Source organism: Hibiscus syriacus, unplaced genomic scaffold (genome assembly GCF_006381635.1).
Source record: "Hibiscus syriacus cultivar Baekdansim isolate YM2019G1 unplaced genomic scaffold, ASM638163v2 tig00112217_pilon, whole genome shotgun sequence".
Classification (NCBI taxonomy): domain Eukaryota; kingdom Viridiplantae; phylum Streptophyta; class Magnoliopsida; order Malvales; family Malvaceae; genus Hibiscus; species Hibiscus syriacus.
The window spans coordinates 1038104-1091848 of record NW_024063270.1 but is presented as its reverse complement, the minus strand read 5'-3'; the positions used below and the strand labels follow the sequence as shown (position 1 = coordinate 1091848).

Sequence of the window (53745 nt, the reverse complement as noted above, 5' to 3'; positions counted from 1 at the left end):
ATTATTATTATTATTTTACTATAAAATTAAAATAAAATTTAAAATTATACCCAAACCCAAAAATGATACCATAAACCCTAAGTCACAAATGGCTCACCTCACTCCCCACGATCTCACTATTGTCAACCTCTCCAACTCGTCCCTTCTTTTTTATTTTAATCATAGATTAATAAAGTAACTAAAAGATAACACATCATAGAAAATATTAAAAAAATAAATTAGAGTGATTAAATAATGAGTAATTTAAAAGTTAAGTGAACCATGTCTTGATGTGATATATGTATTATGTTTATAAAAATGTATAAAAGTTAAAGTTGGTTTAGTGGTTAAGTTTTTTTAATTAATCATTGGTATCCGATCTATTGGCCGACTAATCCAGATCGGGTACTGCAGAGGCGAGGACGACCCTCCCAACCCAGTTTGCTCCATTCAAATGTCAGGATTCGAACCCTGGAACTTGCTTAAGGGACCTAGTGCCTCATCCCACTAGACCAACTGGTTGTTGGGTTCAGTGGTTAAGCTTTAATCTTTGGTATTAAAGGTTTGAAGTTTGAATCCCCTGAATATAAATATTATAATAAATATTTTTAACTAAACCGACGTAGTTTTAGGTCTTTTGTGCATCAAAATAGCCTCACCAAAATGACGTCATTTTGGTGAGGCATCCAAGTCAACAACGTCACGGCGCATAATTGTCATGTCATCGTGATGTTAAGTCATTAACGACGAAGTGACATAATTGCACTTAAAAATAAACATTAGTGCTAAAATTGACAAATTTAAAACGTTGGTGGTAGAAACGAGTCAGAGCTTAAAAATTGATAATATTTAAAGTAATTTACCATTATTTTTATAAGGTAAGCCTTGTTAAACCCCCCTCATACCACAAAGCACCTGGTAGCGGAAGGAGGAAAAGATTGTTTAAAAACATATTATTATTAATTATTTGAAGTTCCAAACAACATTACAAAATCTTAGTACTAACAAAAAGCCCTCTCAGTACATAAGCTAACGTAGCCCCTCCATGTCCTAATACTTCCAGTGTACATTTCACCATATGGAGGGAAGACTTGATCGTTACCCAACTCCTTGTTTTGCTAAGGAATCTGTTTCAATGTTGCAGACTCGGGAACCATGCCTAAGACTCACTTTGTTTTCAATAACCTACTTCGATAATTCTTCAACTAAACCAGCAAAACATACAGGACACGAGCCCAAATCCAACACCCAGTCCACCACTAGTTTATTATCGCTTTCGGCAATTAGAGGGAAGGAAGAAGAGTTTAGAGAAGAAAAATACCACTCTATTCCACACTTCAGCGTTAGCAATTCGGCTTGGACAGAAGTGCCATAACTAACTCAATCCGAAAAAGAACTGAGGCATATACCATTCGCGTCCTAAAAATACCTCCAATGACCCTTGCATTCTTGATTGAGGGCAGAGCTCCATCAACGTTTAGCTTTATAAAACCGAGATAGGGAGGTTCCCAAGCGACAATAGTACAAGGATCTACCCCCTCTGAAACTGTATCTGGCAAAAGGGGGTTAGCAATAATTTCCTCCACCAAAATGGGAGCGATGGGGTGCTTCACCTTAAACCATGAAGCCAAGCACCATTTAACCAAGAAGTTTAGTTGCAAAAGATCCAAATTCTTACCATGGAAGACTATCTCATTCCTATATAACTAGACCGTCCACAAAATTGCCGAGGGAATAAGACGTCGTATAGATTTTGTCGAAGAAAGGGAATTGACGTCATGCCATGATTGCAAAAAAACTTTAGGCTCATCATGAAAGACAAAAAAAAGATTCCGGACTTTAACAAAGCTCATCCAAAGACACCATGAGACGACACACGAGAACAACAGATGTGATAATGTCTTCGGGTGAGAACCACAAAAGGGGTAGGACACATCTAACATTTGAGGTGATTCATCTTTTAGAAAGTTTCGATCTCACAAGAATCCTGTTAAGACAAACCAACCACTTGAATAAATTGACTTTGGGTGGGGGGGGCGAGACTTTCCACACGAATCTGTCCCATGCAAAACCAACATTCCTTGGTTTGAACAAATCTTCTTTTAGCGATCTAAACGACTATGGTCTGAAAAAATTCAGAAGAAGAAAGGGAATAGTCTGTCAAGCAGTTATGTGTCTGGGCTAGCGGATTATGCTTCAGTCAGCTTCAAACATAACAATGTCCATGAGCTGTGAAAAATCTGGGACAGTTGGGTGGATGAGAGAAAGGAAAAGTTCTACCAACGCTATGGTGGCATTGCATATCTATTGTACGTGAAGGTGGACGAGACTTTGATCCAAGGTTTAATCCAGTTTTGGAACTGTTGAAAATTCAAAGCACATGGGCTGCTAAAATAATAAAGTAGCAGCCGACTGCTTAAAAAAATGGGGAAATCATTTTAGTCATTAGACTTTAGGGTATTTTCAAAGATTAGTCCCTAAGTTTCAACTATAAATACCCTAGCTTATTTAGCTTTAAAATCATCCCAAAATCCCAAAAAATCATTTCTTTCTCCCAATACTAGAGAGCTTTCTTGTGAGTAGTGAGTGTTTTGTAAACACCTGTAAATTTTCTCTCTTAGTAAAAGATCTGCAGTAGTCCGGAGACGTAGGAACAAATTGGTTGAACTCCGTTATCAATTTCGGGTATTATTTTTCCGCTTTTATTTCGCATTCTCACTAATCTGGTTATAGGGAAATTACTTGTTCTCGTTTATTACCCAACAACTTGTAATCAGAGCTTTTGGTTGTAAGTTTTGTCAATTTTTTGCGAGGTTACTATTTATTACTATTTATATGAATAGTAAATTTTATGAATAGTGAAATTTTGTCGGCGATACGAATTTGTCGACGGAGGTGTTCTAATACACGGTGGTTCGCAAGAATTGTCAGAAACGATCCAAATGAATCCAGATTCGAGTAGGAGCGATGGCTGCAGACGAAGGGAATGTGAAAATTGAAAAGTTAGATGGTGCGGACTTTGGCTTTTGGAAGATGCGGATTGAAGATTTTCTGTACCAGAAAAATCTATATCAACCTCTCTCAGGAAAGCAACCAGAGGGCATGAAGAATGAAGACTGAGCTCTTCTCGACAGACAAGCCCTCGGAGTTATCCGACTGACGTTGTCCCGCAATGTTGCTTTCAACATAGCAAAGGAAAAGACCACGGCGGGTCTTATGACGGCTCTCTCCAGTATGTATGAGAAGCCATCGGCCTCAAACAAAGTTCATTTGATGAGGCGATTATTCAATTTGCAGATGGAGGAAGGGGCATCAGTGGCTCGACACCTAAATGAACTCAACACAATCACAACCCAGTTGAGTTCCGTGGAGATTGAATTCGATGATGAAATTCGAGCTTTAATTCTCTTATCATCTCTACCAGACAGTTGGAATGCTACTATTACAGCAGTCAGCAGCTCGTCGGGAAATAGCAAATTAAAATTCGACGATGTCCGGGATCTGGTACTGAGCGAAGAAATTTGACGGAGAGAATCGGATAAAGCATCAATCTCCTCAGCCTTACACACGGAGTCCAGAGGGAGAACTTCATAAAGAAATTCAAATCATGGCAGATCCAAATCCAGAAGGGGAAAATCAAGAACGGGAAAGAAAGATTTTATCTGTTATAACTGCGGAAAGAAGGGTCACCTTAAAAGAGATTACCGAGCACCGAAGAAAAATACCGGCGCATAGGAATCTACCAACATGACAGAGGAGACAGGTCATGCCATGATGCTAAGCGTCAACAGTCCGATTGAATTATGGATCTTGGATTCAGGGGCATCTTTCCACTCCACCCCATGCCAAGAAATCATGGAGAACTATGTCAGTGGTGATTTTGGGAGGGTTCATCTAGCTGATGATGACACTTTGAAGATCGTCGGAAAAGGAGACATCCGATTAAAGCTGCCAAACCAGACCACCTGGAAGCTGACAGGAGTGAGACATATTCCTGGCCTCAAAAGAAATTTGATTTATGTTAGACAGCTTGATGGAGAAGGATATAGCACAACTTTTTCAAGCTGTGAATGGAAGATTACCAAAGGAGCACTCGTCATTGCTCGTGGTAAGAAGACTGGTACTCTCTATGTAACCTCAAATTTAGAGAATATCATTGCAGTAGCAGATGATGATGGAAAATCAAACCTATGGCACCAAAGGCTTGGCCATATGAGCGAAAAATAGATGAAAACACTTTTATCAAAAGGGAAGCTGTTGGATCTAAAGAGTGTAGATGTCGGACTATGCGAGGATTGCATCTTTGGCAAACAAAAGAATGTCAGCTTTGCAAAGATTGGTAAGAAACCCAAGGGTGAAAAGTTAGAGTTGGTTCATACTGATGTATGGGGACCATCTCCAGTTTCATCTCTTGCAGGCTCATTATATTATGTCACCTTCATCGATGATTCTACAAGGAAGGTGTGGGTTTATTTTCTGAAGAAGAAATCAGAAGTCTTTGATACCTTCAGAAAATGGAAGGCCATGGTGGAAAATGAGACTGGTCTGAAAGTCAAGCGGTTGAGGTCTGACAATGGAAGAGAGTACAAAAATCGTAGATTCGGAGATTTCTGCGCAAACAATGGGATCAAGATGGAGACAACAGTTCCCATGACACCGCAACAAAATGGCGTAGCAGAGCACATGAACAGAACTCTGAATGAACGTGCCAGAAGCATGAGGATACATGTCGGATTACCCAAATTTCTATGGGCTGAAGCTATCAACACTGCATCTTACCTGATCAACCATGGGCCCTCAGTTCCTTTGGATGGCAGAATACCAGAGGAGGTTTAGAGCAAGAAAGAAATAAACCTTTCACACTTAAGAGTGTTTGGTTGTATTTCTTATGCACACATAGACTCTGCTGAAAGAAGTAAACTTGATGCTAAGTCTAACAAATGTGCCTTTATTGGTTATGGCGGTGATGAGTTCGGTTACCGGTTTTGGGACTACGAAAATTGAAAGATCATCAGAAGCAGAGATGTCATTTTCAATGAGAATCTGATGTACAAAGACAGGTCAACTGTAGAATCAAGTAGCTCCAATACCAAAGCTGAAACAAAAGAATTTGCTGAGTTCGAGGAGATTTCTAGAAATGATGTTCAGATCAATCCTGAAGTAGTTCAATAAGAACCAAGCACACCAAAACTGAGACGCTCCTCCAGAATTCCTAAACCAACCCAGCGGTATTCTCCTTCTTTACACTACTTCTTGCTGACTGACAATGGTGAACCAGAGTGCTATGACGAAGCAATGCAAGTGGAGGATTCAATCAAGTGGGAGTCTTCCATGAAAGATGAGATGGACTCGCTTATGTCAAATCAGACATGGGAATTAGCTAAATTACCACCAGGCAAGAAAGCGCTTAATAACAAGTGGATTTACAGGATCAAAGAAGAGCACGATAGGAGCAAACGCTACAAAGCAAGATTGGTTGTCAAAGGCTTCCAGCAAAAAGAAGGTATTGACTACAATGAAAATTTCTCTCCAGTTGTAAAACTGTCTACAATCAGACTGATGTTGAAAATTGTAGCTGCAAGAATTTACATCTTGAGCAGTTAGATGTAAAGACAGCTTTCCTTCATGGTGATTTGGAGGAAGAAATCTATATGAGGCAGCCAGAAGGCTTCATAGAGGCAGACAAGAAAAACATGGTATGCAGGTTAAAGAAGAGCTTGTATGGTTTAAAACAAGCTCCTAGACAGTGGTACAAGAAGTTTGATAGTTTCATGGGTAGCAATGGTTTTACCAGATGCCAAGCAGACCATTGTTGCTACATAAAGAGGTTCAAAAATACCTTCATTATTTTATTGTTGTACGTTGATGATATGCTCGTTGCAGGCTCAGACATGAAAGAGATTATACACTTGAAGCAAGAATTGTCGAAGCAGATTGCTATGAAGGATCTGGGCACTGCAAAACAGATTCTTGGGATGAGGATTAAGAGAGACACAAAGTCGGGGACTTTGATGTTATCACAGGCTGAGTACATCAACAAAGTACTCTCCAGGTTCAACATGCAAGATGTTAAACCAGTAAGTACACCTTTAGGTGTTCATTTCAGACTCTCCAAAGAACAGTCACCAAAGACGGAGGAAGAACGAGCACACATGGTGAAGGTGTCGTATGCCTCAGTAATTGGAAGTCTCATGTATGTCATGGTTTGTACTAGACCAGATATTACTCATGCAGTGGGAGTTGTTAGCAGGTACATGAATAATCCAGGCAAGGTACACTAGGAAGCAGTCAAATGACTCCTCAGATATCTGCGGGGTACCACAAACAAAACACTTTGTTTCAAAGGTGGAGATACGATACTGACAGGCTATGTAGATGCTGACTTAGCCGGAAATGTCGACATCAAAAGAAGAACTACAGGGTATGTCTGTACTCTCGGAGGAACAACATTGAGTTGGGTTTCTCAACTACAGAAGATAGTTGCTCTCTCCACAACTGAAGCAAAATATGTCACTGTTACGGAAGCCAGCAAGGAGATGGTTTGGCTCCAAAGTTTCTTGGAAGAGTTAGGCAAGAAACAAGAAAACAGTGTCTTGTATTGCGACAGTCAAAGTGCTATCCATCTAGCGAAGAATCCATCTTTTCATTCCAGGACGAAATATATACAATTGCGATATCATTTTATACGGTCTCTTCTAGAAAATGGGATTTTGAAACTTGAAAAGATCAGTGGAGCTTAAAATCCGGCAGACATGTTGACAAAGACGGTGACCACGGACAAACTGAAGTTGTGTTCAACTCCTTCTTAAGAGTATAGAGCCCATTAGATTTTCCAAGCCAATTTTAGACCAATTCTTAAGAGTATTGGGCTTAGGTTGGCCCAATAGTTATAGGAAAGTGGTGTTTTTAAAAGTAAGTAAACAGGATAATGACCTAAAGTGTAGTTTACCCTTTTGTTAAAGTTGAAAACTTTCCTCCTATTTTTATATCATTTCACCTAACCAAACTCCCCATAATATCTCAGTCACTCCTCTTCTTATTCCTTCCATTAGTTTTTATTTATTCTTCCTTTCAAGAGCCAAGTTTCAAGTATTCTAAGCTTAGTTTGTTGTAGACAAGGTAAGAATGTTTTACTCCATCATTCAAGCTTTGTTTTAAGCTACATTTTGTAAGTTTTAGAATTTGTTTTCAAAAATGGTTTTATGGAAGTTAAGGGGATCCATGAATCCAAGCTTGTTTATAGTGTATGTAAGTTTCCTAGAGTATCCTAAGATTTAATCCAAGAGCTTAGTTAGTTTAGTAAACCTTTTTCTTGTCTTTGTTTAGTAAAGGAGATGGGAGAAAACTCTAAAGGAAGAGGGAAAGAAAAGTTACCCCTTGGTTAATTTGAGAGAGTTTCTAGCAAGCAAGAAACAAGGTAACACACTATCAACTCTTCCATAGTCCTAGTGATCTTTAGAAATGAGTTTTAGCTTGAGAGTAAGTTATGAAGCTTAGAGTTATATGTTAATGGTAGATTACATGATTTATGTTATAAGCATGATATAAAGCCTTATTTATGCTCCTTGTAATCACATAAGACTTTAAAGAATGTTTGGGGACCTCACTAGGGTCTTTGTGATTTAAATATAACATTTTCATATGCATTTTATGACTTCTGCAGGTAGAGTATCGATTCTATAGGGATAATATTGATATTTGTTCTTCATTTTGGGTAAATTCGTGAGTTTCTAGGCAAAAGTATCGATATTATTTCAAGAGTATTAAAAATTTGAGTCATAATTTCGAAACTCCCAGAAAGTTTTGAAGCTAGACAGAACATAATGTTTAAAAGTATCGGTACTTATATAAAGTATCGAAATTTTTGCATGAGTATCGATACTATTGGGATAGCATCGATACTTTTAGTTTATTTTGGGCAAAAAGGTCAATTTTTAAGGGAATTATACTCAATGTACCCCCAACACTTAAGTATTTCCTCACATAAGAATTCAAGTGAGAATATTCAAGATGTTTAATTCAAACGTAGAAACGATAATAAAGTATGATGAAATAAGACTAGCCTTGTTTGAATGCTCGGGAAAACGACCAGGACACCTGAGTTCCTTTAGAAAAGATAACAGAGTCGAATATATATATTCAGTCTGGATATACTTATGGAGTACGCTAGGTACTTTAAGCTGACTAGTTTGGGTGCAAGGTCTGACACTCAAAGAATGGGCTAATCGAAACTGTGGTGTCCGATGCAGAGATTCCGCGGGCACATTATCGGTAGACTAGAGGAGTGTGTGAGCTCCGAGATACAAAACCCTCAATCGCACCATGATTTATACCATATAATAGAGAGTGAGTATACGAGTATACTCAATAAAGCAGAACATACCAAACCAGTAGACCATATAACAATATACTTGATAGCTTGAGCATTTCAGTGACAAATTTTTAGTATGTTTTAGTTTTCAGTTTGGCACTGAGCTAGTTAACTCAGCCTCAGATTGTTTTTTGTGGGTAGGTCATTAGATCGAGAGTTTGAGGAGCAATAGATAGATCAAGTTCCAGACCCAGTGCAGATTCAGAGTACGTCTCAGCAGGTTTTGAAGGGTATATATATTTTATAAACCTTGTTGTATCAGTTGAGTCGTAAATTTTATTTAGAGTATATATGTAATATTTTAATTGCAAATATTTATTTTGGGAGCTTCCCAATACAAATTTTTAAATTATATTATTTCATGGATGTTTTATTTGTGAAAATTGTCATTTTATAATACAAGAAAATAGTAAGGTGTTGGTCAGCCACTCTGGTGGATCCATGTGGCATCCTACATCGGTCGACTGTGTGTCGTACTGCCTAGGGTTTTACGCTTAGAGTGGTTCTAAATCGTTTTAAGGTTTAAAATCATGTTTCTACTTGTCCTAAGTTATTCGATGGGTTAATGACTCATTCCACGTTGTTCTAGTGAGAGAAGTAAGGGAATGCTCCAAAAGCAAAATGAAAGCAGAAAGTAGTGCTTTAGTGAGGTTGAGGTTGTTTCTTCGGCTCTTAGTTATAAGGTAACACACTTTTAACTCTTTTCTACTACTTGTAGCTCAATATGTGTAGTTTGGTTACTTGTATGAGTGTATGCAACATTTGGGTGGTGCATTTGTGTTCTATCATGAAAATGGGTACTTGATTTTATTCATGTATAATGCAAAGGCCTTTTATGATCCTTTGAACCTACATAAGCTTTAAATAATGTTGGGGACCTTTAGAGTGTTACACTCGTGAGAGATATGACAATCTAGGTTTAGGGTATCGATACTATAGGAATAATATAGTACAGTTCTTCTATTAGGTTGAAAATCAAAGGGTTTTGTATAGAAGTATCGATACTCAGTTCTTGGTGTCTCTGTAATGTTCATAGGGTGTTAATACTTGGGGTTTAATATCGATCCTAATGAAAACTTTACGATTTCTAGTATACCCAAATCATACTAATACTCGAGACAATATTGGTACCACAATGAGGCAAGTATTGATACTATACGGTGAAGTATTAGCACTGACATGATAATAATAGTTGTAATCTTGATGAGGCAAGTACTGATACTATGCGGTGAAGTATTAGTACTGATATGTTAATAATGGTTGCAAACCCCATTTCATCAAGGGATTCAGATAATGGTTAGAATCAAATGAGAGCACTAATAAAAGCTTGCAAGTGAGAACTTTAACAATTGTTTGATAACATAAGATCTCTATTAGATAAGATTTCATTAGACTTATATCTTGCTTGATGCTCAGGAAAACATTGAGGACACTTGAGCTACTTATGTAAGATGTTGGTATTGTTGAGTAGAGGATTATCCAGATATATTCAGTCTAGTGCTTGGGCACTAAAAACCGCTAATTGGATATTGAGATGACGCTATGTGACCTAGGCACATCCCGAGTACTTTAGAGGAATAAACTAGTCGGTAAGGTATTGATGCTTCGTGATCTGGACCTAGCCCAGGATACTTAAGGTGCTCATGCTACGTGACCCAGACCTTGCCCAAGATACCTTTATTAAGCAGATAACAGTGTGAGTTCTGTGATGTTAAGGTGACCTCGAACTACTCCATGATGCTTACTTTTGTTGTATATGTTGTATGTTCTCTCATGTTCATAACTATACTTGTGGCATGCTCACATGTTGAATTGTTAGGATTTTCGGAAGCTCGATTCGACAACCGGAAATGTTTGCAAAGAGGGGTCAGAACGGTTTTATGTTTAAGGAGTAAGGAGATTGAAAGATAGAAAATTGCACAGCGATTTAAAGTGGTTCGACTTTCTCAACCAAAATCTACATCCACTACCTTAGCTCATCACCAAGGATTTTCCAACAAATTCACTAATTTGTTCTTTCTTTTGAGGACAAAGAGATAACCTTACAACTCCCTAGTTTTTCCGGGCTAAACTAGAACCTTTCCCTAGCTTTTACACGGGATAAGCTAGAACATTTCTGTAACACCCCCAACCCGTATCCGACCCGGATACGAGTCCGAAGTGTCACATTGGCTTTTCAAACATTTATTCGTATAAAATAGTGAGTAATTTAAAACTTTTATAACATATAAATGACTCGTTTACATAAAACACATTTTCATTATTACAAAACCAATCAGAGCATGTATCTTTCACTTATTATTTCCATATAACTATTCGAAACATTTATAAAAAGGTTCATAGCTTAAACAATAGATTCTTTTGAAAACATGCAAACTAGAACTTTATATACTAAAATACATATTATTCACATCTTTTCTGATCTGACCTTTAGTAAGAAGAACTGACCTGTCTTGCTCCACATTGCTCTTTACTCTTCTCGAAACCTACGTGTAAATCACTTACACGCTAAGTCAAAGACTTAGTGAGGTATATAAACATATAAGGTAAACGGTAACTAATAATCATACCTAAACAATTCTTACTATCATTTCATACCACTCATACTTTTACATGTAACGAATATATGCATACATATATGTCATTATCATTCATATATCTTATCTCATGTTCCTATGATCTCTTATGTCCATATCATATAACATATACCATCACCAATTGCACATCCACATACCATGTCATGTAAACCATATATATATTATCATAAAACACGTACACCCAATCAATTATATTATCATCTTCATTTCTTTCTTATTTTTCACTATCATTGATTCCTTTCATCATATAGTCTTATAAGTTACCATTTGTACAATCAATATCACACATGAAACTCCACAAGGGAACAAACAAATTATCCTATCACTTTATTAATATTATCTATTTAATAGCCCATGATACTCATGTGAGAACTAAAGATATGCGAGTACATAGAGGTTGTGCACTAATGCTGTCACCACAGCTCATATAATTACACCGAAGTGCCACGTAGAATTGCACCGGAGTGCCGCGTAGAATTGCACCGTAGTGCCATATAATAATGTCCATAAGGACCACATATCATTCCTTAAGAATCATATACATATACTAGGGATCAAGTATGTGTCTCACCAGACTTCACACATGTTCCAAAGAATACATATATGTCCCGAAGGACCACATATCATTCCTTAAGAATCATATACATATGCCAAGGATCAAGTATGTGTCTCACCAGACTTCATACATGTTCCAAAGAATACATATATATCCTGAAGGACCACATAGACCCTCGACTCTTGGCATGCCAACTATACCCCTAGCTCTCATGACACATAACATGGGCATTATCTTTTATATCCTTTTACATATTCATATAACCATATCATATATTCATATAAGCTCATGGTTTCATTCACATATACATGTAATCACGTAGTTTCTTTCATGTAATTCATGTCACTTTTCATATGGATTCATATTCATATGTCACATAGGATTCACCCTCATGTATCACATATACTTTCTCTTTCATATGGCTCATAACATTTCTCATGTGTTCATATGACATGTAACTCATTGTCATCTTATCATGTTATCACATAAACATATCATCTTACAATACATACAAAACATATCAATACATATATTCACATATACCTATCACTTCATTATCCTTATTATTATTCTTATCATCACCATTAATCCCTTTTACTTACCATATTCATATCAATAACACATATACCCATGCACACATATAAATCATAACAAATATATACTTCTATGAATTCATGTTTTTCACTATTGGAAATAGACTTATCACAAGTCTTATTTTCCCTTGAACCTCATATACTAGAGAATGTGCACTCACCTTAGCTTTGCTTTGATTCGATTCTAATCCTTCAGTTGATTCGGAACGGGATCACGTTCTATATCTACATAATCATACATAGATCTATATCAGTATCATAACTAATATACTCTAATGGTTCACTCTTTAGACCAAGAGAAAAGTCAATTTCATCTTTTAATGAAGGTATGCATCGATGCACTACTGATGCATCGGTGCATAAAATGTATTCGATGTTGTATTATTACTGGGATGCATCGATGCATGCCTTATGCATCGATGCACTAATTGCATTCGATGTTTCCTTATTAATGGGATGCATCGATGCACTACTTATGCATCGATGCACAAATTGCATTCGATGTATTTATTTTAAAAGAGTGCATCGATGCACTACCAATGTATCGATACACCTTCAAACAATTTCTAGGTTTTAACATTGATGCATCGGTGCACTATGAATATGCATCGATGCACTCTGCCCAGAACCTCTTTTTAAACCCGAAAAATCCTTCTTTTTGGATTAAATCTTCATATTTCAACCCCTTTCATATTCCTAACTTTCATATACATAATTAAACTCATTAATATTCATTTATCTCATCTTTAACCTTAATATCCTCTCCTCTTTAGGAATTTCAAGAATCATACCCTATTTTCCACATGTTTCAAATCCAATTCTAACACTTAATACTTCTTAATTAAGCTGATGGCAACTCAAATCCAACTTTAGAACTTCAAAAACCTTTCTATAACAAAAGTTCATTTATAAACCCTTAATAGAAATTCCTTTCTAATTCTCTCTCTTTGGTGTTTTAAACTTATATAAGCTTTCCTTAAGCTTATATAACCCTCAAAGACTCAAATCCAACTTCAAGAAATCAAAAGCTAAATCAAACTTACCTTTGCTCTTGGCTTCCACGTGAAGAAGAAGAAGAAAGGAGAAGAGAACTCTGGAGAATTCTCTCCCTTTCCACGTGTATATAATTCCATTTTTTTATTCCTTAAATGATCAAATGACCATTTTACCCTTTATTTCCTTTAATAATTACTAAATAACCTTCATCATATATATCCAATAATCATTGAACTATTTCTTCTTCTACTTTAGTCATCAAATTCTGAAACTTTACAATTTGGTCACTAACCCATAATTTGGGATGTTACAAATCTCCCCTCCTTTTAAAAAAAATTCATCCTCGAATTTTCACTGCACATCCTGAAAATGACATATCTTCTAACGTTCTCCTACTGCTTTCTGAACTTAATCTTTTGTATCATCTTTAATAACTTGGTTCTTATCTTTTCAATTATTCGACTACCTTTTTACTTTATATCTCCTATCATGTCACTTATCAGATAGACAATAACATTAATTCTTATTACTCAAACTCATAAATCAATCAAATTCCTTGTCAATCTTCAATTGTCTTTCAAGAATCACCAAACTTTTATTTCATCCTTACTTGACTGACTCCAAAACTTCCTTAATACATATAAATCTTTATTCATTTCTCTGACTACATCCACTTGACCAAGAAACATAACCTTAAATCTTCATCATAACTGATTAAACATACACTTTGCATAACTAAACAATTTCTCATATTACCTGACATACCTTTCTTACTTCTGGTTAAACTTATAACCTATATCTCAACATAATCTTTATCACATCTAATTCTTTAAACTTCATCCTTTTATTTTCTTCATAACTCAAAATCTTCTTATACATTAATCATATCTATTTCTTTCATGTTCACATACTCTTTTCCTATCACTTAAACTTATCCCTGATTACCAGTCTTTATTATATCTTTACAACTTTACTAATAAACACTTATACAAAACCTCATTCTTATCGTATCTTGCTTGTATTTTCTTCCTTCAAAATTTTCTTTAAAACACATAAATATTTATCTCCTTGCCTATATCATATCTATATGATCAAAATACACAACCACATCCAGATTCGTATCTCATTTGATTAACTTACTTTATGTTTCCTTTAAATCTGATAATTCTAACATCCATGCCATTATAGCTAATTAATAACAACTTTTCAATCTAGGGAATAAGCCCTGATCAAATTAATCTTACACATCATTTCAGTTAAAATCAACCCAGTGTAATTCACTTATTGAACCCATACTCTCATTCATATACGGATATTATGCCTTGTCTCCTTTATTACCTTTCATTTCAATGATTAAAATACATAACCATATCTCAATCCACACCATACATAATTAGCTTACCCTGAAATCATCTTCAAATCCTTTAACTTTAATACACTACTATCTTATAACTCTATTAGTCAACATCGATTCTTCCAATCTAAAACATAAACCTTCATCGAACCATTCATATACCTTCTTTGCAGTCGGAATGATTTCAACAATAGTTTACTCAACTAATCAAATAAACATTCAATCTCATACACCATGTCACTTCCATTATTCAAGCTTAACATTCTAACTTCCTTTATTTATAAATTGATCATTGATGTACCCATACTTAAACTCTTCTTATCAATCCTTAGTTTTACTCAAACATTTGAATCCTCACTTCCTTCACTCTATCACTTTACTATAATCACAGTATACAACTGTATCCAGATTCACTTCATATTTGGTTATCATAACCTACCATATCTTGAAATCTTGTAATTTCAATACATTCCGTCCCATAATCTTGTTAGCCCACGCTAACTCTTTCCATCTTAAATACAAAAACAATATCTACCTCACTTGATACATTTAAAATACTTCTTATCCTTCACATTATTTAATTTCTAGCAAAACACTTAATCCATTCCTTGATCTTTATCCATTTATCCTTTTATAATCCGCATTGTCTTATACATAAGTAAACCATATCATGTTCTTCATAATCCCATGCTATTTTATATCACATATATTTATCCATAACTATCACTCCTTATCACATTTTCATTACTTTGATAGTCAACTTTACTCGCACAAAACCTTATTCTTTACCATTCTTATACTTATGTTTTCTCCACTTGTTTTAAAAAAAATCACCAGATTTCAATACTTTTTGCTTTGATTTACATAACTTCTAAAAGAGCTTTTAACCCAATTCACAAGGGTTGTCTTTAACCCTGACTTATCCTCAATTAACTCTTTGTTTAATCTTTCAAGATCAACCCTACTGTTGGAGTCTTTCGAACTCTCATCTGATTTGATTCTCTGACGGAGAATACAACTAATTCATGTCTGGTTTAAAGTTGAACCAAAATCTCTACCTTTCTTTGATGGTGCTAAAATTCTATGAAGCACTAATTCTCTTAATCATCTAAGATTTTATTTCTCCAAACTTTTCGTTATGAGCTTTTTCTCTTTAAAGCTTTAACACAATTAAACATTTCTTGAAACGATAACAAATTTAAAACCAGTAACACTCTTTTAATTTAAGGCGCAAGTCCTAACAAAATATCACATGTATCATTTTCAGTCGGAATTAACTCAGCAACAATTCTGCTTAGCTTAATAAACTTATAATCATACTCATACAAGGTGTAATTCCCTTGTTTCAATCTCGTGTATTCCAGTTTCATCTGTCTTATAAACTAGTCATCAATGCACTTATTCTTGAACTCTTATACAATTCTAATCACATCATTTAATATTTTAACATTCTTATGGTGACAATTTTCCACCATACTCTAACTTACCAAAGTAGTAACAAAACTACTCAATTCAACATCTCCACTTTGAAGAAATGAAAACCTTCTATCATATCATTCAACCAAAGGTCTATAACAATAGAACCTTCCTCAAATCCACCCTTGAACTTGGGTGCTCGCAACTTTATCAACTAATTTGATACATTCATTCTATGAGTTAAAAAAGTATAAATTGAAAACACATCAGAACATTCTTCAACATGAAGAATAATTTTCCAAATTTTATACAGGCATTTCCTGAGGTGTTCGCTCTTCTCCCTGCCTGGCCAGGGCAGGTAAATGCTATTACCTTCAGGTTTATTACCTTTCACTTCTTTCGAAGCTCTTATTATCATACTTCTATTATCACATAATAATCTATTTTTTATTAGCAAGACAACATACTCCTTACACTATCAAATCAGAATTTTTCACTTTGAGTTGGCATGTACACTTTTTAAAACACTTCTGACTTCGATTTAAGCCTAGAATCAGCTAAACCGTAGCTCTGATACCATTAAATGTAACACCCCTAACCCGTATCCGACCCGGATACGAGTCCGAAGTGTCACATTGGCTTTTCAAACATTTATTTGTATAAAATAGTGTGTAATTTAAAACTTTTATAACATATAAATGACTCGTTTACATAAAAAGACATTTTCATTATTACAAAACCAATCAGAGCATGTATCTTTCACTTATTATTTCCATATAACTATTCGAAACATTTATAAAACGGTTCATAGCTTAAACAATAGATTCTTTTGAAAACATGCCAACTAGAACTTTATATACTAAAATACATATTATTCACATCTTTTCTGATCTGACCTTTAGTAAGAAGAACTGACATGTCTTGCTCCACATTGCTCTTTACTCTTCTCGAAACCTACGTGTAAATCACTTACACGCTAAGTCAAAGACTTAGTGAGGCATATAAACATATAAGGTAAACGGTAACTAATAATCATACCTAAACAATTCTTACTATCATTTCATACCACTCATACTTTTACATGTAACGAATATATGCATACATATATGTCATTATCATTCATATATCTTATCTCATGTTCCTGTGATCTCTTATGTCCATATCATATAACATATACCATCACCAATTGCACATCCACATACCATGTCATGTAAACCATATATATATATTATCATAAAACACGTACACCCAATCAATTATATTATCATCTTCATTTCTTTCTTATTTTATCACTATCATTGATTCCTTTCATCATATAGTCTTATAAGTTACCATTTGTACAATCAATATCACACATGAAATTCCACAAGGGAACAAACATATTATCCTATCACTTTATTAATATTATCTATTTAATAGCCCATGATACTCATGTGAGAACTAAAATATGCAAGTACATAGAGGTTGTGCACTAATGCTGTCACCACAGCTCATATAATTGCACCGAAGTGCCACGTAGAATTGCACCGGAGTGCCGCGTAGAATTGCACCGTAGTGCCATATAATAATTACCATAAGGACCACATATCATTCCTTAAGAATCATATACATATACTAGGGATCAAGTATGTGTCTCACCAGACTTCACACATGTTCCAAAGAATACATATATGTCCCGAAGGACCACATATCATTCCTTAAGAATCATATACATATGCCAAGGATCAAGTATGTGTCTCACCAGACTTCATACATGTTCCAAAGAATACATATATATCTTGAAGGACCACATAGACCCTCAACTCTTGGTATGCCAACTATACCCCTAGCTCTCATGACACATAACATGGGCATTATCTTTTATACCCTTTTACATATTCATGTAACCATATCATATATTCATATAAGCTCATGGTTTCATTCACATATACATGTAATCACGTAGTTTCTTTCATGTAATTCATGTCACTTTTCATATGAATTCATATTCATATGTCACATAGGATTCACCCTCATGTATCACATATACTTTCTCTTTCATATGGCTAATAACATTTCTCATGTGTTCATATGACATGTAACTCATTGTCATCTTATCATGTTATCACATAAACATATCATCTTACAATACATACAAAACATATCAATACCTATATTCACATATACCTATCACTTCATTATCCTTATTATTATTCTTATCATCACCATTAATCCCTTTTACTTACCATATTCATATCAATAACACATATACCCATGCACACATATAAATCATAACAAATACATACTTCTATGAATTCATGTTTTTCACTATTGGAAATAGACTTATCACAAGTCTTATTTTCCCTTGAACCTCATATACTAGAGAATGTGCACTCACCTTAGCTTTGCTTTGATTTGATTCTAATCCTTCAGTTGATTCGGAACGGGATCACGTTCTATATCTACATAATCATACATAGATCTATATCAGTATCATAACTAATATACTCTAATGGTTCACTCTTTAGACCAAGAGAAAAGTAAATTTCATCTTTTAATGAAGGTATGCATCGATGCACTACTGATGCATCGGTGCATAAAATGTATTCGATGTTGTATTATTACTGGGATGCATCGATGCATGCCTTATGCATCGATGCAGTAATTGCATTCGATGTTTCCTTATTAATGGGATGCATCGATGCACTACTTATGCATCGATGCATAAATTGCATTCGATGTATTTATTTTAAAAGAGTGCATCGATGCACTACCAATGCATCGATACACCTTCAAACAATTTCTGGATTTTAACATTGATGCATCGGTGCACTATGAATATGCATCGATGCACTCTGCCCAGAACCTCTTTTTGAACCCGAAAAATCCTTCTTTTTGGATTAAATCCTTCATATTTCAACCCCTTTCATATTCCTAACTTTCATATACATAATTAAACTCATTAATATTCATTTATCTCATCTTTAACCTTAATATCCTCTCCTCTTTAGGAATTTCAAGAATCATACCCTATTTTCCACATGTTTCAAATCCAATTCTAACACTTAATACTTCTTAATTAAGTGATGGCAACTCAAATCCAACTTTAGAACTTCAAAAACCTTTCTATAACAAAAGTTCATTTATAAACCCTTAATAAAAATTCCTTTCTAATTCTCTCTCTTTGGTGTTTTAAACTTATATAAGCTTTCCTTAAGCTTATATAACCCTCAAAGACTCAAATCCAACTTAAAACTTTCAAGAAATCAAAAGCTAAATCAAACTTACCTTTGCTCTTGGCTTCCACGTGAAGAAGAAGAAGAAAGGAGAAGAGAACTCTGGAGAATTCTCTCCCTTTCCACGTGTATATAATTCCATTTTTTATTCCTTAAATGATCAAATGACCATTTTACCCTTTATTTCCTTTAATAATTTCTAAATAACCTTCATCATATATATCCAATAATCATTGAACTATTTCATTCTTCTACTTTAGTCATCAAATTCTGAAACTTTACAATTTGGTCATAACCCATAATTTGGGATGTTACAATTTCCCCTTTACAAAAGGATAAAAGATGTAAACAAGAAAACATCTCTAAGGTAGGTGTTTACAAGATTGAGCTCACAAGAACAAAATATTTACAAGAGAAAGATAAAATAAGAATGAAAAACTCTTCTCTTGTGTTTGATTTCTTGGATAGTTGTTCTCTTACTTCTTCAAGTGTCCTTAGCTTGCATTTATAGCTTGGAATGTGTTTGATGTTGTATATAGTCGTTGGGGATGTTTTGGAGTCGTTTGGGGATGATTTTTCTACTCAAAAAGACTGCCCATAACATGGTGCATCGGTGCACTATCACAGTGCATCGATACCCCTTCATTAAATTCAAATAAACTAGCCGTTGCAGCCTTCGTACATGGATGCACAACAGGATGCATCGATGCACAACCTTGATGCATCGATGCACAGAAGGATGCATCGATGCACTAATTGCATTCGGTGTTTGAGTTCATGGATGCACTTCATGGTGCATCGATGCACTAGTGCAGGTGCATGGATGTACTGCAGGGATGCATGAATGTACTGCAGGGGTGCATGGATGCACTTTGACACCCTTTAGCATTTTGGCTCAAATCCGAATTTAATGGACTTTGAATTATTTTTGAAACCTTTTAAAACTTTGAATAAATTTAATTAAGTCCAAAAACATTTTGTAAATTCAATTCAATTCCAAAAACCATTTTGCCTTAAATTGTTATATCGAAACATAGTTCAATAATCTCCCCCTTTTTGATATAACAAAACATTTAAAAAATTATTTTTGGCAAAACTCCCCCTTAATAAATTGTTTAATGAAAAAGATATCAATTGTTAACAATTGTTGGAAAATATATGAAAATGTTAAGCTCCCCCTTTTTCATTAAGAAATTGAATTTTTCAAACCAAACTTCTCCCCTTTTTTGTTATATCAAAAATAAATCAAGCTTTGAAGTTCAAAATGACTTTGGAGAGTAAGTGGTAAATTTGACATTTAAAAATATTTGAAAAATCAAAGCTCCCCCTCAATAAATGCATTACAAATAAAATTTAGTTTTTAGGATCATGACACTTAAACAAAATTGAATTTCAACAAAGAATAACAAACATGTTAGTAGCACATGAAATTCAATACAACCAAGTCTAAAATACTTTATGCAATATCAATTATTGAAATTAAGTGCATATGCATAAAGTTTTCCAAAAATGTTATGCGTTTGAAAATTTTGATATCAATTGTTAGAGAGATATCATTTTCATTTAAACCATATGCATAAACATTTAAATTTAGGTCAAAAATTTTAAAAATTTATAAAATCAAAACATTTGAAAAGTTGATATCAATTGTTAGAGAGATATCATTTGCATTAAAACCAATTTTGACCAAAATTTTATTATGATGAACTAAAAATTATAAAAAAAATCATTAAAACTTTAAAATGTTCATCATAAAACCTTTTTAACATACATAAGATTAAAACAATAACAAAACTCATGCATGGTTAAAATCAAATGAGCAACCAAATAACTAAAATTAAAAACATTAAGCTTAGAGGTTACCCATTCCTTTTCATGTGTGGCTAGAGCATCTTGAATATCATCATTTTCATCACAATTGCTTCCACACACCTACAAGAGACATTTAAGTAGATTTTGGTATCCAAATTGCTTTGGATCCTTGAACGTTAGTTACAATGCCCCTTGTTTCTTTCGGAACCCATACTTGTTTAATTTTAAAACGTTTTACTTTCTTCAAAGGACAAGTATGTTCCTTATGACCATGATAATGACAATGTGAGCATATTGTCATTATTGAACTAAATGAATTATTTAAAATGATTTTTTTCTTTTGTTAAGCATTCAAGCTTAACTTTTAAATCAAGATTTTCTTTTTCAAAACTTTCAATTTTTATTTTTGAAAGCTCTAAATCCTTTTTCAAAATTTCATTTTGGCTTTCAAAATCTATTTTTGTTTTCAAAAGAAAATCGTTTTCGATTTTAAATTTTGAAATCATTTTCTTATATTTGGAGTTCATGGTCTCAAACTCCGAATATAACCTATTAAAAGTCTCTTGTAACTCATCAAACGTATATGAATTAAATTCATTTGAGTTAGAAGATACCTCGAGCTCTTCACGAGCCATTAGAGACACCACTTTTGTTGGTTCTTCTTTCTTGTTTCCATGGATTTCCTCAAGCTTATTCCAAAGCTCCTTGGCACTTGAACATAAAGAAACCCCTTCATAGATTTCATGACCAAATGCAAAAAACAGCATGTGCATGGCCTTGGCATTAAGTTGATCTTTCTTCTGTTCTTTGTCACTCATCTTCTTCTTCTTCTTCTTTGGAGAAAAGTAGCCGTTCTCGATTATCTCCCATACATCAAGATCATTGGATTGGATGAATACCTTCATTAATTTCTTCCAATGATGATAGTTGACTCCATTGAAGTATGGAGGCTTGTCCGTTGGTAGGGAGTATTCCATGTGGAATGAGCCGGAGGTGGAAGTCATCTTCTCGGTTGTGTCAGGAATTGGTAGAGCTTTTCGAGGATCTTCTCAAGGTGGTTAAACCTTCTTAACGAGTTAGGCTCTGATGCCAATTATTAGGATTTTTGGAAGCTCGATTCGACAACCGGAAAGGTTTGTAAAAAGAGGGGTCAGAACGGTTTTGTGTTTAAGGAGTAAGGAGATTGAAAGATAGAAAATCGCACAGCGATTTAGAGTGGTTTGACCTTCTCAACCAAAGTCTACATCCACTACCTTAGCTCCTCACCAAGGATTTTCCAACAAATTCACTAATTTGTTCTTTCTTTTGAGGACAAAGAGATAACCTTACAACTCCTTAGTTTTTCTGGGCTAAACTAGAACCTTTCCCCTTTATAAAAGGATAAAAGATGTAAACAAGAAAACCTATCTAAGGTAGGTGTTTACAAGATTGAGCTCACAAGAACAAAATATTTACAAGAGAAAGATGAAATAAGAATGAAAAACTCTTCTCTTGTGTTTGATTTCTTGGATAGTTGTTCTCTTGCTTCTTCAAGTGTCCTTAGCTTGCATTTATATCTTGGAATGTGTTTGATGTTGTATATAGCCGTTGAGGATGTTTTGGAGTCGTTTGGGGGTGATTTTTCTACTCAAAAAGGCTGCCCATAACATGGTGCATCGGTGCACTATCATGGTGCATCGATACCCCTTCATTAAATTCAAATAAACTAGCCGTTACTAGCCGTTGCAGCCTTCGTGCATGGATGCATAGCAGGATGCATCGATGCACAGCCTTGATGCATCGATGCACAGAAGGATGCATCGATGCACAGAATGATGCATCGATGCACAGAAGGATGCATCGATGCACAGAAGGATGCATCGATGCACTAATTGCATTCGGTGTTTGAGTGCATGGATGCACTGCATGGTGCATCGATGCACTAGTGCAGGTGCATGGATGCACTGCAGGGATGCATGGATGCACTGCAAGGGTGCATGGATGCATTTTGACACCCTTTAGCATTTTGGCTCAAATCTGAATTTAATGGACTTTGAATTATTTTTGAATACTTTTAAAACTTTGAATAAATTTAATTAAGTCCAAAAACATTTTGTAAATTCAATTCAAGTCCAAAAACCATTTTGCCTTAAATTGTTATATCAAAACATAGTTCAACATGAATGCATGTAGAGGTGTTCAAGAAACCCTAAAATCATTAACTGTAATTGTTAACCAGTATAATCATTACATTTAACAGGTGAATTAACTGAATCGTTAATATTAAATGGTTTAGATTAACCGAACCGCTAAAAATAATGGTTAACAGTTAAGGTTACTGTGTAGAATTTTGATAAACGGTTAACCATTAATAAATTAAATTTATAATTATATTTCTAATAAATTATAGTTTTACAAAAATAACTTAATATAATTTTCTATTATTTATAATTTATATATATATTTAATAAAGAAATGTATATATATATATATATATTATTTTTTATTTCTTTGAAAATATAGAAATATACTTATATCAATATAATTATGTGTTTATTGTAAAGTACTAAGATATTAGTATATGTACATACTTACACTGGTGTAAATATGTATTAAGTGCTACATTTTTTTAATTTTATTTATTTACATTGGTGTAAGTATGTGTTAAGTGCTACACTTTTTTTTATTCACTTACACCTGTGTAAGTATGTGTTAAGTACTACACCTTTTTATTTTATTTACTTACACCTGTGTAAATATGTGTTAAGTGATGCACTTTTTTATTTTATTCACTTACATCAGTGTAAGTATATGTTAAGTTATACATTTTTTGTTGTATGAATTATGAAAATTTTGACAAATAATTGTAATAAGTTAACTCTAGGTTAACCTGTAATCAAACCGTTAATAAAGATTAATCGTTAACGGTTAACCGTTTCTTAATGGATAAATTACGGTTAGAAAAATCTTATAACCGTTATAACGGTTAACCGACCGTTTAGGATAAACGATACGGTTAACCATCCATGAACAACCCAAACATGTAGTATAATAGTGCTTTTAGTGTGACACTGAGCTCGTAAGCTCAGCGTTCAGAATGTGTTTCTTAGGTGCATGTTCGTGGAGCTCATCGTCAGGGTTGCATATTTCTAGACTTGGACTTACTAGAGCACATCTCGAGTGTTGTAGTCGGCATGTACTTTCATAGACCCTGGTATTTGAGTTGTAAACTTTGTATTTGGAGCTCGCCAATTTTTGTAAACTTATTTAATATTATGAGATTTTATTATGTTTTAAACTAACAGAATGGATGAATGTGTTTTTTTATAAAAAAAAAAGGTTAGTCACATTCGGTGGTTCCGGTGTAGCATCTTAATTATCTAATTTTTTTAGGTCGGATTGGATTAGGGTATTGTAGTCCTCAAATTATTAATAGTATTTCATTTTGATCCTTCTGCTACGTGCTGTTAACTCTCAAGTAAAAAAATTATATACTTTTAAAAATTTTAAGAATTTAACCCATGACATTTAAAAGAAATCCTCAAAATCTTTAAAATTATATTATTTTTAAAAAAAGCCACAAGTTCAATTATCAAGACCATAAAAATAAATAATTTTTTTTAATCAATAAATTTAAAGATACGTTAACAAATAATCAAATTGAAATGCTATTGGTAGTAAGGTTGTAAATGAGTCGAGTCGAGTTCAAGTATTGGTGAGCTCAACTCAATCTGAAAACTCTAAAATAGAGTTCGACTTGACTAAAAAACTCACGAGTCTAAAATTTTCAAGCTCGACTCAAACTCGAAACTATGAATTTAAGCTCGTAAAAGCTCGAAATGAAAAAAAAATCTTAAACTTAACTCAATTGAAGCTCAAGCTCAAACTAGAACCTTAAATACAATAACATTATACTGCATTTCTTAAAAAGCAACACATAAATATTAATACTATTAAAAATTTATTTTAAAAATAAATAAAATCTTAATATATTATATTTTTTGAGTTGTTCGCGAGTTTTTTGAGTCAAGTATCAAATAGCTAGTTTCGGCTCGTTAAGAGCTCGAGTCGAGTATTTATTGAGTTTTGACCAAGTCGATCTTGAGTAGCTCACTATCTATGTTGTCTCATTTACAATCATAATTGATAGTTTGAAAATTAATATAAAATAATTAAAACTTCAAAAATTAATTTAGAATGAGACCATAATTTGATAATAGACAAAAAATATTTTTAAAAATTAAGGACCAATAAAATAAGTTCATAGATTAAAGATCTCTTATGCGATTAACTCTAAGCTTAACATAAAAAAAAAGTTCTCTAAATTATACCATTATTTACTTTAAATAAAAACTAGTTTTTAATCAAACTAGGTCTCTCGTTGTTACTTTAAGTCCTATTTAGCTAAAAAAATTCTTTTAACCAATAACATATAATCGTAACACAGATTTAAAATTTATTTTGATAAAAAGATAGGATAAATATTTAAAGTAAAAAAATGTATTAGGATAGTCGAAGGAAAAAAAACCCTCAACTCTATCCTATATAGATTTATCATTTTACATTAAATATTTTCCGTAGTCTACATTTAGATGGTGAACAAAACCTTAATAAGTAGGATTAATTATCTCATTCATACATGAATTATATCCGATTCTCAGTTTCATACATAAAGTTTAAAAATTCTCAATTAACTACATAATGTTTTCTGTCGTTAACAGGGTATACCTATTTTCGTCAAGGAAGATGACGTGGAACTTTTTGACCTATAATAATCTGACACGTGACGAATTAAAAAATATTTTTAAAGATTTTATTCTTTGGCTATGTACTCCTCAATATGGTGAATAATCTGTCACTCTTCTAGGCAAAATCTATCTTCCTACATCAGCATCCTTCACCAGGTAAAAAGAAAAGGGGAAAATTCAATATATACCAGAAAATTATTTACAAAATTGCTAATTTTGGAAATGAAAATAACTTCAAATCACAGATTGATAAAAACACATCTCATAAGATCAATTAAATAATTCAAAATCCCTCATTAACAAAATTTCTCCTGTTTCAATAAGGAAACAAGCAATGCTTGACCCTGAAGTTCTTTCATTTGCCTATGTTTTCTCGGGAACCAACCAAACAGGAAAAAAATAAGTTCAAAAGGGAAACCCCAAAACCATACTTACAAGCTGTCGTTGTCATCTCCGACCTTGCAACCATTACCGCCCCTCACTCTCCACACCAAAACAAAGAAACCCGATTCAGTAAAACAGATGAGAAAAGTAAATTAAAAAAATAGAACAAAGAAAGGACAGATGGTATAGAGAAACAAAAAGAACATGAGATACAGAGAACAAAAGGAACGTGAGATACAGGCAAGGACGGATGGTCCAGAAAACAGAGTAAGTCCAATTTGAATTGTGACGGACGGTTCTAAGTACCACCGAGTTATCCTTGGATGAAAAATAAACACGGAAAGAGCCAGGAGAACCCAGACCGGGGAAGCAACGTGTGCAGTAGTTCTCAGAGACCATAAAGGTAAATGGGTTTTTGGTTTTCTGCTCAACGATAGAAGCCGAACTTTGGGGGTTTTATGAAGGACTAAAAGCAGCTTAGAAGATGGGAAGTCGAAAGATAACAATAAGTGATTCATCTGTTGAATCTCAGTCGAAGGAAAGAAGACGACCTGAATCTTATTCACCATATCGAGGAGTACATAGTCAAAGAATAAAATCTTTAAAAAATATTTTTTAATTAGCCACGTGTCAGATTATTATAGGTCATACGATCCCACGTTATCTTCCGTGACGAAAATAGATATACCTATTAACGGCATAAAACATTATGTAATTAATCTAAAATTTTTAAACTTTATGTATGAAACTGAGAATCATATATAATTCATGTATAAATGAGGTAATTAACCATAATAAATAAGATAATCCTACAATAACTTAATTTAAGGTTAGAAAATAGTAGAAAATAAAAGTAATTTAAAATATTATGAAAAATATAATATTTTTTATTAGTAATCGAAAATATTATAAAAAATTTAAACAAAAAATATTAAAATAAATTAATATTTTAAGTTACATGCAAAAAAAAATGTTAAATTTTTTATAATATTTTCGATAACATATTTTATTAGTGTTAAATTGACTTCCTTATACTCTCCAAATAAGTAGGACCAAATTTTGAGGAAATTTTTTTTGTTGAGTTTATTTGATTTTCTTTTTTGGGGTTTAAAATTGAAACCGTCAAGATTGAGAAATGATCGCACGAATGCTACGAACTCCATTTCTCTCACTTTGTAAATCTCAGGTACTTCACTCGTAATTCCAAACTCTCTCCCTCTCTCACTTTCCTTCTAATTTTCTGCTCCCCCCCCCCCCAATTTTCAGCTACCTTTTTGCTCGCTTCAAATCCTTTCCGGCTCTCATGGACGGTAATTTCCCTAAAAATTGTCTTTTTAGTCAGAAATTGAATATTTCTTGCTGCTTCCAAGCTTATACGCTAATTTCGTTTAGGTTTTCCCTTGGTTAGGGTTTATAGAAACTTATTTCTTTCCAATTATATCCTTTCTTGAGGAACTTTGCAATTATATCTCAATCTAGAGTTTTGGCTACCTGTTCAATTTAAAATCGAGTTTATTTTGAGGGATATCTTAATGAAATTAAAATACTGCTATCATATAATTTATTACTTGCTGGACTTGATGCTAGTTTCTTTTGATTTTATGATATTTGAATAATAGTGATGAATATAGTATAGTTGAAGTAATTTGTCTTACTAATTTGTTAGAGAATATTATTGTATGAAGATTTATTTTCTACTTATATGCAGTTCCTGTACTCAAGTGACTGAGATTTTTCGTTATCGTATTGGAATATCATCAAATACAATCTCTGTTTATGGATTTAGAACGTTTTGCACTGGCACTGATAAAGGTGCGTGGTGATCAATGACCATAAACCATCGTCAATAATGTTGATAATATGAAGCAAGGACACATTACTGTTGATCTGTTTCTTTTGGAATCGAGACTGTTTTTTCGTTTGTTATCATGGAAGTATAACATTTTGGCAAATATTTAAGAATTAAGACCTTCCCTTGTGAACATTTTTTGCAAGAGGCAAACCGAATGCATTTTTAGTTTATAATATTCTTGATAATTGATTTTTAGCATTTTTTATGGAATGGTGGTTGAAAAGGTTTTAGAATAGACTACAGCTTTTTAATTGGAAGTTAGAGAAAACAATGCCCTCTTAGTTCAATGGTTAAATTTATTTCTCATTTTGACTTTGAAAAATACATTTTTCTTTCATGCTCTTTCTTATTGTAGAAATTAAACACAATTTCTTTGGCAGCCTAAGACTGTCTTAACTTCTTTATTTACTATCCCGTGCTGCTTTATTTTTCGGGGCCAAAAGCATCAATTTCTCTTGCCTTTTCATATGACCTTGCACTTTGTTTTTACTGTGCTGAGTTTAAAATGTAGTATTGAACTTCATTAGCTGAAGTGCTGAACTTAGAATGAATAAAGGCTATGAGATGGGATTAAGTTGGTCAATTTCCTTAATGAATGACTTTTTTTGGAACCATCCTTAATTTTTGAGGTGTCATTACTCTTTTAGGGGATTAAACCTGTATGATATGCTGTGATATATAGTTACTCTTTTCCTCACTTGATGGCCTGAATTTTTTTTTCTGTATTATTACAGTAGTGGCAGTTCTACATAGTGGCTGTCATTAGTTACTGACATTTTATGATGAAATTATATTTGATCATAATGGATGGTTCTTGTTGCCTCATGTGGTTGATTGGCTTTGTTAGATTTGTCGACTAAGAAGTGTGTTCCGTGTAACTCAAAGGATCTACGGTCTATGACAGAAGAAAGTGCAAGTAAATTAATTCCAAAGGTATGTTTTCAAAATATCTATTAATTTTTTTCATTATAAACCGGAACCTTTACTGCTTAAGTGTTGATCAGGTGGATGGTTGGAATTTGGTTAATGAAGGGGATACATTGAAGCTAAAAAGGTCTTGGAAAGTAAAGAGTTTCACCAAAGGACTGGAGATGTTTCAGCTCATATCTGATATTGCTGAAGCCGAAGGTACATTGTGTAATCATTTTCACTCGATATAGATCTCTGATGAAAGGAAATGAACGTGTAATTGACTTTTTTGGAAATTTTGGTCATTACATGGATTAGTGAAAGGATTGTTGTTAATACAGGGCATCATCCAGATCTGCATCTGGTCGGATGGAACAATGTAACAGTTGAAATATGGACTCATGCTGTCGGTAACCATTATCTAGCCCTTGAAAAGACTAAATTTTTTTCTTCCTTTTTGCCTCTTTTATTTTATTCTTTTCCTTTTCCTGTACTTGTGCATTTGACAAGGATGGCTTGTATCTATTTTTCCTTTGTTCATTAATCACCTGGCTTTTACCTGTTCATGCCTGATGAGAAGCAAAGGTTCTCTGTTTCTTGAATGATCTGCTAGCATGCCGTTAATCTTGTTCTTTTTTTTAAAAAAAACTATTTAGTATTTACTGTTAAAATGAGTAAGAGATCGGAGCTGCCAAATTTTATCTTGCTTTGATGGAGCTAAGGCTTTAATTCTCCTCTAACTCCTATTGTTCAAATATGAATATTCCTTCTGAATAGGTGGACTTACGGAAAATGACTTCATACTTGCTAGCAAGATCAATGCTCTCGACCTGCACCATCTTCTCAGAAAGAAAGTTACCAGTTGATAGGTATCAATGGAATGTTAAACTGTACGCTCCTAGTAATATGTTTTTGCTTTGTTGGAAACAACTATGTTTTCCCTCTGCAACGTTGCTGGTTAATCCTTTGTTCTATGAAATTTTGACGAGGATTCTACAAACATGGATAAGTAGATAGATATAGCTAAATGAAGCACATGAAATTTGCCAATGCTAATATTTACATAGAATTAATGAGTTTCCAAAGGTTTGGTTAGTTGGTTTTTCCTTGCATTATATTGATCTCTTGTGTATTGCCTCCAAATGAGATCCATTTGTTTATGTTGGATGTTTGAAGCCTTGCCTATCAACTTTTGTCCCTGTTGGGACCACTTGCCGCATTGATGAACCCATGAATGGATATATCATGCGTTGCATTATGTATGGTGGAACTGGTCCCTAGCTTGGTATTATGCCGATATTTATTTAGAAACTTAGTCAAATAACAAGAACCAGGATTTCCCTTCCCAGATTAATATGTAGAATGGAATAAATACATATAGGAAAGATGATGTGGAAGCTGATGACTGGACAGGGTTGCACTGTTGTAGCTTTAAATATCTTTATATATAATATAAGCAGTTAGGAGTGTAAATGAATCGGGCTTGAACGAATAAGATTGTGTTTGTTTGTTTATTTTTTAATGTGTTTATGTTCGGTTCGTTTAACGTTGACAAACATGTTTCTTTATATGTTTGCTAAAGAAAAATAGTGAAATTACACCATTAGTGGTGAAATTACACACTAACCCTTAAGTTCTTTAAAGCTTCATAGTTTGAACTCTAAAATTTAATATGTGTTCTATCTAGTTCCTATCTCTGTCAATATTTAAAATATAAAAAAGGAGAATTGGGTAAACAAACTTATAAATGAGTAAAAAAAAGCTTATTAGTGAGTTTTAAATGAGTGTTCGTAAACATAAACAATTAAACACATTTTTGTTTTGTTACGAGTCTAAGAATTGTCATACTCATATTTTTAATTTAATACACAAACATTATAAGAACGATTCACAAACAGTTATCAATCACAAGCACTCTATTCATATGCACTCCTATAAATAACTTTGCTCATTTACAGCCGTACACGTGGGTGCTCCAACAGATAATTCTCGCTTAAATGGTCCCGGGGTTCTAAGTTGCTCCTTTACGAGGAACTGGAAAGTAGGAGTGTATACATAACCTCCTGGAGATAACAATGTGTATTAATCTAATGTCGTCTATGAAGGTATTAGATCATAAATTTTAATTTTGGAGATGACATTAGTCATTTATTAGATTATAAATTTTAACCTTGGAGATGATATAACAAAGAAGTTGATAAATGAAATCGGGTCATCTACTTTGACCACGTCAATATAAATTGAGGGATGACATATTTTGGACATCTACGATCTTTTAATGCTCCTTAAAAATCCTAATCCACATCGGCGGTAGTAAACAAATACGTCCCTTTTGTCACTTGATCAAAGGCTTTTCTTCCAGCTTTTCTTACTGCAGTTGTGGCTTTTCTTCCAGTTTCCTCAATGGTGGTTGCGACATAAATACCTTTTCACGAAAATCACCATTGGGAAGGTATTATTAACGTCTAATTATCGAAGAACCCACCCATTTGAGATAGCAAGGGATAAAATAACATTCACGGTAGGGATGACAAACGGACGGGTCGGGCCCCTCCCCCATTCCCATACCCACCTAATATTTTCAAATCCACCACCCGCCCACCATTCATGATGGGTACAAATTTTCAAACCCACACCAGCCCACGCTAGTACATTCTCAAATTCATCCTCACACTCATTACCCAACTGGAGACGTACCCGGTTAAACTCGCCTAACAACAACTTTAAGTTATACATAAACAACAAATATAAAACAAACACGTCCATTAAGAAACATAATAAGATAAATCAAAGATTATCTGAGTTAAGTGTTAACATAGATTTTAAAGTATATAAAACACCATAATAAAAGACATAATTAAAGTCTAGAAACATAAATGACAAACACATAATATTTTTGTTCTTTGACACATATAAATGACAAACCCTAAAATTATACCTAAATTTATAATGGTCTAAAATTTAATGGGTATTTAGTGGGCGGACGGATGTGAGGCGGGCGGATGCGGGGCGAATAAGGTCTTAAATCCATCATTCGCCCACTACCTGCGACGGTACCACTTTCTAAATCCACATCCGCCCACTACTCACTAAAATTATACCCATTCCACCCCAATTGAAGCGGATACGGTGCGAAATCCACAAAATTGTACCCGTTCCTTAATTCACGGTCGTAGTCTTCACTATGGGGCTGAACGTGTCGCCAAAGTCAGGGCGAAGAACTTGCGAAAAACCCTTTGCCGCGAGTCTCGCTTTATAATGATCAACAGTTCCGTCCGATTTCTTTGACTTCAAATAACCATTTACAGCCTATAACCAACCGACCGTCAGGTAATGAAACCAAATCCCATGTCTCATTTTTTTGAAGAGCATCGTATTCAACCAAAACCACCTGCTTCCAATGAGGGCAACGGAGGGCTTGACCAATGTTATCAGGAATCGAATCTTCCAACTGATGGGCAACACTGGCAGCAAATAGTTTGGGTTTGAAAATTCCTGTCTTACTTCTGGTTACCATGGGGAGATTGTTGTTAGAGGAAACAACCGGAGTAGCGTTGTCAAGCTGAGCTGGGACAGATCGCTTAGAGTCATTATGCGTAGAAGTAGCGGGGTTGGTAGGAGAAATTATTCAGTGAAGGACCAGTGTTGTCACTATATGGCACGCGAGAAGCAGTATGTAAAGGGATCGAAGGCCCACCATTAGAGCCTCCTGACACAGCATAATTTGAGGTCAATGAGTCATTGGAGTGTAAAGGTGACACATCTTGTACACGGCCTTTACATAACTCTACTACACCTGCAACTACAAAGATGGGTGATGAAAATTGTGGAGCAGTACCCCTTGACTCCAACGGAGACAAGACATTAGCAAAGGGGAACACGTGTTTGTCAAACACGACGTTACGAGAAACAAAGAGATCATCCGTGGAATCCATGCACACGTAGCCATGATTCTGCATGCTATATCTAAGAAAGGTGCATGGCCGGGACCGAAATGCTAACTTATGATTTTGAAACGGACGAGTGTGAAGGAAGCATCGATAGCTAAATACTCGTAGATGTCCTATGGTAGGCTTCTTGCCATGCAATCGCTCAAAAGGAGACTGTCCATTCAGGACCTTTGTTGGAAGCAGGTTTAAGAGGTGAACTGCGCTGACTACAACAAAGGACCAATATTCCATTGGAATAGACACCGTATCTAGCAACGTCAGAGCCATCTCGATAATATACCGGTGCTTACGTTCAACAACATCATTTTGTTGAGAAGTATGAGGGTAGGTCACCCAATGAACAATATCGGCTTTGCTTAACAAAGGAGACAAGCTGTGATATTCTCCACCCCAATTACTCTGCACAACTTTAATGGTGGTGCCAAACTGGTCAAAATAAACTACTGAAAAAGGTGAAACACAACCAAAACTTGATCTTTCGACTTTAGCAAATACACCCACGGGTGTCTTGTGAAGGCATCCATAAAGGAGACATAAAAGCGAAACTGATTCGAAACAATGAGAGGCGGCCCCTAAAAGCCAGTATAAACTAATTCAAAAGGCTTGGTATAGACAATAGTCGAGGTAACAAAAGGCAAACAATGACTCTTTCCCATTTGGCACGAAACACACACATTCAACATTTTATTGATGGATTTAGGAAGTGAGACATTACAGTCACTATAAGCATGAATTAAAGTGTCATGAGCAGGATGCCCAAGAAGATTGTGTCACAAGATATACTTCTCATTTTCCTCAGCAACACACACCTTAGAATTCTCACCACAGTAAAACGACGGACCATGATCAAAGGTATAAAGACCGTTGACTTCACGCCCTTGCAACAACACATTTCCAGTCTTCTCATCTCGAACAATACATCGATGCGCGTGAAACTCTAAGAAAACTTGATTATTTTTAGCAAGCTTTGACACCGAAACCAAGTTTTTAGTGAGATGAGAAACAAGTAATATTTGATTCAATCGCAAAACTCGGGAAGAAGAAATCAATGAATATTGACCAACACAGGTAATGGATAAACCTGAACCGTTACCAACCACAAGCTCGGTTGCATCAGTAGTGGCATGGTATGTGGCGCCAGTATCAACAACCCACAGTGGTTTACTGCCAGAGACATGAGCAGGGGTTGTAGTTGTACTGCCTAGAGAACGAGATTGGCCATGGTAACTACAATCACAACCATGGCAGGAGGACGGGGCAATATAAGAGCAGACATTTGCAGTTGGAGCATTGTTCATCGACTGAGGGTGGGCACTCATCGCAGACACATCGGGATAGGTATGGTCAAAACGATACCAACACTTGTCCACAAGGTGACCATTTTTGCCACATAACTAGCATTAAACTCGACAACGATCCCTGCCACAACCCCACGAGAATGTTGTGAACGACTAGTGTTGCAAAGTCAATTTTGGTAGGTTGTAAAAGCAATAATAATTGTTGAATTGTCAAATCAAATTTTCTGTGGGTTGCTGGCAGAGAAACTTTCAGTGCAAGTGAGAAGCAATTGCTGAATTTTTGAAACGGGTAAAATGTATTTTAGGGTATTTTCAAAGATTAGTCCCTAAATTTAACTATAAATACCCTTGTTCATTTAGCTTTAAAATCATCCCAAAATCATTTTTTCTCCCAATACTAGAGAGCTTTCTTGTGAGTAGTGAGTGTTTTGTAAACACATATAAATTTTCTCTCTTAGTAAAAGATCTGCAGCAGTCCGGAGACGTAGGCATAATTGGCTGAACTCCGTTATCAATTTCGGATATTATTTTTCCTCTTTTATTTCACATTCTCACTAATCTGGTTATAGAGAAATTACTCGTACTCGGTTTATTTTCTAACAACTAGTAATCAAAGCTTTTGGTTGTGAATTTCTCAATTTTTTGTGAGGTTACTATTCATTAATATTCATGTGAATAGTGAATTTTGTGAATAGTAAAAATTTTGTCGGCGATACGAATTTGTCGACGGAGGTGTTCTAATACACGGTGGTTCGCAAGAATTGTCAGAAAGGATCCAAATGAAGCCAGATTCGAGTGGGAGCGATGGATGCAAATGAAGGGAATATGAAAATTGAAAAGTTCGATGGTGTAGACTTTGGCTTTTGGAAGATGCAGATTGTAGATTTTCTGTACCAGAAAAATCTATATCAACCTCTCTTAGGAAAGCAACCAGAGGGCATGAAGAATGAAGACTGGGCTCTTCTCGACAAACAAGCCCTCGGAGTTATCCGACTAACGTTATCCCGCAATGTTGCTTTCAACATAGCAAAGGAAAAGACCACGGCGAGTCTTTTGGCTGCTCTCTCCAGTATGTATGAGAAGTCATCACCCTCAAACAAAGTTCATTTGATGAGGCGATTATTCAATTTACGGATGGCGGAAGGGGCATCAGTGGCTCAACACCTAAATGAACTCAACACTATCACAACTCAATTGAGTTCTGTTGAAATTGAGTTCGATGATGAAGTTCGAGCTTTAATTCTCTTATCATCTCTACCAGACAGTTGGAATGCTACTGTTACAGCAGTTAGCAGCTCATCGAGAAACATTAAATTGAAATTCGACGATGTTCGGAATCTGGTACTGAGCGAAGAAATTCGACAGAGATAATTGGGTGAAGCATTAACCTCCTCAGCCTTGCACACAGAGTCTAGAGGGAGAACTTCAGAAAGAAATTCAAATCGTGGTAGATCCAAATCCAGAAGGGGAAAATCAAGAACGGGAAAGAAAGATTATAACTGTTACAATTGTGGCAAGAAGGGTCACTTTAAAAGAGATTGTTGAGCACCGAAGAAAGATATCGGCGCACAGGAATCTGCAAATATAACAGAGGAGACAGGTGATGCCATGATTCTAAGCGTCAACAGTTCGATTGAATCATGAATCTTGGATTCAGGAGTATCTTTCCACTCCACCCCACGACGAGAAATCATCTAGCTGATGATGAAACCTTGAAGATCGTCAGAAATGAGACATCCGATTAAAGTTGCCAAACCAGACCACCTGGACGCTGAAAGGAGTGAAACATATTCCTGACCTCAAAAGAAATTTTATTTCTATAGGACAACTTGATGGAGAAGAATATAGCACAACCTTTCAGGCTGTGAATGAAAGATCACCAAAGGAGCACTCATCATTGCCCGTGGTAAGAAGACTGGTACTCTCTATGTAACCTCAAATTTAGAGAATATCATTGCAGCAGCAGATGCTGATGGAAAATCAAACCTATGGCACCAAAGGCTTGGCCATATGAGAGAGAAAGGGATGAAGACATTTTTTTCAAAAGGGAAGATGTCGGATCTAAAGAATATAGATGTCGGACTATGCGAGGATTGCATCTTTGGAAAACAAAAGAAAGTCAGTTTTGCAAAGATTGACAAGACACCCAAGACAGAAAAGTTAGAGTTGGTTCATACTGATGTATGAGGACCATATCCAGTTCCATCTCTTGCAGGCTCACTATATTATGTCACCTTCATCGATGATTCTACAAGGAAGGTGTGGGTTTATTTTCTGAAAAAGAAATCAGAAGTCTTTGATACCTTCAGAAAATAGAAGGTCATGGTGGAAAATGAGATTGGTTTGAAAGTCAAGCGGTTGAGGTCTGATAATGGAGGAGAGTACATAAACAGTAGATTCAGAGATTTCTGCGCAAACAATGGGATCAAGATGGAGACAACAGTTCCCATGACACCGTAGCAGAATGGCGTAGCAGAGTACATGAACAAAACTCTAAATAAACGTGCCAGAAGTATGAGGATACGTGTCGGCTTGCCCAAATTTCTATGGGCTGAAGCCATTAACACTGCAGCTTACATGATCAACCATGGGCCCTCAGTTCCCTTGGATAGTGGAATACCAGAGGAATTTTGGAGCAAAAAAGAAATAAACCTTTCACACTTAAGAGCGTTTGGTTGTATTTCTTATGTACACATAAATTCTACTGAAAGAAGTAAACTTGACGCCAAGCCCAACAAATGTGTCTTTGTTGATTATGGTGGTGATGAGTTCGGTTACCGATTTTGGGACTACGAAAATCGAAAGATCATCAGAAGCAGAGATGTCATTTTCAATGAAAATGTGATGTACAAAGACAGGTTAACCATATAATCAAGTAGCTCCAATATTGAAGCTGAAACAAAGGAATTTACTGAGTTTGAGGAGATTTCTGGAAATGATGTTCAGATCAGTCCTGAAGCAGTTCAAGAAGAACCATGCACACCAGAATTGAGGCGCTCCTCCAGAATTCCTAAACCCACCCAGCGTTCTTCACTTTTTTGCACTACTTGTTGCTGATGACAATGGTGAACCAGAGTGCTATGATGAAGCAATGCAGGTGGAGGATTCAGTCAAGTGGGAGTCTTCCATGAAAGATGAGATTGACTCGCTTATGTCAAATCAGACATGGGAATTAGCTGAATTACCACCAGGCAAGAAAGCGCTCCACAAAAAGTTGATTTACAGGATCAAAGAAGAGCACGATGGGAGCAAACGCTACAAAGCGAGATTGGTTGTCAAAGGTTTTCAGCAAAAAGAAGGTATTGACTACAATGAAATTTTCTCTCCAGTCGTGAAACTGTCTACAATCAGACTGGTGTTGAAAATTGTAGCTGTAGAAAATCTATATCTTGAGCAGTTAGATGTAAAGACAGCTTTCTTTCATGGTGATTTGGAGGAAGAAATCTATATGAGGCAGCCAGAAGGCTTCATAGAGGCAGACAAGAAAAACATGGTATGCAGGTTGAAGAAGAGCTTGTATGGTTAAAACAAGCTCCTAGAAGTGGTACAAGAAGTTCAATAGTTTCATGGGTAGAAATGGTTTTACCAGATGCCAAGCAGATCATTGTTGCTATATCAAGAAGTTCGACAACAACTTCATTATTTTATTATTGTATGTTAATGACATGCTTGTTGCATGTTCAGACATGCAAGAGATTATAAACTTGAAGCAAAAATTGTCGAAGCAGTTTACAATGAAAGATCTGGGCGCTGCAAAGCAGATTCTTGGGATGAGGATCAAGAGAGACACATAGTTGGGGACTTTGATGTTATCACAGGCTGAGTACATCAACAAAGTACTCTCCAGGTTCAGCATGCAAGATGTTAAACCAGTAAGTACACCTTTAGGTGTTCATTTTAGACTCTCCAAAGAATAGTCACCAAAGACGGAGGAAGAACGTGCACACATGGTGAAGGTTCTGTATGCCTCAGCAATTGGAAGTCTAATGTATGCCATGGTTTGTACTAGACCATATATTGCTTATGCAGTGGGAGCTGTTAGCAGGTACATGAATAATCCGGGCAAGGTACATTGGGAAGCAGTCAAATGGATCCTCAGATATCTGAGTAGTACTAAAAACAAAGCACTTTGTTTTAAAGGTGGAGATACGATACTGACAGGCTATGTAGATGCTGACTTAGCAGGAAACGTTGACATCGAAAGGAGCACTACATGGTATGTATATACTCTAGGAGGTACTGCAGTGAGTTGGGTTTCTCACTACATAAGATAGTTGCTCTCTCCACAACTGAAGCAGAATATGTCGCTGTTACAGAAGCCAACAAGGAGATGGTTTGGCTCCAAAGTTTCTTGGAAGAGTTAGACAAGAAACAAGAAAACAATGTCTTGTATTGCGACAGTCAAAGTGTTATCCATCTAGCAAAGAATCGTCTTTTCATTCCAGGACGAAGCACATACAATTGCGATATCATTTTATCCGATCTCTTCTGGAAGATGGGATTTTGAAACTGGAAAAGATTAGTGGAGCTCAAAATCCGGCAGACATGTTGACAAAGACGGCGACCACGGACAAACTGAAGTTGTGTTCAGCTTCAGTTGGCATGCTAGAGTAATAAGACCAGAAATGTTGCTGCATTGATCGAGGTGTGAAAACATATTAAAATCAGTCTTCAAGTGGGAGATTATTGCAAAGTTAATTTTGGTGGGTTGTAAAAGCAATAATAATTGTTGAATTGTCAAAGCAATTTTTGGTGGGTTGCTGGCAGAGAAACTTTCGGTGCAAGTGGGCAACAATTGCTGAATTTTTGAAATGGGTAAAATGCACTTTAGTCATTGCACTTTAGGGTATTTTCAAAGATTAGTCCCTAAGCTTCAACTATAAATACCCTTACACATTTAGCTTCAAATTCATCCCAAAATCATTTCTTTCTCCCAGTACTAGAGAGCTTTCTTATGAGTAGTGAGTGTTTTGTAAACACCTGTAATTTTTCTCTCTTAGTAAAAGATCTGCAGCAGTCCGGAGACGTAGGCATAATTGGCTGAACTCCGTTATCAATTTCGGGTATTATTTTTCTGCTTTTATTTCACATTCTCACTAATCTGGTTTTAGGAAAATTACTCATACTCGGTTTATTTCCCAACAACTAGCACCAGAACGAACTTCCAGAGAACTCGAGTCCACTGCAGTAACATCTTTGACTTGAGCAACACTGGCAGTAATGTGAAGTTCATCAAAACGATAAAAAAATTTCTAATGGGTTTCAGCATCAAGAAGAACTGTTATAACCCATCAAGGGTGAATGATTTACGGCTAGGCGTTATGACTGCCATAAACGGGCGATACTCAACCGACAAATCATTCAAGATGGTGGCGATTTGCTCGCAATCGGAGACGGGGCTACCACAGGTGACCAAGGCATCACAAATCTCCTTGACTTGGGAGATGTACGAACGCATGCTGAGATCTCCCTTCTTCACAAATTTTAGGTGACAGTAGAGATTCATCATAGAAGTAGTAGACTTACTGGCAAAAAAAATGATTCATCGACTGCCAGACCTTAGTTGCCGTCTTCGCCCCAACAAGCTGAGAGAAGCTGTGGGCTTATCGTGGATAACAACCAGGATACGAGGGTGTTGTCTTGAGCAATAAAGACTTCATATGCATCGTTGTCGACCTCTTAGCTAGAATCAAGTGTGACATCGGAACGGTAGCTGAATGGACCCGTACAAAACCTTCTCTAACCCGTGCCTATGAACAGCCAAGAGAACTTGATGTTTCCACAATAAGAAGTTGAACTCGTCCAAAATGATGTTATTCTTCTTGTTTGTGAACATCTTGGAGTTGGACAGTGAAGAACCGTAGGAATTTGACACATGATCGGAGGAAAAACCACGAGACATATCCGTACAAGCAGAACAATCGAGCGCAGAGGAAACCAACAACCAGAACGACCAACGAATGATACCATGTTAACGAACTAGGGTTTTGACAAAGGTAATGAAATGGAAGAAAAGCTTATTATTCAAAAACTGAAGAGGGTGGCTTTATAGCATGAGCCACACCAGTTATACAAGGGTGTAATAGGCGTGGGTGTAAGGGAAAATTATTTCCACACTGTTGCAACGACCTAGCAACATTCCAATATGCTAACAACCAGGATAACAAACTGCTGACATAAGCAAACACTTAAACACTATATAAACAAACTGCCTAACATTTCAGATTTTTTTCTCGGTGCTTGCCCTGCTTGATTTTCAAGGTCTATGCAAACGTATTGCAAAAACATTGGAGAAGTTGAATAGAATCATCGATAAAATGATTGATCAACGAATGGAGGTGGAGAATAAAAGTGAGAATTCGTTGGAGGAAGTGAAGGACTTTTTCACATTTGTTTGTATTAATTGAGCTTAAACAACATCATTTACCAATCCTATTTTATGTTTTTCTTAATATCCCTCCAAAGTCATAATTATGGTTTTCATCTTAATCACCGTAACACATATCGTCATCTTATTAGTTTGAATAAAATTATTAAAAAATAACACAGAGAACCAGTGAGAAAATAGAAAATAACATGAAAATATAGAATTCTATGTCATTCCATTATAATTTTAGTGGTTGATGATCAAAAATAATAATAATAAGGTTAGTGACTTTTTTTATTAAAAAATAATATGATGTCAAAATAGAAAAGAAACAATAAAATAGTGACTAATGATGTAATTTACCTTTATTTAAATTAGTTTTCTATTTATTTTCTCTCTCTTCAATAATACCACCTCAAGGTATTATCAGCACATCTTGATTTAATAGATGTTCGATTGGAGACAATTTTGAATTATAAATTCAATTGATTTGATTTAGTGGACTGAATAATTGAATACGAAGGTTTAGTTAAAAAAAGATTTAAATATTAAATAACAAGGTGAATTATTTTAATACCATTGCATTTTAGGATTTATATTAATTTTATCAATGAACTTTAAACTGATTCAATTATACCATTGAATTTTAGTCTTGGATTTAATTAAAATATTAAGCTGTTAAACCACTAACAATCGAATGATGTGACGATTTGGCATTGTTATGTGCTGACGTAGAAGTAGAAAAGAAAAAAATTTCACCTCACCATCTTCTTCGTCAAAGTTCAGATTTTTTTCATCCATTTTTAGTCGTCGTTAAAAATCGTCATTCTTCACCGTCTTCTGTGGCTACCTTAGACATCAATGAACTCTCTTCATCTATCACTTTATCAGTTTAGATTTTCTTAAAACCTCTTCAAAATTCACGGATAAAAATAACTATGTCTTGAGATTTGGGAGCTTCCTTGCATTTGAGAGATTTTATATGTTTGTTCAAAAATTCAAATGGTAAGAAGCATTCTTTCAAGAAGATGAGCAATCAAAACTAGCCTCATGGGACGATTGTCGAAGGAGATCAGAGATTCATAGTATTAGAACATTGAACCTTTCGATGGATTTTCATCATAACTCAATCTTGAGAGAAGAAAGAAGAGTGAAATGTAAATGTTTTAGTCTCAGTCTTGATGTGAATAGCGACTGATGATGGATGAGGATTGACCGACATCAGCAACGGGAGAAGTTGAGGATCTTTTACAATGATCAAATTGATATACAAACTAAATTTCAGTTATAAAGTTAAAGTACTTTCAAGTTTATAATAAAATCGATACATCAACTACATATCACAAGGAAGAGATCACGTCATTAACAATTTAACGACCCAATACCCTAATTGATCCGGAAAATAAAGTATGATATTAAAGTTAATGTAATGTAAAGATCAATGGTTAAAACAATACATAGCCTAAAGCTTAGTGACATTCGATGTAGTTTACCCTAAACAACAAATACAAAAAGCCTGGGCCAAACCGAGCAAGAGCTAAGAAATTTCTTTGGTTTGAACGGTCAGTTTGCTCCACTGAAGTCTCCTCCATCCAATTTAAATTCACTTGTTGACCCGGTTAAGTCTTCTTAAACAATTTTCTATCCAAAATTAAAGAACTTCATAAACAAACAATACAAGTTGGGAGAAAAAAGAAAGAAAGAATGGGCATTCACATGGTGTTTTACTTCATCCTGCAGCTACCATGGCTCATACGTCTAACAACATCGTTCGAAGCAGGCGGGTCTGGTTGTAATGAAGCATGTGGGACTCTTGCCATTCGTTTCCCATTTGGAATCAAAACAGGTTGCTATAACAATTCCTGGTTTAGAGTAACTTGCAACGAAACAGCTAATGGACCAAAGCCTTTCATCAGTCGCATCAATTTGGAGCTGCTCTATTTGTGGTCCGACGGCATGCACAACCTTGTCACCGTCAACAATCCGGTAATCTATCTGAATTGCAACGGTAAAGGAAGCAATGCCACCACTTCTCCTGCTAGTGTCAACCTGAAAGACGGTCCATTTGTCTTTGCAAGTAGATACAACGTATTTGGATCAGTAGGTTGCGGTTATTTGGCCATTTTGTTTCGAAACAATGAAACCGATCCCCTCGTTGTCTGCCTGCAGCGAAGATGTCGCGACCCTATTTCTTCGAAGTTCGGTGGCTGCTCTGCCACGATTCCTGAAAACCTCACTTCCTATACTACAGCCTTGAGATCCGTGACAGAGATAATGAGCCCTGAGGAAAAAGAATACAGCAAGAGATGCACATCTACTTTCATGTCTGATTACTCCACCCAGTTGTCAGGTATAAGTATTCATTCAACGCATGTTCCTGCATCGCTCGAGTGGAGGCCCGTCCCATGCGATTTGGAAGGTTACCATTTTTACTATCATAATCTCATAGATTCTACGACAATTTGACATTGATTGATCTTTGACTGGTGCTGTACCATTTTTCTATGCAGCCTCACTATGCCCTGTAGTAGAACCACCTTCACCATACAAATTTGGTTGTAATGAATCATGCGGGAATGTTGAAATTCCATTTCCATTTGGAATTCAAGTGGGCTGTTACAAGAGTAAATGGTTCAGAGTAACTTGCAACAAAACTGCTGATGGGGAGAAACCTTTCATCAGTAGCATCAATATGCAACTTCTCAATGTTTCGTTTTACGATGGCACAGTTACTGTCAACAATTCAATAACTTATTCCGATTGCCCTGGAAAAGATCGAAAAAACAATGGGGTTCGTGCCATTGGTAAGCTAACAGGCACCCCATTTTTCTTCTCGCATATCTTCAACAGATTCATGTCTGTAGGTTGTGGTAATTCGGCTACTTTTCTTCTTAGCTCGACTCATGGTACTCGTATTCATGGTTGCAAGCAACCTCCTTGTGGCAATACTATGACTTCAACTGTTAGTTGCTCCACTAATATTCCCCCGGGTCTCAGTTCTTTTGCTGCAAACATCACACGATTTCGTCCTAGTAATGGCAACAACAGATCATGCAGCTCAGCTTTCATTGCTGACATGCGTTTTCTCGACTCAATTGAGGCAAACTCTGACCCCAATAACACAACAACTAGTCGTACTTGGACGCACGTTGCCACAACACTGGTATGGGCTACACCAAAACGAGGGCTCTGTGAGTTGGGAGAAGAATCGGGCACCGTTTGTAGCCCTGATGGTCGATATTGTTGGACAAGCTTGAGCAAAATGCATCTGTGTGTTTGCTCCACGGATAACGTTGAGGACTATTGTTATCTTTCCACTGATGTATGCCAAGGTATCGTATTAAAGTTTTCATTTGTCTTAATTGACTTTTTTCTAACTTGAGTTCATTTCATAAACCACAGAGGTCGGTAAATGCGTGGATATGAAATATAGCAATTGTTTTATGCTTTGCTTGAATGCTCCCGGTAATAACTGCTCGTCGTCATGTCCTGCTCGATATGAATACTCGAGCTTGGAAGATATGTGCAAGCCCAAAGATTTTATCAATTCATCAGAGTCTTCAAACAAAAGGGTCAAAAGATCTCAGAATTTGTCTGTCATTATAGGTTGCAGCACTAGCATTGGGACGATACTTGTGCTACTTGTTACATGGCACTTGCAAAAACTAATAGAGAGAAGAAACAACATCAAGTTGAAGCAGAAGTATTTCAAAAGAAATGGAGGCTTACTTCTGCAACAACAATTGTCCAACAATGAAGGAAATGTTGAGAAAATCAAATTGTTTGCTTCAAAGGAGTTGGAAAAGGCAACCGATTATTATAATGAGAATCGAATTCTTGGAAGAGGCGGTCAAGGAACTGTGTTTAAAGGAATGCTAGCAGATGGAAGCATTGTAGCAATCAAGAAGTCGAAAATGGCGGAAGAAGATAAATTAGACGAAAATGAGCTTAAACAGTTCATCAATGAGGTGATGATTTTATCACAAATTAACCATAGAAATGTGGTTAAGCTTTTAGGATGTTGCCTTGAGACAAAAGTCCCTTTGTTGGTTTATGAGTTCGTCTCCAATGGAACACTGTCTCAACTCATACATGAGCCGAATGAAGAGCTCCCTCTCACAAGGAAAATGCGATTACGAATTGCGATTGAAATCGCTAATGCATTATCGTACTTGCATTCTGCTGCTTCCATCCCTATTTATCATCGAGACATCAAGTCCAGCAACATACTTTTGGATGATAAATACAGAGCAAAAGTGTCGGATTTCGGAACTTCGAAATCGGTTGCGCTCGAGCAAACGCATGTAACCACTCGAGTACAGGAACTTTCGGATATTTGGATCCCGAGTATTTTCGATCGAGTCAATTTACAGAAAAGAGTGATGTGTATAGTTTTGGAGTTGTGCTCGTCGAACTTATAACAGGACAAAAACCCATCTCTTCAAGTCAATCAGAGGAAGTGGTGAGAAGCTTGGTGAACTTCTTTCTACTGTCGATGGAGCAGAATTCCTTACTTGACATTGTTGATCCAATGGTGATGAACGATGGCCCCGAAGAAGAGATTGTAGCAGTTGCTAAGCTGGCAAAGAGGTGCTTAAATCTTAATGGAAAGAAAAGACCCACAATGAAAGAAGCTGCTATGGAGTTGGAGCGGATTAGATCCTCTGAAGAAGCTAATGCCGCTGAACAAAGTGCAGATGAAGATTCTGATATAGACGACATAATCGAACTTTCAACCACTGCTTCATCTTCAACGTCTGGTTCAGTTCTTAACGATAGCGAAGCTTTTACATTATATGAGGAGTCTTAATTAGTCGGTGGTCAAAAGAACGATTTTTATCCCTAAACTTTTCAGATTAAAATATTATGTCTGTAAAAATATTTAATTGTTTATTATTAAATAATTAATTTTAGGGTAAAATATATAAATGGTCAATAAACTTTTCAGCTGCTTACATTTAGGTCCCTCAACTTTTAAAACTTACAAACCAAACATTTAGTTCGTTTGCAATATGGTCCCGATGTAACCGCCGTTTTACTATCGTTAGGGGAAATTATATAAATTGTCAGTGAACTTTTCAGACACTTGCATTTAGGTCCCCTCAACTTTTAAAACTTGCAACATAATCATTCTAAACCCTAAAATTCAAATGCTTCAATTACATTCTAAACCTCAAATTCCAAAAATACTTCAATTACATGCTCAACCCCAAATTCACAATACATTCTCAAAATCTATCATAACAAACTGAACTTGAAACAACAACCTAAACCCTCAAAACATAACCGTTTCAAAAAAAAATTAACCAACTATAAGTGAATAATAAATGATTATGTCGGGTTTAGGGTTATGTTGGACCTAAATATTCAATTCAGTTTATAAAGTAGTTGACTCGAAATTTTTTCGATTTGAGTTTATAAAATTTAAATCAAGTCGAATTGAATTGAATTTTCGAGTTTCTATTTAAATTTAATTATAAATATTTATCATATTATAATATTATTTTATTCTAATTCAGTTCAGTTTATAAAATAGTTAACTCAAAATTTTTCGATTTGAGTTTATAAAATTTAAATCAAGTCGAATTGAATTGAATTTTCGAGTTTCTGTTTAAATTTAATTATAAATATTTATAATACTATAATATTATTTGATTCTAATTTAAATAGTTTTTAACCATATACAATACATATATTTCTTCATATTTTTTCCATATGTGTTATACATATATCATACAGAGTCAAGGGACTTTACTCAAACTTGAAAATTAATCCACTAATTACTAAAAATTTTGAGATATTCGAGTTGTATTTTACAACTCGATTTTAACTTGAAATTTTTTAAGTTGAGTTTATGAAATTACAACTCAAAGTCAATTTGTATCAAATTTTTTGAATCAATTCAAGTCGAAAAATATTTTTTTCCCGAATCGAATTGAGTTTTGTTCACTTATAGTTGGTTAAATCTAACTTTTAAATCATAAACCCAACATAATCACTTGTTGTTATGGATCCAAAATGAACTAAATGTTGTTTATTATGTTGGGTTAATTGGTGGGGAAATTTATCATTTAAGGTTATATTTGAGGGTTTAGGGTTACTGCTTCAAGTTCAGTTTGTTTGATAGATTTTGAGAATGAATTATGAATTTGGGGTTGGTCATGTAACTGAAGTATTTTTGGAATTTGAGGTTTAGAATATAATTGAAGTATTTTGGAATTTGGGGTTTAGAATATAATTAATGACTGTGTTGCAATTATTAAAAGTTGGAGGACCTAAATATAAGTTCCTGAAAAGTTTAGTGACCATTTATATAATTTATCCTAACAACAGTGAAATAACCGTTATGTTGGGGACTATTTTGCAAATGAACTAAATATTTGGTGACTGTATTGCAAGTTTTAAAAGTTGAAAAGAGCTAAATAAAAGCATCTGAAAAGTTGAGTGACTATTTATATACTTTACCCTTATATTTAAAATAAATATTATCGTTCCAAATATTCATGTAAATTTGAGGCGAAGTCTAACAAAACCTTCTTTTATGTTCTACAATGCGACCGCCATCTTTACACTGCAACTTCTTCTCCTCTCTCAAACAGGTATTAAATGGTAGCTGCACTTGCAATTTTACAAATATTTGCATTTATCTTTCTATTTGAATCCTGATTCCCCACTTTCTTTCCTTCCAAATTCTTACAGGTTGAGAAAAGATTGAAACTTGAAGAAAACCAACCAGATTCAGGCCCATCCAGTTCAACCCCATCCCATGTTCCTGAAACTAATCCTACGCCAACACAATCTTTGGGCACACCGCTTTACCTGCACTTAACCAACCCTTCCAGCCCCAACGTTAGCAACACTGTCGAAGACAGTGAACCCCCACGAGCTTTCATCTCTTCTTTTACTTCACCACAGTTGCTTCCAACAGACGAAACCCAACGTCAGATAAACCTTCAGATTCTCCCATAAGAAAAGACAGGGATGAAATCGAGTATTTGATGCAACTTTTGGGTTTATCTGATAATTTTGAAGAAACCCAGAAAAAGGGGAAGCAGAAGACTGTCGTTTGTGGAGGGAATTCTTGTGGGTGTGAGTGTGGGTTTTATGAGAAGATTGTTGGGGTTAAAGGGCCAAAGTGTGAGAAGGAAGTGGAAAGGATGGAAGGTTGGATTAGATACTTCTTGGGGAATGGTAGTGAGCCTTTGAGGCTGGCTTTCTTGCTTATGGGAAAAGCTGCTTTTGAGAGTGGTGATGAATGTGGGTTTCAATGCCTGGAGTTCCCTTCTGCCATAGACGAATTTTTGAAGATTGATCCTCCTAAAGACTGAGAGCCTGAGACATTATTAGAGTTCTTATCCAATGGATTTTCTTCTTTCTCCATTGGCTTGAAGTTTGAAGCTTTTGCATATCACCATTTCATGTCAGCTTGTAAGAGGAGAGTCCGAGTCATTGGTTTGTGAAAGTACTTTCTTTTTGTTTTGGACAACTGAAAATATTATCATTTTATTTGTATGTTTATCTGGACTTGCTGATGTATATGATTTTGATGTGTTAATGATAAAAAAAAATTATGAAGTCAAACAAAGTTGCAGTCTGTTCCATTTCGAGTTAACTGGAAAGACAGTTTGAGATTGAGGAAATTGAAACTATTCAATAGAAACCAATACATTAGAATGCAATGGAGTTTGCTGCTGTTATGCATCTCTAAGGCAGCAGAGTGCTCGATTCTTCACGCGATTATGTCCTCATTTTCATAGTATTTTCTTTTAGCTTGGAAAGGATCGATAAAACCTCGTTCATGTTGGGTCTTTCCTCAGGATTAGGGGAGGTACAAAACAAGGCTAGTTTAAAGAGGTTTTCTACTGCTTCCATTTGTTCATCCGAAACATTCAAAGCTAGCATAGGATCCAGAACTTTAAGGATCCCTTTGGTTCCACTACCAAGGGATTTCTCAACTAGTTGTTGAAGACTAACTGGCAGTCCATCCTCTTCCATGACTCCAGTTGGTCTCTTTTTTGTTAGGAACTCCATGACTACTATGCCGAAGCTGAACACATCCACTTTAGTTGTAACATTCCTCATGTATGCGAATTCTGAAGAGGTGCAGAGTAATGTTTCAGTGATTCAGGTTTTGAAATGTTCATAATCTTATAATTATCCAAGCATGATAATTTGAATAGCACTTGATCTGTCGAAAGATATGAAGGGATTCCGCTGTTTATAGTTGAAACTAGATTACATATAACATGGGAGACCATGATTGTTAAAATTCTCTTTTCTCAATATGTCTGTTGAAAATATTGCAGGTTTGAAGAATTTTCTGGCATATGGAGAAATTAGTAAGTGCATTAATAAGTTGAAGTAATTGAAGAATACCTGGTGCCAAGTAGCCAATAGTGCCTTCAAATGCTGATGTTGATGAAAGGCTACTTCCACCATTAAGATGAAAATTCAGCATCCGAGCTGTTCCAAAATCACTAACATGCGCAACCCAATCTCCATCGAGAAGTATATTTGAAGGCTTCAAATCACAATGTACAATGGGGAAATCATACCCAGAATGCAAGTAATCCAATGCACTAGCAACTGCAATGCAAAGATCAACTCTTTTAGATAATGTTCAGATATCATAATCCATCATGGAACCATGTATGACGCTCTCTAAACTCCCGTTCTCCATGTATTGAAGATGATAGCCTTTAGTTTCTGGCTTTCCCATGCATACCCAAGTACCTTTACCAGATTCTTGTGCCTTAAATGGCTCAAGTTTTTTACTTCTCTGTGAAAGCTCTTATCAGATTCTTTGGAGAACTGATGCAGATTTAATTTCTTCACTGCTATCTGCTTGCCATCTTCTAGCTGGCCCTTGTACACGGTACTCAAACTGCTTGTACCAATAATGTTATCTTCGCTGAAAGATCTAGTTGCATTTTGTAATTCCATTTTATCAAACCTTCTTAGAGCTGCCGGTGTGAACTCTGGTTCTGGATTTTCCAACTCGACCAGTTTCCTCTCTTTGGCACGCCAGAGGAGGGATGAAACTACGAGCACTAGGATTAGTAGTACTGAAACAGTTCCAAGGATGCTGACAATTATTATTGCCTTTTTGGAAAATTGAATTGAACTTCTCTTGCTGCATGACCTGAGAGCTCTGTTTCCACAGAGAGCTTTGTTTCCTACCAAACTTGATGAGTTGATAGTTTTGAATATGCCGTTCTCTGGAACATGGCCTTCAAGTTGATTGAATGAAAGATCGAGATGTGTCAAGCTGGAACTATTGGTAAAACTATCTGGAATGCTACCCCGAAGTTGATTCTGGGAAACGCCCAGGGAGCTTAGATGCTTCAATTTCGCCAAGTTTTCTGGAATTTTACCATCTAATTTATTTCTTGAAAGGTTCAAGCTTCTAAGCATATCCATTCGAGTAAATGCCTCAGCTGAGATGATACCAGAAAGTTTATTTCCTGAAAGATCTAGAGAAAACAAATTTCTGCAGCCTCTGTTTGTTGTAGGAATGACTCCTGAAAAGTTATTGTTTGAGATGTAGATATCTTGCACCATTTCCAGCTTACCCAGCTCATCTGGAATACTTCCTTCTAAGAAATTGTTGGAGAAGTTCAGAAACAGCTGCATCATTCTCATCCCTGCAAACATGGACTTGGGAATCGATCCTGTGAGATGGTTGTGAGAGACATCCAATGTTGAAAGTCGATATAGATGTTCCATGCTATTTGGAAGGGACCCTTTGAGCTTGTTGTTGTTGAGGTTGAGGTATGTAAGAAACTCGAGCTTTGAGATGGCATTCGGAATGGAACCTGTTATCTTGTTGTGCTGCAAGTCTAGATAAGTAAGCTGCTTCAGTTCAAATAGTCTCCCAGGTAGGGCACCTTGTAGAGCGTTATCATGCAATGAGAGCCCTTGAAGGAGAGAGGCTTTTGATCATTCTGGTGGAATTTGGCCTGTGAAACCATTTCCAGCAAGGCTTAAGGTCACAAGTCGGTTCAAATTGCCAATCTCTGGTGGAATTGAACCTACAAATGAATTGAAACCAGCTTTCAAAACCTGGAGATTATAGAGTTTGCCTATATCTGGCTTTAACAATCCAGTAAAATTGTTTTCTGCTATACTTAGAAGACGAAGATTTGAGCAGTTGAAGAGATCATCAGGGATTTCACCCGACATCCTATTTGGCTCTATAGATAGAAATGTTAAATTTGGCAACTGCCCTAAACCTGATGGAATTTTCCCTGTTATATTATTAAAACCCAAAGATATAACCTGAAGATGGGTTGTAAAGCAATCCGAGGTTTTGTGGAAGTTTTCCTGTGAGAGAATTGTAGCTCATTGACAAATATGTCAAATTTGTCAAGTTGGTTATTGATGAAGGAATCCCTCCCTTGAACTTATTGGAATGCAGGGTCAGTACTTGTAACGAGGCCAAAGATCCAACCTCATCTGGTAATTCTGATCAACTTGTTCTCCGAGAGTCCTAACTGGTTAATGATTTCAATTGGAACAAGGAAAGAGGAATTGTGGAATTCAACTTGTTTTCATACAGTCTTAAAGTCTGTAATTGTACCAGATTTCCAAGCTCACGAGGAATGGCTCCCATGAACTTCTTGGTGTAGAGTTCAAGATTAACAAGTGACCTGCAACGACCTAGTTCTGATGGGATTTCTCCCTTCAGTGAGTTATTAAGCAGCAGAAGATATTCTAAACTCGACAAATTCCCTATTTCCAGAGGTATTACTCCGGAAAGATGGTTTTCACTTAGGTCTAAAGATTGCAAAGCTCTCAACTTGCCAATGGAAACTGGTATTGAACCTTCCAAACTGTTTCTAAATGCTACCAACATTTGAAGATTAACCAAGTTTCCTATGTTTTTAGGGATTGTTCCTGTGAGATTGTTGTAGATAATACCTAGAGCTAACAAGGAAGTGCAGTTGCAAATGCTGTCGGGGATGCTTCCGTTCAGAAAGTTATCGCCTAAGTCCATCGTTTGCAGATTTCTAATGTTTCCTATTTCCGGTGGGATTGGACCCGCCAGAGAATTATAGTAAAGAATTAGATCAGTGAGCTGGGAGCATAGTCCTAGTTGAGGTGGAATATGACCTGAGAATGAATTTGAAGTTAAATCAAGAACCTGGAGGCTTGAAAGGTTTCCAACAAATGGAGATATCTCCCCATTGAGCTGCATTTCAACCAGGGTGATCGAAATGACTCGACTCGAGGAAGGGTCACAGGCAATCCCAGACCAGCTGCAGTGATGGTTCGCCGCCGTCCAATCTGCAAGTGCTCCCAAAGGGTCATGAGTGACAGATCTCTTGAATGCCCGAATCACCTCAACTTCAACCTCTAAGCTCGGTTCTGCATACAGTGCAGTAAGTAAAACGGAACAAACTATGGCAATGATTAAACCGTTGATGCATTTTAACACCATTGGTAGCTAGAGTAATGATATTCTGAAACTACGAAGCTGATGATAGATTTGGATTCCGAGACATGCTTTTATGCACATTTCAACCGATCATTGTTCCCCAAAAACGGGCTGCAACTTGATAACCAAATACCGTGTCTTTAAATGACGATTTCGAGTAGTCTTTGACGCCTTTTCTTTGGTATCATTGACCTTTGAATTGAATCTGGAATATGATAAGTGACTGAATTGTCTTCTACCAACCCATCTACCATTCCGAATAAACACGAATACAAGTGGGGAACACGGTGATGATATGGCGTTTAGTGAGTTTGGTCAATGGGAAAGTAGAATGTGAAGTGGGAAGCTAGGGGCGTCAACCATTTGAACTGGTAAACGTGTAGTTGACTGGACGCAATGTTGAATGGGATCATGTAGCAGAATTAAGACAAGTTGTTCAGATTCTCGGTGGAGATTTGAGTTCATGCAATCGTGCTTGTGGGCCTGCTGTAGTTTTATATTCCATTTATTTGGAAGTCTGGACAACAAAACCAGTAATGTGCATTAATGGTATATACGTAGTGCTCACAAAAACTGAACGACCTTCCATCATATTCGACACAAATTAAATTAAGGGTTTGTGAATGCTTATAGAAATAATTTAGATTTAAAATTTCGTTTAAAATGTGAAAGTATTTTCAAATAATTTACTTTTTGCTAAAATTTTACATTATTGACTTAAACCAATAAATAAGTACTTTTGGTGGAAGAAGAAATTCATTAGAAAATTTTGTTTGAAGAAATATTCTCAACAAAATAATAGGATAACTTCATAATCTTCGTCATACTCAACATAAAATAGTAAGTTGGATTGTCACGGAACTTTCGCACTGCTGCCAGCCTATCACCAGCCGTATTTTTTATATTATAAATATAGTTTTATCATTAGTTTTATGCTTAATAAAAAAATAAGTTCCTAAATTATGTCCGAAAATATTTTAGTGCCTAAATATTAAAAATAGATGTCTATTGTTTTTAAAGTCAAAATTTTTAGGTGTCCGGACGTTAAACGCCGTTAAAAATCTTCGTTAAGTGACACATGTCACATTCCGATAATTTTGAGAATTTATTTAAAAATTAAAGAAAAAATTATTAAAAAAACCACCAGTAGCCCCTTTGTCCCTTTCCCCTTCTCCTTCCATAGCCATCGATCTACCAACGGTGACCGTTACCACCATCGTCATCAGCATCGACGTTGACCCCGATCAAACCATCGTTGACCTTTAATTGTGATCTACCACCGTTTGTCGTGAAGAAGCATCGATTTTGGTAGATTTTGACGTCCATAAGTCACACCTCCGCCACTATTCGAACCACCGTGTAATTCCGATCAAAACCAACTGTTCAACGACGACGATGATAGTCGGAGATGACCGGTGACTGTTTGGGTTAGGAAACTGAAATTGGAAATTAGGATTTGGATATTGGAGATTTTAGATTTAGGGAATTCAGGTGATGGTAAGGACGACGATTGATCATTGGGTGTGCGTCAACGGGTGAATGATCGTTAGCGATAACGATGGCGGACCAAAAATGATCGATAACAATTGCTAATGGCCGGAGATGGGAAGAGAGGGAGGGTGAAGGACGAGGTTGGGGTTGAAATATTTTTCGAGAAATAGTTTGAGAATTTATTTTCGTATTAAGCTTTAGTTTTATTATATATTTTTTTATTAAACTAAGGTGAATATAAAGTAGTATATATTATAAAATCTTTTAAATTATTTGACAATAAATTTACTCAAACACCTCTATTTGCTTGCAGAAGCTGGTGCTCAAATATGAGACATCTAAAGACATTAATCATTTGTTTAACCACTGAGGTAGTTTGTTGATATTATTCATTTAATCACTGGAGTAGTTTGATTGATACAATTATATTATTATTTTGAA

General features: G+C 35.6%; 1 protein-coding gene, 1 long non-coding RNA gene and 2 pseudogenes across 3 annotated transcripts; 3 read left to right on the top strand and 1 right to left on the bottom strand.

The window, feature by feature from the left end:
• Positions 1 to 27085: 27085 nt before the first annotated feature.
• LOC120175930 (pterin-4-alpha-carbinolamine dehydratase 2, mitochondrial-like) lies at positions 27086 to 29706 on the top strand. Of its 2 annotated transcripts, none has more exons than XM_039182472.1 (7): positions 27086 to 27186; positions 27267 to 27310; positions 27709 to 27812; positions 28700 to 28785; positions 28857 to 28980; positions 29103 to 29171; positions 29539 to 29706. In XM_039182472.1, the coding sequence occupies exons 1-7, from the start codon at positions 27136 to 27138 to the stop codon at positions 29625 to 29627; spliced, it is 567 nt and encodes a 188-aa protein (XP_039038403.1). In that variant the 5' UTR covers positions 27086 to 27135; the 3' UTR covers positions 29628 to 29706. The 2 variants fall into 2 exon arrangements, with proteins under 2 accessions (XP_039038403.1, XP_039038402.1); XM_039182471.1 differs by having other exon boundaries at positions 27133 to 27184; positions 27259 to 27310.
• Positions 29707 to 42029: 12323 nt separating this feature from the next.
• Positions 42030 to 45186, top strand: LOC120175876 (annotated as a pseudogene).
• Positions 45187 to 46893: 1707 nt separating this feature from the next.
• On the top strand, positions 46894 to 48796 carry LOC120175933. The gene is made up of 3 exons (XR_005521286.1): positions 46894 to 46975; positions 47076 to 47832; positions 48683 to 48796. It is a non-coding gene; the product is annotated as an uncharacterized LOC120175933 (long non-coding RNA).
• Positions 48042 to 51872, bottom strand: LOC120175932 (annotated as a pseudogene).
• Positions 51873 to 53745: the final 1873 nt, after the last annotated feature.

Coding starts and splice junctions, on each gene's coding strand:
- LOC120175930 (XM_039182471.1), top strand. CDS start 27,136: ATGATCGCACGAATGCTACGAACTCCATTTCTCTCACTTTGTAAATCT. Junction 28,786..28,856: donor CAAGTAAATTAATTCCAAAG/GTATGTTTTCAA, acceptor AGTGTTGATCAG/GTGGATGGTTGGAATTTGGT. Junction 28,981..29,102: donor TGATATTGCTGAAGCCGAAG/GTACATTGTGTA, acceptor TTGTTAATACAG/GGCATCATCCAGATCTGCAT.